Consider the following 60,948-nt stretch of genomic DNA (forward strand, 5'->3'; position numbering starts at 1 on the left):
CACTTCCTGCTCTACCTCAAGTCTGGTGTTGAAATTTTTTCTTTCTAGCTCCCATTTTTCTTTTTCAACATTGGATTCTTCCATCTTTTGGCCTCTAACTTCAAGCTCAGCAATCAACTGGTTCATTTCAGATTCAAATCCCTTGAACATGCTATTTTTCTCGCCTTCAAATTTAACAAAGATGTCATTCTTCATCTCTTCTAAATCTTTGGCTCGATCCCTTTCTCTTTGCATTTCATTCATGATCTCACGGTGTTCAGCCTTGTGTTTTATAATTCGCTCTCTTCTGTCAACCTCGAAATCTTCCATTTTTTGCTTTCCTTTTTCCAGGCTTTTGAATAGACGGCTATTCTTTCCTTTCAGATCTTCAATCGTCTTTTCTCAATGTTCAATCTCTGGTCATCTGTACCGTTGATTGGTTGGGTCTTGATGCTTTTCGGGATTGTATAACTCCTGGTAATTTTTCTGTAAGGCTCTGTACTCATCCTCACCTTTTCTTTATCTCTTCTCAACATTGCACATTGTGATGAATGAAAGTCAATGTCAACCCCTAACATGGCTTTATCTTGTCTCATTTGCTCTAACTCTTTCGACCAGCATCTCTTTCTGCTTCAAACTCAGCTTTCAAGATTTCAATCTCTGATGGAACCACCTTAATGCGATCTTCCATAGAAATATCCTCATTTGATCTGGTAGAGGAATATTTTCGTTTTTCCTGACAGATCTCCATTCTTCGTAATCAGGAGTTAGCATTTCTTTTGCTGCTTTAGCTCGGATGCAAAAAATTGTTTCCAAGCGTAACGGCTTCCATGATATTTCTTTTATATTTTTGCTGTGGAATGCGAACTCAGATGACTGTAATCCAGTAGTGGGTACAAATTGACGACCTTCATACTGTCTTATAACCAGAAGTGGTGCATATCCAATTCCTCCCCATAATCCAAGCAGCATTACCCAATTGTAATCCCCACATCTGTAAATGAATTCCCTTTATTTGCCACGGGGCTCGCCAAACACGTCATTGCTTTGCAGATTTCGAAAAGCATTAATCCACATATATTCTTAATTTCTTTCGGCCATTCCTGCTCCAGAAATTCCTTAATGGTGAATAATCCGTATTAAAGCGTCGGTATGAAACCTTTTCTGTTCTCCAGAAATGACTACGGATCCAAACATATAACAACTGAGTACACCCTGAGAATCGTCCACCTCCTGACCTTCTGCAAGCATTTAATGATCTGAAGGTCTCTGCTAGGATGGCAGAAACAGGATTAATCTTCTTCGGTAGTTGTTCAAACAAGTCTACTACTGCAGCTTCAATATATCCCAATACTTTTGGGAATATGACCATACCATATACCCAGAGCAAATAGATCGAATCGTACTTTAATATCTGGATGACTCTGATAAGTTCTTTGATGTTGGTCCAAGCAATGCCTTCGCTTCGCCTTTTGTTTTGTATGGGATGCTATCCATTCTTCTCGTACCCCGGCAATCTTTGCTAATTTAACTCGAAAGGGTTGAGTTTTAATTGACTTTGAATATATTCGATTCTCCAAAGCACCTTCAAGATGTAACAAAGTTGTATATTCTTCAATAGTAGGGACCAAGTCTTCCTTATTGAAAGTGAAGCAATTGTACCTGGATTCCAGAATGAACTAGGGCTCTGAGTAATTCATCATCAACTTCAACATAGAGCAAATATGGGATGTCTCCATAAGTCTGATAAAACTGCAATTTTTTGTTTGAATCCCAGCTTTCCCAAATGCTTCGCAAATCTTGCATATCATTTCTTTTTAGTGAAACTGAAGCATAACTGGCCAAGTCAGATACATAATCATCCTGCAAACTGTCTCCTTCTTGTCTTTGTAAATCCTCAGCCCATGTCTTACTTCTGAGTTTAGAATTACTTGACTTGAACACTTTTATCCATAGATGAAGGCTTTCCAATGAGACAATTAACACAAGGATCAATTTCTTTTATCCTGTATGATGCAATGCAAACAGAAAAATAAAGAACACACAAAAAGAAAATAAATTAGTTTACATAATAAAGAAATTAATAATAACATAAATATTCTTTATTTAAACATGCTTTTCTGAATTTAAATAATTTAAATAAACATGTAATTAACAGGAAAGACATAATTCATTCTCCTGTGTGTACACCTATTTGGACAAAATTTCGGCATGACTTCTGATCGGAAGAGTTTCTAAGGTTTTTTATATGCAAGGTTTCAGATCTAGGAATAAAGGTACCCGAATTGTCTTTGTTAGTGCCCCTTGGGTTGCTAACCTCAATCTAGTCCATCACAGACTAAAGTGGATCGAGTTCAATTCGAGGGGATACATTTCTCTATGCCTGACACGGAGAATAAATTCTCACGAAGACAGAGAGCATATGAACCCCGGAAGTTACTTGCTAGGTCTGACACGGAGAATAAATTCTCACGAAGACGTCGCTTTCACTTCCACTTAAAAGGGACAACTCAATTATAGAGCTTAGTTATGCAATGCAGTGTTGTGTGTGAGGAGAAATGTTCAAACTTTTGACATAAAAATAAATACTGAAATAAAATGCTTGTAAATAAAATAAAACATATAAATATTATAAAAATAATAAATAATTTGAAAAGAAAGAATTAAAATTAAATATATGAACTTTTAATTTTTAATTAATAGAGACAATTTATAATTGATTTTTAAAAGTTTGACCAACTCCCCAGCAGAGTCGCCAAGCTGTCGTAACCGGCTTTCGTCCGGGCACGAATTTTTACTTTTTGGCGGGGAAATTAATGTTAATAAATAATTTTGAAAATGATTGTGAGTCGCCATCGGCCTTTTGGATCAGGTAGGTCGAATACCTAAAATTATCTTTTAAAATAGTTTTAAGAAAACCATATTAAAAGATGAACTGATCTGCGTTTTATAACCAAAAATTCGTTCTTTTTAATAATAAAAAGGGATTCGTGTCGGTTACGTTAGGGAAGGATTAGCACCCCTACAACGCCCAAAATTGATACTTTTAATTATAAATTGTCTCTTTATTAAAATTTAAAAATTCAAAAATATATTTAATTTATAATCCTATTATTTCAAAATATAAAAAATATTTATTTATTTAAAAATATCGAAAAGAACTTCTAGGTGCCTTAAGACAGCTCTTTTCTTGATATTGATAAATATTAATTTTAATAATATTGTTTACTTTTTAATTTTAAAATATCAGAATAGGACATCAGTTGTATTAAGACTGTCCTTTTTCCGATATTAAAAATAAATATTTAAAAAAATACTATTTATTATATTTATAAAAATATTTAATATTTAATAATATAATAAAAAATACAAATATTACTAAAACAATATATTTAAAAACAATAAAAAAATGAAAACATATAAAATAACTAAAAATAAAATAAAAATCTAATTCATAATTAATCTAAATTATAGGGATTAAATATGTTATTTCTTTATTTGGTGACTAAAATAAAATTATCTAAAATTTGGATATTAGAATCAAATAAATTAAAATATAAAACTAAGGATTAAAATATTATTTATTAAAATTAATGGATTAAATCTGTAATTTATCCTAAATATATTTTTAATATGAATGACTAAAATAAATAAAATTAAAATCGAGACTAAATTAAAAAATATTATAAATTCAAATTAGTGACTAAAATATAAAGTTTACAAGTACTAAGGACTGCGGAAGGGATTAAATTTTTTTATAATTACGTATAGTCCTTCCCGAAACGACGTCGTTCGGGAAGGACTATATATGTCCAAACGGCTGGCCCGAAGGGCAGCCATTTCATTTTTCCTTTTTTTTTCTTTCAGCAGAAAGAGAAAGAGAGAGAGAGAGAATTCTCTCTGGCTCTCTAGATTCCCTCACCGGAGGGAATCCGGCAGCGTCTGCCGCCGCGATTTCTGCCGCCGGCCACCGTTTCGGTGGCCGAAAAAATATTTTTCATCCTAAATGTAGATCGGACCGTCCTAATGACGGTTCCTATGTTTTTTTCATTAAAAGACTCCTAATCGGAGCAAATCTCAATAATACCTTAGGCTTTTCGAAGTTTGGTGAGATCCGGTGACGGTTGGGGCTTTCCGATGACAGGGTAAGTCTCTCTCTATTTTCCTTTTTTTTTTTTCTTTTGGTTCTGTCTCTGTCCTTCTGTCCCTCCGTGTCTTGTTTTCGCAGGTGGGGTGGTGGCTTTTATAGCCACCACCGGTGTTCGTCTCAGACCGGTCCGAAGAGGGACTCTCGGTGAGTCACCGGACTACCAGTGGTGACTCACTGAGTAGCCATGGCGTGGACGGCTGGTATTCTGTCTTCTGGAGTCCTCGGTTTGGACGTGGCAGCGGCGGAGTCTTCTGGAAGCAGCAGCGGCGGCGGCCGCGTGGCCCTAGGGTATCATACCCTAGGGTTTGTGCTGGATGAGTATGGGCCGTTGGATCTCTCAGATCCAACGGCTGTGATGATGAGGCGGCTGGGATTAGGGTTAGGGAACCCTAACTGAAAACCCAAATATTTAGGGTTTCTGATTGGATTTGGACCGGTTTCAGTTGGTTTATAACTGGGCCGGTTGAATTGTAATTGGTTTGTAATTTATATGTATTTAATATTATAATAATAAAAAAATAATAATAAAAATAAAAATAATAATAATAATATTATTAATAATGATAATAATAATATTAATAATAATAATAATAATAATAATATGGATAAAAAATAGTATCTTCACCATCACTGAGATTGAATCACTGAAAGGACAGCTCAATAAGCTCACTCAGACGACAACCGTGGAAGACTATCAAACAGGGTTTGAAGAGATGGCTCTACGGACCAACAACTTATCAGAAGGTTTCTTGACTCAATGTTTTGTTTCTGGGCTGAGGTCAGACATTAAAAACGAAGTATTAGCTCAACGGCCAAATCCAATGCAAGAAGTTTTGGCGTTGGTCCGCTTCCATGAGGTCTGAATAAATGAAACCAAACGTGTTTTTAACAAAGGGATTAGATTCAAGTTACCGCCCCTGCTGCCTACACCAATGGTGAATTCTATTGGACCGAAAAGATTACCTGGTCGACCACCTCCAACTGAAACCCCGATTAAAAACTCCAACACCGTTCGTCCTCGACGAATCTTCGCTGCGGAAGCACAAGCGAGACGTGAAAAGGGCTTGCGTTACTACTGTGATGCCAAATTTGTACCGGGACACAATTGTAAAGAACCCCAGTTGTTCTTCTTAGACGATAGTAATGAAGAAGAACGGTTTTTCTTGGAGGAATCAGAATTGATGTTGGAGAAAACCGCCACAACTAGCTTGGATTTGTCTGAAAGTGATCAACCTCGAGTATCTTTTAACGCGTTGGTTGGATGTTATATTCCGAACACTCTCTGGGTTAAAGGAAACATCGGTGAAAGGGAAATGCGGATTCTAATCGATTGGGGGGTAATTACAAAACGAAGGCTGTGTGAAAGATTTGCAAATCAAAATGCAAGGCACAGAGGTAAAAGCAGATTTTCATGTTTTGCCTCTTGAAGGCACTGAGATGATTCTTGGAGTACATGGATGGCAACTTTAAGACCAGTCACCATGGACTTTGCAAGGCTCGAGTTTCAACATAAGGGAAAAAAGTGCGATGGTAGGGAGATGTAAGCGAGGGACTTCAACCCTTACAGCTTCAAGCTTTGCGCCGAATGATCGATACCAAGGCAGTAGCAAAGTATTACAAACTACAGATGCAATTTGAAACAACCCAGGAGATGGATGAAGAAAGGGAAGAAGTGTATAAGTCCTTAAAATTGTGTTTGGTTCGCGGAATATAAATAGGATTACTGGGAATGTTGTACTTTGTGTTTGGTTGGTTTAGCAGGAATGTAAGATTACCGTATTTGGTTAAAAGAATAAAAGATTATTGTAATGTATATTTGACCAAATTGTCCTTATTATATATTTGTTTTTTAACAAGTAAGAAAATATTTATATATTTTCTTTAAAAAAATTAAATTCATAAAATTTATATATATTTTTTTTTTCAAAATTGAAAATATAAAAAGGTTTAATGAAAGGGTAAAATTTTATTTTAACCCCTGAACTTCATATAAAATTTTAATTATAGATTTTTTTATAAATCTGAAATAGTTTAAGGATAATTTTGTAATTTAACATTCGTAGAATTTTTATTATTCAATGACAGAATAAAAATATTTTTGAAAGAAATTTTTTTTAAGGGTATTTTAGTCCAAAATGCCGGTAATCTAACAATACCTAAGAAAATGGATTTAATGACATTCCCGGTAATATACCCCAAAAAATCCACTATTGGTAATGTAAGATTACCAGAAATGACATTCCTGGCCAACCAAACGGGGGAATGTGGATTCCAATCCCATGGAAATCTCACATTCCCCCAACCAAACACACCCTAAGGAGTTTGAGGAAGTGTTTAACGCACCACAAGGATTACCCCAGAAGGAAAACCGATCACCTATTTATTTGGAGCCAGGAAGGTCGAAAATTAATGTTTAACGGTCGCTAATATTTAGTGACCACATCTTAATTATAACGAAAAGAAAGTGATCATATATGAATTAAAATGAAACGAAAGTGATCAAATCTTATGTTTTTTGAATTCAGTGAGGAAATTTTTTTAAAACTCATACGAAAGTGACCATTTCTGTAGTTTACCCTTATAAAAACTAAACCCTACTTTGATGCAGAATGATGTAATTAGGGGTGAGTAAAACTTGACTCGAAAAATCATTTTTTTTTCAATTTCGAGTTATTTGAGTCAACTCGAACTATAAATTTGGTTTTCAAGTTCGATTCGAGTTGAAATTTTGAATTTTTGAGTTACTTGATAAATAAAAAATTTGACTAAGTATTTTGATATTTTTACGATTTAGTCCATGATTTCATTATTTTTTAAATTCTTCCTTCATTTTAATTCCATTTTTACCAAATTTGAACAACATACTCCTAAACCATGGTAGAATACATGTTTACTTTCGATTACACTTTTTGATAAATTTTTTTATTTTTCAATTTAGTCCTTTAATTTTTCATAATCTCCTTATTTATTTAATTTGTCGTTTATTTTAAGTCAATTTTTTGCCAAATTTGAGTCACATGCTCCTAAACGATAGTAGAATACATGTCTACTTTCAATTCCTATTTTTGATAATAAATTTTTTTATTTTTCAATTTAGTCCTTCAATTTTTCATAATCTCCTTATTTCTTTAATTCGACATTTATTTTAAGTCAGTTTTTTACCAAATTGATAAACATATAGACATATAGACAGGTAGGTAGGTAGGCAGGTAGACAGACAAAAAGAGTTAAAAAATTGAAACAAGTCATTACCATAATACTATAAATAATTATAATAAAATTAGTATAGAAACTCGAATAACTCGACTTGAATTTATTAAACTCAATTCAAAAAAATTTCAAGTTAAGTTTGAGTTGTAAAATACGACTCGTCAACTCGAATAACTCGAATTTTTTTTACTCAACTCGAATCGACTCGATCGAATGCTTACTCTAGATGTAATGTTGAAAACGATAACAAAATTCTAACATGTAAGGGGATGGTGATTTGGGATAGGGGAGACTGTCGTGGGGGAGTTTTGCGCACGATTGATAAATGAGGGGAGGGACAACGCGAGAGGAATTGATTTTCTTAATTTCTTTTAAAAATTATATATAAAAATAACGATAGACATCAAAAAATGTAACGGAAAAAACGTTAAACATCTATTTTGAAAGAAAAATTCTTTAAGTATCAAAATTTAATTTAGAGTATAGTTTAGGTACTTATTTTCATATTAAGCATTTTTTTTTAAAAAAAAAGGTTTTTTCATATGTGGAGTGTCTTTGAATGCTCACATCCCCAAATCCATATCGAATATTATATCGGCCATACATCTCAAACACGGGAACCTCGCAGGGTTAAAACTTAAAAGAGCCGAAGCAATGTGGGAAACTTCTATTTCTTGAAGTGGCCAAGGCTTCACAGTATTTTTCCAAAGCATTTTATAAAGTTGGTTAAGGAAGTGCCATAGGGAAGTGTATTAGAACTTAGAGCGAGCTGAGTAGGTTGTGAGAGTTGAAACCCTGCAGGTTTAGAGTTTGATTTTTTGCATCCGCAATCCCATCGGAAATTGAATAGAAAGAGTTGATGGCCATGTACGATAGCTTCAGCCAACTTGCCGCCAAAATTTACCCAACGGAAGCCGTCCCGTCGGTCGCCGAAATGAAAAATCTTCTTGCTTCCATGTAAGGTGTAAGAATCCCCCCCCCCCAAAAAAAAATATATTTTAACGTTTATTAGTCAAAATTTCAAACAGCTATTGTGTTTGCAATGTCCCTAGTAACCTTCTACCGACCAAGACATCAACGTGCCTAAACAACTGTGAAAGTGCAGACAGTGAGATATCTGTTTAAATAGTTGGATTCAGGCGTGACTTTCACGTTGAAATACAAAGGGAATCTTGTGGAGCTGAGCTCCTTGGACTCCGACCAATCTTCCTTCATTGGAAAGCTATCCACGTGCACTAATAGTTTTGGACCTTGACACAAAGATGAAGAAAGGCCTTAAGGGAACAACTTCAGTAAAGATTCTTGATGAAGATTGTAGTTTGTGGACTTTGAAGCAAAGCAGTTGAAGCATAAATATCATTATCAAAACTCGCATCCAGTAGGGATTTCACCCGCTTTGATTTGCTCAAAGAAAAACTGAATATAAAATTCCATTGACATGTAAATCATAGTGAGCAAAGGAGTTGGGTGAACCACAACAGTTTATTGAAATATAATAGAACGAAATGCATAGTTGACCCATATGAGCAAACATCTATTTGGAAGAGATATTGTTCGAGATAACATCGTCATCACGCATATATGTCATATTACCGAGTGCAGTCATTAAAAAGAATATAAATTAGTTTGTTAGATTCAATGTTAATGATAGCATTTCCCCCCTAAAAACATATAAAATCTTTTAAAGATTATATTCTCTGAATTAAATATAAATAAAAATAAAATATAATCAATTTGAACTTGAGATTCGAGTGATCACCTACCCCTGAAAACTAAATCTCATCTATTCGAACCTCTGATGGAGGGGTGCCCATTCCTAGAAAACTTTCTTCTGTGATTAGTCATTCGGTATTCAATTTGTACACATAACAGTAAGGTTTGATATGTCAACCTTACATTACAAAGTAGTAGGAGTAATTGTTTTTTAGGCCCACGTGTGAAACGTCAACTTCCAACCTTCCTTGAAAGATCAATGAACAAAATTCGGCCGATGGTCGGAGTTTTAATTCTCAATTTCCTTTTGTTAGTGGTCCAATGTTACACGTTTATATCATTGCCAGCCGCAATATGTATAATCAGATTTATTTATTTTTATTTCATTCCCCCGGTTCCATTATTTGACGTCTAATTAAAATAAGTCAAGTTTCTGTAAATTAATAATGTCCGGATTACAAAATTATATTAATTTAAAAAATATATTAATTAAGTACTCTTTTCTTTCTTAGGTATAGCATAAGGTTTTTAATGAGTCCCTTTTTACTTTTAAAAAATATATTAATTAATAATTTATTAATTTAAAGATATCTTTTTGATTTAACGAACCTCTATTATTTTTCATGAATAAAATATAGGCATTGTATTAACCAATATTTTCAAAATCGGACCGGACATTGAACCGATGAAGGTACTGATTCACTGGTTCAACCGCGGTTGAACCGGATTTTATATAAAATAATATATTTTTTTAATTTTACATAATATTCAAAGCAATATTAATATATATGTAACTCCTTTTTTTAAGTTTACAATATTAAAGGTATAAAAATATCACAAGTCATAACATGTATAAATGAAAAACCATAAAATCAAGTGAAACAAAATGATTCAAATCAACTACAACATAATATTTAAGGTAAAACATATTAAATAATAAATATAATTATATAACTATAATCAAAAAAATAAAATTAGGGCTTAAAAAATCATAACAAATGATGTCATTTGGTTTAATTGTTTTAAAAAAACAATCCCACATGGCTAAGAAACATAGAAGAGTATCTCGAAAGTTTAAAGAGTAAAAATATGAGAACAAAATAATCTCACATAGCTAATAAACATATAGCTAATAAACATAGAATAGCATCACAACTTACTTCTATAAATAATAGAGTTAATTTGACATTCAAAATCATGGAGCCTTTTGGTGAGCACAAAGCGAACTATTCTTTCGCTTCAATTGAGCTCAAATTTTAGGCTTCAATTGAGTTCAAATTTTAGGCTTCAATCGAACTTCTAAATTTTTTTTTTGAGATTGAGCTTTTTTCGATTTCAAGTTTTAATATTATATTTCGAGTTGATAATTTTTAGATCGTGAGTTTTTGAGTCGAGTTGAGCTTACTTTTAAAGTTTTCGAGTTCGAGTTGAGCTCAGCAATACTCGAATTTGACTCGGCTCGTTGAACAAACGAGGTCGTTTGGTTTAATTTTTTTTAAGAAAAAAAGTGAACCGGCGGTTCAAACCGGTTTTGCCGGTTTTCAACCGGTTCACTCCGGTTTTCCCAGTTTTCAGCCGGTTCTTCCGGTTCTTTATCGGTTCTGTGCTAATCCGGTTTTGGGAGTTAACCGGACCGGACAGGCCACCAGTTCACGGTTCAACCGGTCGAACCGGCCGATCCGATCCGATTTTAATAACATTGATATTAACTAATTGAATGATGTTAATGTACAACATGACTAATTAAATATAATACGTACCCCTAAAAAGAACAAAGTTTATAAGAAATTATAGCTAGTGTTATTGAAAATCTTATTGATGATGAAACTAAAGATGATACAATACATTTACAATCAATTACACGGAATGAAATACTCATAGTGGGAACAAATTTTCATAATTTTTTGTTGCAGTATAAGAATGCAACACTGAAACTTTTAGATGCAATAAGAAAAGTTAATAAGAAAAGTTAGAGATAAAATGCAACTAGATTTAAATTTTAAAAAGAAGCAAACAACAATATAATCATATTTTACAAAGTTGTTCTAGTTATATTTGTAATTTTATAGAATTATCAATTTATAATATTAAAAGGATCATAAATTTATATAAGAGTCTTTCAAAAGATATTATCATATTAATTTATCAAAATTATTAATTCAGACATTGAGTTCATGTCAGGATCTAGAAAAATTATTATTTTAGAGAAATTATCAATTTATCGAGGATTACTTTATAGATGTTCTACTGTAAAATTAAAATCAAATTGAAATAAAATAAAATAAATTTTACTATTAAATGATAATTTTAGCCTGATCAATTAAAAATATTGTTGGAAACAACATAAAAATCAAATCTACATTTAAAAATATTCGTTGACACCCATATAAAAAGTTCAAATCTAGATATAATCCTCCTCGAACTTAAAATTAGGATTTGCATTAAGTATTTCCTTGTAAATTTTGAATTAAAAAACTGGATATAATTGTAAATCAAATCGACTTCGAGCAAAAATTGGAATAAATCCACGTGAAACTAACGTTCAGTTGGCCGGCAGTGAGAACCAAGCCGTAATCCAGGATACTTGGTAGGAGCTGTTACGGTGTATTTAATTTAATTTAATTTAATTTAGTACAATCTCTTTACGGTCCACCCTCTTGTCAGTTTTTTCAACTATCTTTGACCTTACTCAGTTAAAGCCCGACGTGATTAACGGCATTTTACGTATATATTATATAGTGCAAAATATAAATAAAAAATTATATAAAATAATTAAAATAAAATACGAATACATGAAATATTAAAGTTTAATAACATAAATTGTTAAGACTAGTTTGACATGACAATTAAAATGGTCAAATTATGAGAGATCATTTAATTCACGGAATGTAAGATTATCATTAAGAATAAAATTATCGTAATAATACATTACTTAACATATTACTAAGAATGTTGTATAACATTGTCTAGTTTGTTTGACAGATATATAAGATTATAATGTTTAGTTGAAGGAATATAAGATAAAAAAAATGTATGTTTTATCAATTTGTCATATATATATATATATATATACACACACATATATATTTAACAAGTAAAATTCTTAATATTAAAGTAAAAATATTTACACATAAGTTCATAAAAAATATAATTTTATATTTTTCAATATATATATATATATATTCGATAAAATTTGTACACAAATAATTTAATATATTTTTTATTTCTTTTAAAATAAAGAAATATATTTACACAAATATTATTATGTGTTTATTTATATGCGCTAAGATATTGAGATATTTACATACTTACATTGGTATAAATATATGTTAATTGTTAAGATATTGATAAATGTACATACTTACGTCGGTGTAAGTATGTGTTAATTGCTAAGATATTGAAAGATGTACATATTTACACTCGTAAAATATGTGTTAATTGTTACACTTTCTTATTTAATTCATGCTACATATATGAGTTGTACAACAAAATATCATATTTAATTATTTAACAAAATTAGTAGAAAACATAAAAAAATATAATATAGAAAATCTTTTATGAAAATTAATACTAAAACATAAACTAAATAAAAGATATATAATTTTTTTGAATGAAATACATATATATAATAAATATTAAAAATAAATAGAAATTTAGTATTTTTTTAAATTTTTATTATATGTGTCATATTATTTTATAATAAGTATTAAAAAAATTAGAACTACAATATAAAATAAAATAAATAAAATAATTTTATATCAATGCATGTATGTACACAAGAAATGATCATTTTGAAATAACTAAATTGTTTCAAAGGCATCTTTATCCTAAATAAAATGAATTGGTTATTACATAAGAAAACAAGGGGAACAACATAAAACCTAAAAAATTGCTACTGTAAGTAATATTTTAGGCAAAAAGGCATCATAGGCTCGCGAACTATAAAAAAAAATTAATGTGACCCCTATCCTTTTTTTATCAATGTGTCTCTTCAATTAAAAAAACACAATGTGATTTTTTAACCAACGTTTTCCGTCGTTGACCTACAGTTCTATTATTTGGTGCTGACATGACATGTCAAGCAGTCAAACTCCTCTATTTAATGTTGTTTAAATTGGGTAAATTAAATCATTCCTCACTCAATTATTTTCTCTTTTCCATTTTGGTCACTAAACTTTAAAAAAAAATCAATTGGTATGTTCCCTTTGTGACCCACGACCCGGACCGAACATACCAATCATCGGCTGAAATTCATTAGAGAACATTGATGAGAAGCCCAACAACAAAGTCAACAACATCCTCATAGAAAGCTTAACCAGTGGCGGTGACAGCAATGCTTAGGCGGCGATATTCTTGCAAGTCGATGTGGTCAAGTCTAGCACTCGAGGTCACGACTAGCTTTAAAGAAGAAAGAATGGAAAGGGTTTCTGAGGAGATTGGGGTGCTTCCCACGCAGAGAAGGGCGAGCACGAAGGGAACGTGCAGGGCGAGGAAAGAGTGATTCTACTCGGAGGAGTCGAGTGGGTCGAGGACATGGAAATGAGCTTGTAATTGGGACTTGAAGAAAAAAAAGAGGAATAGAAGGTGAGCGAAGGACAAGAAGAACATGAAGGGTTTTGGAGAGATTTTATTGAGAATCCATAATTCCAGGTTTGTTTATCACAAAACAATGGCACACATAATTCTTATCATCAATTTAGGGATGGGCACATGTCGGGTCGGTTCGGGTTGGTCGAAACCTGATCGACTTGACTCGAAAAATATACACCCTCCACCAGACTCGAATCTAACCCGACTTATTGAGATAAAATCTGAACTCGACTCGACTCGACCCGACACGACCCAACCCGAAATAATAATAATATATTATTTTTATTCAATAAAAACATGGATTTAATTGAAAAAATAATATCTAGAGGGATATTATTGTAATTATCTCTAATTATATAAGGAAAATTATATTTTCTTCGGGTCGGGTATTTTTCACCATACCAAACCCGATCCGACCCGAACATCACCTCTAAAAAAACCCGACCCATCCCAAATCCGAAAGTTTTAAAAAAACCTTGACCTGATCGGGTCGAAACTCGTTGGATTCGGGTCTCATGCCCATCCCTAGCTACAATTTAGTCTTAAGCTAGAATTCGATGAACTTGAAGGAGGTAACACTTATTTTTCATGGATTTCTGGTCTGGTTTAGGGTGGAACTTGAAGGTGAAATATTAGAGATGTTCATGGTGACCAAAAACGGAAAAGATAAAATAATTTAGTGATGAATGATTTAATTTATCCGATTTAAATAACATTAAACACAAGAGTTGGATTGTTTGACATGCCATGTAAGCATAAAGTAACAGAATCATTGGTCAACGACAGAAAATGTTGGTCAAATGACCACATTGAGTTATTTTTTCGAGTTGAAGGGTCATATTGATCCAAAAAAAAGATAGGGGCCATATTGGTTTTTTTTAAGTTCAAGGCCATTGGGTGCCTTATTACCAATATTTTATTACATATGGAGGAAATGTTTCTAAACCAAACAAGTTCAGGGCCCTCACATATCTTTTTACCAATATTTTATTGCATCTGGAGGAAATGTTTTTAAACCAAACATGAGTATGTAATTCCAGAAAAATTATTTTTCTGAACTTTTTTACCAAGATTCCAAAATTTTAGGGAATCTGGATCACATGCTTTGGCCGGCAAGGGGAGAGTAGAGAGAATTTTGGGAGAATTGGAAGAGTTTTTTTTAGAGTGTTGAAATGAAACAAAAAAAAAAGGGGTAAATGGCCATTTATATATGAGGGACCAGTTTGTAATTATAATTTTTTAAAATTATTTCTGTAGTCTTTTGAGGTTTAATGCGTAATCCATTTTGGTCGTTACTTGTAATTTTTCCCCTGAATTTTGATTTTATTTAATTTAATCCTCATTTTTTAATTTATTTATTTAATTCCTTTAAATTGATAACTTTTTTTGCAGCATTTACTTATTTTTATTTATTTTATTTTATTTAACATCCCAAAATTGAATTAAAGATAACTGATTTTAGATCGAATTTTTAAATTTTATATCTAAATTTCAATTCTCGCCATTAAGACAACCTGGTAATCAATTGGTACCGAAGGGCGATTCGAGGGTGCTCATCCTTTCTCGATCGTTAAATGACTCCCGAATTTGACATATCTAAGAGAATCACCACTGATTTAAACTTTTATGTAAAAAATCAAATATATAATACATCATTTATGATATTATTTTATATTTTTGAAGATTTGAAAAGAATATTTGTATTACGTGATTATAAAATAACATTGTTCAAAACTTTCTTAATCAATTAACAACAGACATACTTGCAAATGTAGATGCTCGAACTAAAACCTATAGAGAAAACAACATTCCCTTTAACTACTGAGATCACTTGGTGAGTTCAGATTTGAAATAAAAAAATAATTATATATAAAAAGTTGATAATTTTTGAATAGTTTAGGGTAATTACAGTGGTAGTATATGTTAATAATCTTTTTTAATTATTGACAAGTCATACTTCTATAAACTTTATTGCTCGAATTTAGAATCTTAAAAAATAATATTTCCTTCGACTATTGATGCCACTTGATTGGAGGAAGTTGATAGGTTTTCATTAACTAATATTTAAATTATTTTATAATAACTTGATACTTAAATATGGAAAAACACTTGATATGGCATGTAATCAATTTATATTAATTCAAAAATTATACAGATATCAATCTATAACGTTTAATTACATTATATTTTAATGTATTGATATCACGTTAATAATTTAATTAATTAACAGAAAAACGCATAGAAATTTCAAATTTAAATATCAATTCAACATAAAAATATTCATACAGTAATCTTAATAATCAAGTACCAATTGAACTCTGGTATCCACAACCTATCTCATACCGACCACGTGCCCATTTAATCAGGAAATAAATATTTGATTTATATTACAAGGTCATACCTTTCATGACTGGATCAATAAGTTTCGAGCTTTACTCAAGTCACCGACCGGTCCAACTCGGCCCCTCACTTTTTTTTTTTGCTGGACACTACTATAAATTAACACACGGCTCTGCCAAGCACTTGCAACCCACTCCAGCTTATTATAATTTTCTCCCGACTCGGAACGCAATAAGCTCATTCTTATTCCATTCTAATATGGCTTCTTCTCCTCTACCTTTTACTTCTCTTCATCTGCAATTTGTTTCATCGAAAAAACCATCATCTAAGTCGGCGACCACTTCAACATCGCGTCGGGTTGTCGTTCGGCGTGTTAGAGCCTCCGTGTCGGAGAAACCATATATGGCTGAGCCGGCGGAGGTCGTTTCAGACAATGGAGAAGGCAAGCTTCCCGTGAAGAAAATCCCGGGGAGTTATGGGATTCCTTATGTTGGTCCACTCAAAGATCGACTTGATTATTTCTACAATCAAGGTCGAGATGAGTTTTTCAAATCGAAAATCCAGAAATATAATTCAACGGTGTTCCGAACTAACATGCCACCCGGCCCTCTCATCTCTCAAGACTCAAAGGTTGTTGCTTTACTCGACGGAAAGAGTTTCCCTGTTCTTTTCGATGTCACCAAGGTTGAGAAAAAAGACCTTTTCACCGGCACTTACATGCCGTCAACTGACCTCACCGGCGGCTATCGAATCCTCTCGTATCTCGATCCCTCCGAGCCCAAGCACGCCCTGCTCAAACAACTTATATTTTTTCTCTTGAAATCCAGGAGAGATCAAGTGATCCCCGAGTTCCAAGCCTCTTACGCTGAGTTATTCGAAACATTAGAGAAAGAGCTCGGCGTGAAAGGTAGAAGCAGTTTTCCGGCGGCTAACGATCAAGCTGGGTTTAACTTCTTGTGTCGGGCTTTCTTTGGTACGAACCCAAGAGATACTAAACTAGGTACCGATGGTCCAAGTTTGATTAGTAAATGGGTCCTTTTTCAACTGGGTCCGGTTCTTTCTCTTGGTCTCCCTAAATACGTTGAAGAGCTCTTGATCCATACTTTTCCCCTCCCTCCGGCTTTGGTTAAAAAGGATTACCAGAGAATCTACGAATTTTTCTACGAATCATCTGGTTTCTTTCAAGATGAAGCTGAGAAAATGGGTATTTCACGAGAAGAAGCTTGCCACAATTTGATATTCGCAACGTGCTTTAATTCATTCGGTGGCATGAAAATCTTCTTCCCCAACATGCTTAAATGGATCGGCAGAGCTGGAGTTAAGCTACACACCGAGTTAGCAACGGAGATCAGATCAGCCATCAGATCCAACGGTGGGAAACTCACAATGGCCGCCATGGAACAGATGCCATTGATGAAATCCGTGGTGTACGAAGCATTACGGATCGAACCACCCGTCCCGTTACAATACGGGAGAGCGAAGAAGGATTTCTTGATCGAGAGCCACAACGCCGTGTTCCAAGTGAAAGAAGGGGAGATGTTATTCGGGTTCCAACCATTTGCAACGAAAGACCCCAAGATATTCGAGAGATCGCAGGATTTCGTCGCCGACAGGTTCATCGGAGAGGACGGAGAGAAGCTGTTGAAGCACGTGCTTTGGTCGAATGGACCGGAGACTCAGCAACCGACATTGGGGAACAAACAGTGCGCCGGCAAGGATTTCGTGGTGTTGATGTCGAGGCTCTTGGTGGTGGAACTGTTTAGGCGTTACGATTCCTTTGAAATCGAAGTCGGCAAGTCGGCGTTGGGGGCAGCCGTTACGGTCACATCCTTGAAGAGAGCAAGTTTTTAAGACAAAAATAAAGCTTATGATGTCAATTGGGTAACGCCGATAAGTGGTTATATATTTCCTTTTTTATACCGTTAGTTTATAATTCTTTTGCAGCACTTGTCATGTGATTTTTATACAAGTAAACCTTAATTTCAGGTGAAAGTAAAGGTTGGTACAAATAATAAGACAAAAGAGTTGTTTGGGTATAAATCAAAGATTAGAAACTCATTAAATTTTAGGTAAAAAGATTTGTTAGTAAAAAATAGAATTGATTCAAATAATAATATCATATGAGATTATTATTATTATTATTATTATTATTAATTATATTACTATATATTATTAAATTCTAGATGTGTATCGTTTATATTACTAAACTTTTAATTACTCTTATTATGATATTAAATTTTGATTTTGAGTTCAATTTACAGCGTTGGATCTTTTTGTCACTATAATAATGTACACTAAATAATACTACATCCATCCCACTAAAAATATCATTTATTGATTTTTTAAAAGTTAAATTTTTTAAACTTTTATCACGATTATTTTAAATATTTTTAAAATTAAATGTTATTAAATATATATTTCAAAACTACTTAATTAAAGATTTCTAAAATATTTTTCCATATTTTTATCAATAATAAATTTTAAATAATATTTTTAGTATCATTTTAGTGCGGTTATTAATGCCTAAAATAATATTTTTTTTAGAAAGTAAATTTATATATATATATATATATATATATATATATATATTGATTTTGTCACTAAACTTTAAAAAGATTCAGTTTAGGGCACTAAATTTTTTTACTTGTAATTGGCAACTAATCACTTTATCATCGGTCATCACTCATGGCAAAATCAATATTAAAATACTCATATTTCACATTTCTTTCTCTTACTGAATTAATTTTTCACAAAGTTCACTAGCTCGATCTCATCTTGTTACTATCTGGTGAGGTTAATTTTGAGGTTTGTTGTTCATTTTATCAAAAATAATGCTTTTCATCGTAGATTTTTAAACAAACACTCACAATTCTCTCAAATATGAGAAAGTCTCAAACCTCAAAAAATGATAGATTTTTATTTAATTTTGTCGATTTTGAATAGATTTCGTGAAAAATCAATCACATGAGAAAAATAGGGAATAAAATATTAATGTTTTGATATCGATTTTGTCACAAATGATGATTGATGACATGCGACGATTAACTATCAATTATGGTCGAAAAAAAGCATATCACCTAAAAGATGAGCTATTTAAAGGTTTAGTGACACAATCGATACACTCTTAAAATTTAGTTTCGAAATCAACATCATTTTGATAATTAATAATCACACCATAACAATGTTGTTTTGTCCATGAACATTATCTTGTTTAAATTTTAATGGCCTAGTAGTATAACCAAAGCGAAAGTCAAAACTAAAATTTAGTACTATAATTAGAACAATATAAAATTTAGTAGTAGTCAACCAAAATTCAGTGTTATATATTATAGTTGACCCTCTTTATTATGTTGGAAAAAATTTGATAATTTTGGAGCTTTGAATGAAAAAATGATCCAAACGTTATTGAGAAAAATGTTGAACCAATTGATGGTTCATAAATGTGTAGAAGTGCACGATGTGGGTAATGTGAATGTCCAAACTGGTCTAGCTCTTTGTGGGCTTGCATATATTTTAACCTAAATGTGAGATATTTTCCTCAAATAGAGAATATATTTTTAAAATCTGTTTTGAAATTAAAAGGATAAATATTAATAGATTCCTTTAATCAAAACAATAATTTTGGAAATTGCTTAATTGTTTGATTCTCATTAATGTTTCATTAGGTTAAATAGAATTTTTTTAAAACATTTCAAAAACAAATTCAAAAGAATTCTTTTCTCTAGTTTTTGGTGATAGGCGAAGACAAGGAATAGTTCGTGATCTCGGCAATTGTGTTGTTGTGCGCTGATCATCTTGTTGTTATATCCTAGGAGACAGACGACAAAAAATCTCGAGCACTAAGGAGTGGCCGAAAATTTGTATTAAGGAAACGGCGTAATTGCAGGCCTCAACTTATTACTATTCATATATTTATGATTTTTTATTCATATTATTTAATCAAATATTTTACATTTTAATAATTGTGTTTGTTTTATTCTTGATTCATGTACACAAATTTTACGACGAGATATTACCGAGAAATTGAATGTCATTTTCCGCGACTTGTATGAATCACCATAGAAGCAAATTGTGGATCTATAAAGTATTTTATTTTTATTTTCTTTTCGTCTCAGGTTGTTATACATCTAACATATTATTAGCGTGGCAAAAAATGATTCGAGGAAGCAGTTAAGCTGGAGTAACGTAGAACTAGAAGATGACAGCTGTGGAGATCATGATTGAGTTTTTTAGGACAAAGTTCGGCCAACAAAAACAATAGCAACCCCTTGATGTTTGACATTTAAATTAATCCAAAATAGCTAATGGAAGAAACTGGTTCAATCAGTGTGTTAGATGTCTGAAATTCAAAGTTAAAAAATGGGAAAGTTGATGTCTTTTGTTAAGATTACAGTTAGTTTTTTGTTACTAGTTAGTTAGAAGCAGTTTTAAATTAGTTAGGTTGTTAGAGTTGACACTTGTATATATTGTGAACAAATTGTAAGTTTATGAGTTAATGTGGATATGAGAAGTAATTTTTCATTTTCTGGTTTTACATTTTAACATGGGATCAGGCTAATCGATATCACTGGGCCTTTTCTTCTTGGGCTTGTTCTTGTTTTTTTTTCTTTTCATATTTCTGGATCAGTTTGTTTTGTGCCGACGACGAAACCGCTGCAATGCCACCGTCGATGCTTCTTATGGCGGACTCCACCGTGATTGATTTCAATCATCCATTATATCTTCATCATTTAGATACTCCTGGTACGATTTTAATTTTGCATCAATTATCTGGGCTAGACAACTACACCATATGGAGTCGATATATGAAAATCACTCTTCTCGCCAAAAATAAGTTAAGGTTTGTTGATGGAGTATGTTGTCGCGGTGATTTTCAACCTCTTCTTCAAGCTCAATGGGACAAATGCAATGCCCTTGTGCTCTCCTGGATCATCAATTCTATGAGCAAGGAACCTGTTGGTATTGTTTTTGCCTCAAGTGCAGCTTTAGTTTGGGCATATCTCAAGGTAAATTTTCTATTTATGCATATTTATCGTGTTTGAAACATCTCTGGGATGAGTATGATGCGTTGGTGCCTCTTTTAAATTCCACCTGTGAGAATGCTCAATCTAGTTCGAGGCATATATCTCATCAGAGACTTTTTCAGTTTTTAATGGGATTGAATGATTATTATGCTGCTATTCGTAGTCAACTGTTATTGATGCAACCTTTACCATCAGTCAATAGTGCATACTATATAATAATTCAAGAAGAGTCCCACCGTCTTCAATTGTCTGGTGTTATTCCTATTATGGAATCTAGAACTTTGTATTCTAATGTTTCTGGCACTCGTAGAAGGTTTAATGGAACCTGTGATCATTGCAAGGTGAAGGGCCATAAGAAAGAAAACTGTTATTGGCTTATTGGTTTTCCAACTGACTTGAAATTCAACAAGAAAAATGGCTCTCAGGCTACCATGGTAGTTCAATATGATTCTGAATCAGTTTCTCCAACTCCTCCAGTCTTTACATCGGAGCAATATAAGCAGTTTTTGGGGCTTCTAAATCAGGCTTCAAATCAGACTTCTAGTTCAGATTCCTCTATGAATTTGGCATGTATTTTCTGTTCTTTTGCTCATACTTCAATTGAATGGATTCTAGATTCTGGAGCAACTGATCATATCCTGTCAGATTTTACTTGCATGATTAATCATGTGCCTTGTACATCTCCTCCTAGATATGTTCAGTTGCCTAATGGCAAATCTTTTTATGTCACTCACATAGGATCTGCTAAATTATCAAATGGTCTTCGGTTTTCTAATGTTCTTCATGTGCCTCACTTTACTCACAATCTCATCTCTATTTCCAAATTAGCTCATGATTTAAAGTGTGTTGTCTTGTTCTATCCTGATCTTTGCATCTTGCAGGATCTTTACAGTGGCATGATGAGGGTGATTGGTAAAGGATTTAGGGGTCTTTATCTGCTCAAATTCCATTTAAATTTTGTTTTTTCTGTTTTTGATTTATAAAAGTATACTTGTAAATCTTGTATTGGTTCTAAGATTTCTCTCAATGTTTGTAAATTTTTTGATGCAAATAAAACACATCTTTGGCATACTCGTTTAGGGCATGTTCCAACTTCTCAATTGAGTAGATTACCTATGTTTCATAACACTGCTTTGCACAATGATTTTGTTCATAATTGCTATATTTGTCTTTTAGCTAGACAGTCTAGGCTTCTATTCCCAATTATTAGTTCTAGGACTACTAATCCCTTCAGCTTGATTCACATTGATTTGTGGGGACCTTATCATATTTCAACTCATGATGGTCAACGATTTTTTTTACTATTGTTGATGGGTGTACTTATTGAAGCTTAAGAATGATGTTTTTTCTTGTCTTCAAAACTTTATCTTGATGGTTCAAACTCAATTTTATGTCTCAGTCAAAATCATACGTAGTGACAATGGTCGCAAGTTTTTTAATTCTGAATGTTCTCCCTTGTTTGAATCCTTGCGAATTATCCATCAAAGTTCTTGTGTGCATACTCCTCAACAGAATGGAGTTGCAGAATGTAAGCATAGACATCTTTTGGAGGTTGCTCGAGCTCTCCGTTTTCAATCTCAAGTTCCTTTCAATTTCTGGGGAGAGTGTGTTAGTTTCCTGTTATATTATCAATCGTTTGCCTTCTTCAGTCTTGTATTGGAAAACTTCTTTTGAACTTTTTATATCATAAATCACCTACTTATGATCATTTTAGAGTTTTTGAATGCTTATGTTTTGCAACAAATCTCACACATCGTGATAAGTTTGATTCTCGTGCTTTTTCTTCTATTTTTTGGGATATTCTCCAACTTGAAAGGGTTATTTGTTGTTTAATCTAGATTTAAAAAAGTTGTTCATTAGAATAGATGTTAAATTTCATGAAGATCAGTTTCATTTTCATCATTCTTCTTCCTTTTATAATTCTATTTCTGTTTTTTTCCATCTATTCATTTTGTTCCTGATGGTGATTTTGTAGTATTACCCTCTCCAAGTTCTCATAATTATGTTCCTCAAAATAATGTTCCCACTTAGCAGGTTTCTGATGCTAATGAACATGATTCTCAGGTTCAAGTCCAGTCTTCTGCTTCAATAAGTGCACCTGTCCCTTCCAGGAAGTCTTCTAGATTGTCTAAGCCTCATTATTGGTTAAATAATTTTGTATGTTCTTGTCAATCTTCTTCACCAGGTTTCAGTTCTAGTTATCTTTCTTATTCTCATTTGCCCACTCATACTCAAGTTTTTTTGTCTTCCATTTCTCAAACTTCTGAGCCTCAATCTTATTATGAGGTTGTTCAAAATCCCCTTTGGGTTCAAGCAATGAAAGAGGAAATTCATGCATTGGAATCTAATAGAACATGGTCCCTTGTTCCATTACTAGCAGGAAAAGTTCCTATTGGATGTAAGTGGGTTTACAGAGTTAAGTACAAAGCATCAAGTAAAGTTGAGAGGTATAAAGCTCGCTTGGTTGCTACAGGTTATAATCAACATGAGGGAATTGATTTTGTTGATACATTCTCTCCTGTGGTCAAAATGGTTACTATTCAAACCATTTTAGCTCTTGTTTTTGTCTTCAATTGGCCATTGTTGCAGATGGATGTCTTCAATGTTTTTTAACAATGAGACCTTTATGAGGAAGTTTATATGCGGTTACCAAAAAGTTTTTGCAGTCAGGGGGAGAGGATTGTATGTCGACTGAAAAAAATCATTGTATGGCCTTAAGCAAGCTTTCAGGCACTGGAATCTGAAACTTACAGAAGCCTTGATTTCTGTTGGCTATGTTCAGAGCAAGTATGATTATTCTCTGTTTATCAAGAGGCAGGAAGGTAAAATGACTTTTTTGTTAGTATATGTTGATGATTTAGTAATAACAGGTGATAGTAGTGTTTTGATTACTAAATTGAAGCAAATTTTGAATAGTCATTTTAAGATGAAGGATTTGGGTGAATTGAAGTATTTTTTTAGGAATTGAAGTATTAAGATCAAAAGAATGTATACTTTTGAATCAAAGAAAGTATGCGCTTCACTTAATCAAAGATACTGGTTTGGAAGAAGCCATGTCTGTTGCTACTCTATTAGAACATAATTTGAAATTGACTTCTTTGGATTATGATAAAGTTGTGCAGCATAATGTTGAAGATGAGTATGATCTTTTTGAAGATAAATCAGTTTACCAAAGAATCATTAGGAGGTTGATTTATTTAACATATACAAGGCCTGACATTACATATGCAGTAAATTTTCTCAGTCAATTCATGCAGCAACTTAAGAGGTCTTATATGGAGGCAGCTTTAAGAATAGTCAAGTATGTGAAGAATGAATCAGGACAAAGTGTTTTGTTGAGAACTTCTATAGATTGTCAAATTTTAGCATATTGTGATTCAGATTGGGGGTCATGTCCAATGATAAGAAAATATGTTACAGGGTTTTGTATTAAGATTGGTGATTCGCTGGTTTTATGGAAATCAAAGAAGAAAACTGTTGTAGCAAGATCTTCAGTAGAAGCAGAGTATAGAGCTATGGCAGTAGTTAGTATGGTTACAAGGTTTACTTGCAGAACTTGGTATAAAATGCTTGAAACCAGTAAAGCTTTATTGTGACAATAAGGTTGTTCTTCAAATAGTTGCTAATCCTGTGTATCATGGAAGGACAAAGCACATTGAGGTTGACTGTCATTTTGTGAGAGAAAAAATTCATGAGGGAATGATTCAAACAGAGCATGTTTCAACACAAGAGAAGCTTGCAGACATCATGACAAAAGCCTTGGGTAGCCAGCATCACAGTTATCTGTTATCCAAATTAGGAATTGAAAATGTTTTTCAACATCCAACTTGAGGGGGAGTGTTAAGATTACAGTTAGTTTTCTGTTACTAGTTAGTTAGAAGCAGTTTTGAATTAGTTAGGTTGTTAGAGTTGACACTTGTATATATTGTGAACAAATTGTAAGTTTATGAGTTAATGTGGATATGAGAAGTAATTTTTCATTTTCTGGTTTTACATTTTAACATCTTTTGACAATGAAAACTCCTTCCAGCAGAAATCCAGCAGAAAACTGCTGTTAATTAAAATATGGATTTTGTGATGTTGGACACCCATCCTCAACCTCCACCACATTGACTTTGATTTCTGCAGACTCAACTCATTGGGGTCTCAACACTCAAATGCCTAAACAAAATTAACTTTGTAACTTCATTACAATTCATCATGTATTTTTTTCTCTTGTGACCTCTTCACCAACCCATGATATTAGTGAATGAAAATTTAAATTTATCTTTCAACTAATTGAACTGGTCACACATGGAATTAGTAGAGTTCGCCCAACTAATATAAATTTAAACGAAAAATAATCAATTTATAACTTATTATTAATTGAATGATAATTTTATAAATTTTTAAAATCTAAGATGCAACAAAATAATAATATCCTATAATCTAGAGGTTGTATGAGTGATTTACCCTAAAAACAGAACCAGTTACGTATAATTATAAACAAAACAAGCTGTATTTGGAACTAAAGAATGCAACTAGAGAGTCAATTTAATATTAGGTAAAACGGATCCTGGATTCCAATGGACATTCTGCATCCTCTCCCTTTGCCCTAAACTTGGTTTTCCGATACTGTTTTCAACCCTCAAATCCCTCTTGTCCATCATCTCTTCTTCGTTTTCGTATTTTTAGAAATCGCTTTAGTTTTTGGGTGCTCTATTCTTTTTTGGTTTTCCTTCATCCCTGATTGGTAATGAGAGACGCCACAATGTTTACAGATACTGATGGCTTTTCCAGAGCCAGAAATGGCAAAAACATATATTCGGAACCCAACATTTCCGTCACCGGTCCCGCCAGTGAAGATGATTTCAACATCCGCTACAGCAGCGTATCCGCCGCACCGCCGTTTTATGAAACCAATAGGGTCAGTTGCGAAGCCTCACCTTTGACCATGTCGCCATGGAAACAAGCTTCTCCTCTGAACAAGCCTACAGGGAACCATTTAGACGACGGTAACGTTCCTCCGAATAGTCTCATCGGCTCGATTGTACGCGAAGAAGGCCATATTTATTCATTAGCGGCCACAAAGGATCTTCTTTACACTGGCTCCGATAGCAAGAACATTCGTGTGTGGAAGAATTTGAAAGAATTTACAGGCTTTAAATCCAACAGTGGATTGGTTAAGGCCATTGTTATAGCCGGGGAAAAGATTTTCACGGGTCATCAGGATGGGAAGATTCGCGTTTGGAAAGTGTCGCCTAAGAACCCTAGCGTTCATAAACGAGCTGGAACTTTGCCAACTCTCAAGCACATCCTTAAAAGCTCCATTAAACCAAGCGGTTACGAGAAAGTGAAACGCAAGCGTTCTTTATGGATCAGACACTCGGATGCAGTGTCGTGTTTGAGCTTGAACGACGAACAAGGTCTTCTTTACTCTGCTTCATGGGATCGAACATTCAAAGTCTGGAGAATTTCAGATTCCAAATGCCTTGAATCAGTTCAAGCACACGAAGACGCTGTAAACTCAGTCATTTCCATCACGGGAGAAATGGTTTTCTCCGGTTCAGCTGATGGAACCGTTAAAGTGTGGAAGAGAGAACTGCAACGTAAAGGAACAAAGCACACGCTGACTCAAACTCTTTTACAGCAAGAAAGTGCGGTCACCGCGTTAATAATCAATGCCGCTGGTTCAGCAGTTTACTGTGGTTCCAGTGAAGGCTTTGTCAATTTCTGGGAACTCGGTAAACAATTATCCCACGGCGGAGTCCTTAAAGGGCACAAATTAGCCATACTTTGCCTTGCGGCAGCTGGGAGTCTGGTGTTCAGCGGATCCGCTGATAAAACTATATGTGTTTGGCGTAAAGATGGCAACATCCACACGTGCCTTTCAGTGCTAACGGGTCACACTGGGCCAGTGAAGTGCATGGCCGTCGAAAAGGATCATGAATCGGAGAATGCCCATCGGTGGATCGTTTACAGTGGAAGCCTGGATAAGTCCGTGAAAGTGTGGAGCATTTCTGAGTTTTCACAGGCAGCGCCGACAGTGGGCGGCCATGAGATCCGTTGAGAGGCTTTCCCAGTTGAAGGGAGCTATTAGTCGAGCACCAGATCCAACCATAATAATAGGTTCTAACCGTGACGGGTTCATCTTTAGGGTTTTACTACGGATTCAAGTTTGTGTAAAGATTGTCGTGTTCAGGAGAATTGACTAGTGAAGTATTATCTTTCTGTTATGTGACAGTTAATTTGTTAACCATTCTTTAGACTATTTCGTTAGTTGGTTTCCTTTAGGTTTTTCTGTATAAATAGTGGGCTTCCCTCTTTTAATGAAATATTGTTATGTTATGAAATATAGTTTTTTTCCTATTATCTCGTTTGACTTTTGTCAAAATCCCTAAATCCCTTTCACGTTTCTTCTTCACTCATTCCGTTTCTCTCTTCTCAATCTATTTGTTCTTCACATCTAGAACTCTAACTTGGTATTAGAACTTCTAAATTCTGGAGATTCGTCAGTTCGTCCATCTGAGTTTCCTCCTTTGGTCTTCCTTTGAAGGTTCTTCGTTCTGTCGTTCTTTCAGATTTCTCTGTTTGTTTGATCGTTCTCTGCTCTGTTTGCTTTCGTTTATTGTTTGTTTGTGTGTTTTTAAGCTTGTGTTCATCTTTCTTCAATCTCTCGGTGAGATCGTTTCACTGTCTCATTTTTTATTTCTGCTGCAATTGATCTTTTTCGGTGTGTGCAACTGTTTGGTTGATTCTTGTGTTGCATCTTGTTGATTTCTTCTCCTGTGTTTTTTCTCTCGTTTATCATGACAAACACTGATGGAAATGTTAGCTCACCAGATCTAAATGCCACTATTAATAATTCTTGTAATACTGTCCTTCAACCTGTTAATAAGATTTTCTCAACTAAGAAGATAATTGTAACCCTAGATGGCAACAATTATCTTCTATGACGTCAACAAGTCTTCTTAACTATACAAACTCATAGATTGCAGAGATTCATTGACAACAATGTCACTCCTGCTCAGTATATTAATAGGGATGGTGTTCTAAGTTTGAAACATGAGTATGAAATATATGATGAGCAAGATGAGGCTCTTGCTTCATGGTTGCTCTCTACAGTAAGTGAGGAGGTGTTACCTCACTTGATAGGTTTTGATACTGCTTCTGAAATCTGGAATACCTTGCATAGGTTGTATAGTGGTAAAACCACTTCTAGACTGATGTTATACATGAGAATATTGCATTCTCAAAGGAGGGGAGATCTTAGTATAAAAGATTTTCTTATGAGTGTTAAGTCTATTTGTGACAAACTTGCTAATTGTGGTGAACTGATCTCTGAACATGAACAAATTACTGTTATTTTAAATGTTTTGTCACATGAATATGAATCCTTTATAACTGCAATAATTGCAGTCCTACACTTCCTGATCTAAGATCTGTCAATACTATACTGTTGGATGTTGACACTAGGCAATCTCAGTTACTAAATCATGTCTCTGGTTGTGCTCATATTACTACTCAAACTGAATAAGTTTCTTCTAGTGTTAATCTTGTTAAACTCAATAATGTGGATCAACAATATACTGTCACTAGTACTCAGAGTAATTACTCAACGAATAGTTATAACAATAGGGGAAGGGGTGTGAGATACTCTTCTTCTAGACCTCAGTCCCAATTATATAGCAGAATGGGACATCTTGTAGAGAGATGTTATTACAGGTTTGACTCTAGTTTCAAGAATGAATCTTCTAGTCCTATGTAGAATAACAACAATAATAAGAGTCATTATAAGGGTAATGAGTCATTTGCTTTTTCTCAAGCTAATACCTGCTCACATACTGGTCTTGATGTTGCTCAAACTACCTGCAATCCTGTTTATTTTCCTGCTGCACCTGTTCTGACAGCTTCACAAAATTATCCTACTTTGTTTCAGCAGAGATATTCACAACATCTACCTTTGAATGCTTATAATAACGCTTCATTTGTTGTTGGTTTTCTTCAGATGGGTGTACTACCAGCATCATATCATGTTGTTCCTACAGCACCTCAATCTGTACCTTTTATTCAGACTGCTGCCACTTTTCAACCTTAGATAGCTTCACAGGCACTCATTGCTACACTAAAAACTGTGGATGATAATGCACGGTATCCGGATTCTAGAGGCACCCATCACCTTACCAAGGATTTTAGCAATCTTCAAATTGGCAGCACAAAGATGGGTTCAGGTAATGTTAGAGTAGGTAATGGAGATACTCTTCCAATTAAATACACAGATCACGCATCAATATATGCAGATAATAATAAGCTTTATCTCAAGAAACTTTTATTTGTTCCTGGTATAATTAAAAACTTGTTTGTTTCAAAATTTACTCAGGACAATCAGATTCTTCTTGAGTTTTATACGAACTTCTGCTAAGTTCGTGATCTTCGTACCTATAAAGTGTTATTAAAGGGAAGTGAAACCGATGGTATGTACATGCTATATCTACAAATAATATTGTTCAAACTACTGGTAATAAAAATGTTGTTAATACGTCTGTTGTGAGTTGTAATTTGGTTAGTGCTTTAAAGGTCTCTCTTGAAACCTGGCACAAGAGGCTGAGACACCCCTCGAAAGAGGTTTTGCATACTGCTCTAAAACGTTGTAATATAACATCTTTATGCATCAATAAAGATAAAATTTTGTGTGAAGCATGTCAATTAGAAAACTTTTATTTGTTCTTGGTATAACTAAAAACTTGTTGTCTGTTTCAAAATTTACTCAGGACAATCAGGTTCTTCTTGAGTTTTATTCGAACTTCTCCTAAGTTCGTGATCTTCGTACCCATAAAGTGTTTTTAAAGGGAAGTGAAACTGATGGCCTATACATGCTATATCTACAAATAATATTGTTCAAACTACTAGTAATAAAAATATTGCTGTTAATAAGTCTGTTGTGAGTTGTAATTTGGTTAGTGCTCTAAAAGTCTCTCTTGAAACCTGGCACAAGAGGCTGGGATACCCCTCGAAAGAGGTTTTGCATACTGCTCTAAAACGTTGTAATATAACATCTTTATGCATCAATAAAGAGAAAATTTTGTGTGAAGCATGTCAGTTAGAAAAATCTCATAAATTGCCTTTTTATGACTCTCAAACAGTTTATTCACATCCTTTAGAGTTAATTTTGGCTGATCTTTAGGGCCAACACCTGTGTTTTCTAATGGGTTCAAGTATTATGTAGCATTTACTGATGCATACAGTAGGTATACCTGGATTTATTTTCTTAAACGCAAATCAGAGGTTAAAACAGTGTTTCCTCAGTTTCTTAGACAGGTTGAGAGGCAATTTAATGTCAAACTTATGTTTCAAACGGATGGCGGTGGTGAGTTTGGTGCTCTACATTTTTACTTGAAAGAACAAGGAATAACTCATCGTATGTCTTGTCCTCACACATCCGAACAAAACGATATAGTAGAAAGGAAACACCGTCAAGTGGTTGAAGTTGTCCTGTCTATGCTTGCCCAGGCCTCATTACCTTTGACGTTTTGGAATGATGCGTCAGTGCAATCTTTCTCATCAACAAACTTCCTACAAGAGCTCTTGAAGGTATGTCTCCTCAGGATTTTTGGGTGTGCCAAACATAAGCTTCAATTTAAGTCGTCAAAATGTGTCTTTCTAGGTTATTCCCCTTCACATAAAGGCTACAAGTGTCTAGATACTAATGGTCGTTTATATATATATATATATATAACACTCATAGCCTGTATATATCTCGAAATACGAGCTAAAGATGTTACATGAACTTAGCAGACATTTGCTGAACGTAAATGCTTAAAATTTTGTTCTTTTTAAACATTTCCTATTTCACCTTTAAAACTTTCTCCTTAATCGTATAAAAATCATTAAATAATATTTAATCATTGTAAACGAATCTGATTTCAAGCAGCGATTAGGCAGTTTGGTATTGTTCATAAACTATGTGAAATTGTCTAAACACTGCTTGATTTTGAAACCCAATTATAAACTTAGTATTATATGTAAACTATTTAATTATAAATACGAACATAAATAAACTACCCAAGATAAAATGTCCTAGTTTACTATTCTAGACCTTTTTAAAATAAATTCAATAAAGTAGCCAAGAAATATAATGTAAATGCCACTAACAAGTCAAATATAGGATATCTTATTGATACTGTAGGTAGGTTTGATTTTCAAAAGATGCTCGAAAAACTTCTCACTTCACGTTATTGTTCTTTATTTGAACTTACGCATGAAAATCATCATGCACTAAGTAAAATTTAGTGAGACAACATCATAACTAAAAATGATATAAAATATAAATTTTGTAAAGTATTATAGCATGAAACTGTAATTTAAATAATAAAAACATTAAAACTTTCAAACTAAGCTGTTCAAGTTGATTTCCCCTTGAAACCTGAAAATCATCATTTCATGATTTATCAAAAATCATGTAATCAACATTAGAAATAATATATTTTGCATATATTTTTCATTCAGACACATTTTAGAACTTTCATTTTTCATATTCATATTCTTTTCCTTTCAGTCACTTTAAGAACTTCCCTTATTTCATTTTCATAGCCCAATGTAAGAATGCCAGATATATGAGTCAGACGAGTGTATGCGTGCAAGCACTACACGGTGCTTGCACATAATTAGAACATATAAGCACACACAGTGCTATCACATCGGAAACATAATTATGCACGCAAAGTGCAATCACATTGGAATCATATCATGCACACAAAATGCAATAACGTCGGTATCGTATCATACGCACAAAGTGCAATCACATCGGAATCATATTATACACACAAAGTGCAATCACATCGGAATTGTATTGTGCACACAAAGTGCAATCACGTCGAAATCATATACTAGTGTACCCACCGACAACACGGTATATCATAATCACTCCACCTCATGGCATGTCAATTGTTCTTATGACTCTCAATGCAACATACAATGGGCTTTTAGATTATATCTTATTTGTTTCATAATCAATATTTCATTTCAAATTTGTTTTCCAATCATTCTCATAAGACATAAACATCATGAAAATAATAATTCTTACTTAAGATAGAAAACATACTTTAAATAATACGAGGTTGACTTATCATAAGTCATCCTCAATCAAAATAGCTAAATAAATAAAGTGCATTCACTTTGACGCTTAATCAATAAATCACAATATAAGCCTCACTAAGCTTTAGAATTAATCCATTGTTCTCACATTTTCAGCTACCCAATTTTATCAAAATTTTATGTTCTAGTAGTTTACACTACCTTCAAATAAATATTATTTTGTATTAATTTACATGCTTACAAATTATTCCGTTAATACCACTAAAAAATATACTCAAATAAAAATCTAACCATATAAGGAAATTCTTTTGTTCAACTTGAACAATTAATAGCGAGTTTTCAAAGTTGATTGACAGAAGCAATTTTGAGCATAATTTGTAGCCATGTTTTCTAACCTATCATCGATTAAAAATTCATATATTTTTATACACCTCGAAATTATTAACCGTTTGTTTTAGAAAAAAACTAGACTTGTATAAAAATCGAAAGGTATAAAATTCATCCTCTAATTATTTTTATATATTTTTTTGGTGAATTTCTAAACTTACTATTTGAATCATAAATTTCTAGACAATTTTCCTTAATTAACATCCTTAGCTTAATTCCATAATTCTATATGCTAAATAAATGAACCTTTAGACTAGATTCACAATTCACATAACATTAGGAGTCACTTCTTACCATGGTAACCCTGTCACTGGCTCATCACGAGCCAATGTTTTTGTGATAACATAAACACAAATTAAATGCACTCACCTGATGTCCTTAGCTTGAAAACTTCCCTTATAATTTCATATTCCATCCTTAAGCTTTTCATTAGTTTTAATATTGCTTGATCTTGATTTCAAGCACATGATCTAAATGAACATCATTACAAACATATTCAAATTCAAACCACATGTTAGAATCTTACTAACATAGGTACACAATAGAAAATAATTTCCTAAAAATTCTTTCGATACTTATTCGATACTAACTTCATGTCACAATATAATTGTTGACCATAACACTTCAAATTTATTATTCAAGTCCCTTTTTATCCAAATTTCACATAACATTTTCACTTAAGTTCCCAACTTTTCCATATTTATGATTTAAGCCTTAACTTTTACCAACTTCCCAAAATAATCCAATTTCACATTCTAACATCAATTTCAACACTCAAACATTAATTTAAAGAATAGTACATCAAATATTTAACATTTACACATTAACCCATAACTTTTTCATAATTGTCAAATAGGTCTCCCAACTTTCCAAAAATTACAAAATGGTCTCCAAAATTTTCTAATGTTTGTCGAGTACTTCCTACATCATTTCCAGGCCCTACATAATTTTTCCAAAATATTTCTCACCCTTCTTAGCCTAGGTCGAATGCTTTGAAAATTCAAGACTAGGTTTTTCATGATTTTACTAGATTTTGATCTGATTCGAGCATGAAATCAACCTCTATTTAACCTTATTAAATATCTACAATCAAAGTCCTAATCAATTTTCATCATAACATAAATTTCCCTAAATTAGGGTTTAGGCCGAAACATCATTGAATTATTTATAGGAAGTTTTGATCATCATACAAGCTTGGAAACGATTCTACGACCTAAAAAACATCAAAATTCATCATCAATTCCATAAACCATAATATGAACATAAACCCTAGAATTCGGTATCTTTGAACATAAGCAAGATTAGCATGCAATAATGGTACCAAATGATGGCGTTTTTCGAATAGAATAATTTTCTATTTCACAGCTCGATCCAAAATCCAAAAGAAATTGCTCAAAAATGAAAAATAAAATTTCTCTTACCTTAGGACATGAAGGCCACGGAATGGAGCTGAAATTGACTTGGTCTCATGAAATTTCTTCTTAATTTCATGTTAATTTATCATGTATTTAAGCTTAAATGAATAATGAGAAAGTTTCATTTTACTATTAATGAAACTTGATATTTACCTTCACACCAAGCCAAATAACCTGTATCATCTTTATAAAGTCAAATATAAACAAATTAATTTGCCCTTTACAACTTTGCACATGCCATTTTCCAAAATTTTCAATCTTGCCATTTTCATCTAAAGGTCTAAATTGAACATGGAAATAAAATCTCATATTCAATGCTCCATATTATTTTTCATAATTTTAACATGTGGAAATAATATTTCTAAGCTTAATTTAATTTCTTTCAAATTTACTCAAAATTTATATTCGATCCGATTTACCAAATTTTTATCGGACTTTAACACTTTCTAGTTTTTAACAAAATTTTCAGATCAAGAAACTAATTTTCCACAAAACCTCACTCTTAAGAGTAAACTATCAATTTATGGAATAAAATTTCTTTTTGAAAAAATTATCACTTAGGTCCCTGAACTTTTTCCAATTTTATACTTTGGCCACTAAACTTTCAAAATTTATTTTTTGTTTACTAACCAAAATTTTGGGGTATTACAATATATCTAGGCATGTTAGATTTGAGAAGACTGATTTCCCTTATCAAATTAGACAGAGACATTCTTCTTCTTCCCGTGGTCAGAAACCTGCTAAAGAAATCAAATTCAATTCAGTTCCTTTTTTACAAAAACAGGCTGTCTTTTTTGTCTCCAGGGTCATCAAAACAGTATAGTTGGGGGTTAGCTCCTCAGTCATTGTGTCCACGTGTGTCTTCAACTCCACCAACTTATGATCCGCATATTTCTTTCAATGAGTTTGATGTTATACCCGTTCACAGTACATCATTACCATCTTCACCTCATCATATGTTATCACATTCTCATCATTCCACTCAACCAGCATCACTATAGCAAAATTCATTTCAATCATTATCTCCTTCATGTGATTCATTCCATTCATCCCCATTACATCTATCATCATCATTTTCACATCATTCTCCATCTTCATCTTTTCATCCATTACAAATCTCCACAAACATCACTGCAAGCTCTTTCACCATCACAAAATGCATCTCATACATCTCATTCACCACCATCTCCACCTTCATTTACACCACCACCACCATGTCATCCGTCAACAATCATTGGTACTTAAAGGGTTATTCACAACAATCATTTGATGAAGTATTATCTTTATGTTATGTGACAGTTAGTTTGTTAGCCCTTCTTTGGGCTATTCTGTTGTTGGTTTCCTATGGGCTATTCTATATAAATAATGGGCTTTCCCTCTTTTAATGAAATATGGCTTTGTTATGAAATATAGTTTTTCTCCTATTATCTCGTTTGACTATTTGTCAAAATCCCTAAATCACTTTCATGTTTCTTCATCACTCATTCCCTTTCTCTCTTCTCAATCTATCTGTTCTTCACATCTAGAGTTCTAACTTTGACCATACTTCAAATGAAAAATGGAGATGAATTAAGGTAAATCTTTCTTCAATAAAATTTTTCACATCTTTTATTTGTCTCTACTTCATATTATTTCTTTATATCTGAATTCCTTTACATGAACATTATAAATATTCCAATCAGTAAATCGGTTTATTTTACAAAATTTTAAGCTGCTCAGTTTATAACAAATTTTGAAAATATAATATGTCAATTGTTATGATTATTTTCTCTGTATAAATATTTTCTTTAAATTATTGCATGAATTTTAAAACTTATAATAATAATAATAATAATGTTGGAAATAAATAAATATTTTTAAATTGTATTTATTTATTAGTCCATTTTAAATCTTATTAAGATTATTTAAGCCTAATAATTAAATTTGATCAAAATAAATACTCAAATATATTCTTTTTTTTAATCTAGTTATCTAAAATGTTTTTTTATTTAAAATAAAATAAAATTCGAGAGTGAATATGGAGTATAGATATTTGTTGAGAATGGTAGAACTAACCAGGCAGGTAGCTTTCTTGATTGAATCACTCACCATCATAAGAAGGAAGGTTTCCAGCATCGTCAGGATACATGAATTCGTCATGTTCGCCATTCGATTTTGTCTTAATTTTTCTTTCGATGCTCTTCTTCACAGTTTTCTCTAGTCCACTCAAATCCAACTATCGTCATAATAACAGCGAGTCTGTCGCCATGAATATCTCCCTCAAATTGAACAAATATTTAATCGTTTTTGTCGCCGCTCGTTCTTGGGATACATGATCTGTGCTTGTAAATAATTTTCTCATAATGTTTAGTTGTGGTTAGTCAGATAGTATTTGTTAAAAAAAATCTTAATTTATTGATAATATGCATATACACTAAAGATGTGGTTGCTCGAACATAGAATTTTTAGAAAGAGTAACCTTTCCTTTTATAATTGAGACCACTTAATGAGTTATGTTTAGTTTACGACTCTAGTTGTAAATATTCATTGTAATTTTAGATTTTTATTTCTTAATAAAATTAGTTGTTTCTATTTCAAAAAAAATATATCTCAACTAACAACGAGTTAGTGTGGTGAGATGAGGCATTAGATATCTTAAGCAAGAATAGAGAATTTGAATCATGACATTTGTGAATGAAGCAAAATAGATGGAGAGAAATGTTCCTATATTAAATTTCTACAATACATGATTTAAATTAGTTGATTAATAAATTGAATTATACTATAAAAATTAATATTTCAAAAATAAATGCATCACATTGAATTGTTTCGTGAATCTCTATGATTCAAGTATTAAGAAAATTAGATCATATATATTAACACGCCGATAGTTTGTATCTTTATAAAGAGTTATCGATCCATCTATTCACTCGACTAAATCAAACGTGCCTTCTCTTTTATAATTCAAAGGTAAATACAATATGGGTAAAGTACACAAATAGTCCCTGACCATAGGGTGTTATTTTATTAAGTCTCTCAACTATTAAAAGTTGCAAAATGATTCTATGACTATATAGTGTTGCTTTGTTGAGTCACTCGACTATTAAAAGTTACAAAAACCTGACTATTCATTATATTCTAAACTCATCATTTTCAGTTAAAAAAATTGATCATATTCTAAGCTGAACGTTAACTTGTTGATTGTGATAAAATCTAATCCTAAAATATCAAACGACTATCATATCTCAATCATCACGTTAACGTGTAACTTAGATAATTACCAACTTTTAACGGAAAGTGATGAGCTTGAAACTTAATGAATAGTCGGGTGATCATTTTGTAACTTTTAATGGTCAAAAGACTTAATAAAGCAACATTCTATAGTTAGAGGATTATTTTATAACTTTTAATAGTTGAAAGACTTAATAAAGCAATATCCTATATTCGGGGGAATATTTATGTACTTTATCCATACAATATATAGTATTTAATTGTCCAAAAATTATTCGATAACAACTCGATAACTCAAATTTGAGACCTCAAAAAATAACAATTTTATTAATCATTGAGGTTATTTACTTGGTGCTCAAGCATGCTTCTTCAAGATACAAAATTTTCATTTGATTATTATTATGTTTAGAGTAACTTTTTCTGTTGAGATAAAATGAAAAAGAAAATTAAATTTTAAAATAGATTTGAAATAATATTATTTTCCGAAATAGTTTTTACGGAAGATTCAGCAACAATTAGGGAGGGAATGGATTGGGTTAGGGTCTGGTTTTGGTGAACCTGACCTGATCCGAAAATAAGTATCCTCTATCTGAATTTGGTCTGAATCGAAAATTTTTTATCTTTCGATTGACTTCAACCCGACCCGATATAAATTAAAGATTTAATTAAATAATAATATTTTTTTAAAAGAAGTTACATTATTATCCTCGGGTCAGGTTGGAGTTTTTTCACCCTCCACTCGAACCCCCGACCTCACTCCTTAAAAATTTGACCTAATCTAACCTGAACCTGATTTTTTTTAAAAAAAAATCAAGTCTTTTCAAATCGGCTTGAATCGAAACACGTTGGATTAAGTTAAATTACCCATTCTTAACTACACTGAGAGATCCAGTTGAAGGAATTATTTTTATTAAAAAATTATAAAAATTTAGAGTAAATTTGTAAAATAAATAAATTAAATTAAATTTTTTACTCCTAACACAAAGGAAATGTGGTTAGATTAAATGAAGGTAAGAAAGTTTTGAAAAACTCTTTTATTTGAAAAACTCAAAACACATGATGTTGGTTGGAATGATTCGTTTTTACATTTTTAATTTTGGTTCAGTGAGTGAAAAACAGGTTCAGTGAATGGTTCGAATGCATAGTGAATAAGAATCAAATAGCATCCAGCCATGAACAATCGAATTTGTTCCTCTCTCTCTATAATGATAATGATAATAATAAGACTGATGCGATTGAAATACCAAACCTTTGATCCTTTTACGGCGAGCAAATAAGAAATGTCGAAGAAATTTCTGGACTTTGATTTTAGACCACAAGTCCACTGCAAGAAACAGAGATGAATAAACAGAAGTGGAAACGCGTAGTGTCGTGTAACAAGACGATGTGCATGTAAGCAGTAGACAATTATGGAAAATCCGTCGGTAATTTAATCTTTTTATTTTTGGAGCTGGAATATACAGTTTTAATGTTTCATATAGGAGAAGGATGATCCTTTCTTTGTGAGGTCACGATCCAATTAATCAAATGTCCGCACCTATTGGGGATAGGAGGGTGCGGTAACAAATTTAGCAAAGTCTCACGTTAGGAGATGATGATTCTTCAATGTATTATAGACTGAAAACTATGAGATAAATTTATAATTGAATTTCAAAGAAATACACACAAAAAATTAGTGGGAATCGGGGATGAATTCCAACATCAAACTGTTGTCCTGTATTAGTCATTGAAATAGTAGGGAAATTGAAATACTCATCCCATAGGCATAGGAAGCGCAAAAAGGGAGCAATGTGTAAGTCATATGGAAGTGTCACACACTCCTTATTCAAGCTATCTTGAGATACAATAGTAATGTAAACACAGTGCAAAAAGTCAATATAGTTGTTGGAAGAAGACTTGGTGTCCTACACATCAGTCAACCAATACATGTCTGAACACTGAAAAGGCAGTCTCGCATTCTAATCGGTATACAATAGATGAGTGGGAATCTTTCTTAAAGTCACTGGAATTGGATGCTTTCACGGCTGATTGCTGATACAGATTCTCAGAGCCCCACACCTGTTTCCCTACGAATATCTACCTGCCACGAGTCATCTTTGCCCCCTGGCTAACCCACACATTTATCAGTGTCCAATAAGGAAATTGATTAGCATAAAAACAATTTTTTATTACCATATGATTATAAAATATAATACAAGTATTACGGAACTACCTTTACTCTGTGCTTTTGGGGAAAATTAAAGGAGCAAAGATCACGGCAACCGAGTGATTAAATAGGCCGTAGGAGACATCGTAGGCAGAGGCAGCAGCCAACGAAACCAATCATGATGTCCTTCAACTTCTTTGCTTCTCTTTCAAGCATTCCCCTTCACATTTGACATAATTTAAACTCGCCCCGTTATAATTATAAATTGTGGAGCAAGATACAAGGCATTATTTATTTATTCCCTTCCTTTGCTTATCACTCCCCTCCCCCAAGATTTTAGTTCTAAAACCATCACTTCCCACAATATCCAAGGAAAATGTCAGCTGATGCATGCGACAGGCGTTTGGTTCGAGTCCCGGGAACCATGGCGTCGTACCCACCACCTCAACAGACCGACCCACTTTCATGTCCTAGGTGTGACTCAAACAACACCAAGTTCTGCTACTACAACAACTATAACCTCTCTCAGCCTCGCTACTTTTGCAAGTCGTGCCGTCGTTACTGGACTCATGGTGGAACTCTGCGTAACGTTCCTGTTGGTGGTGGCACCCGAAAGGCTTCCAAGCGCTCTCGATCTTCTTCCTTCAGTGTCACGCGTGAAGCCGCGTCTTTGACTACGGATGTTAACCCTGCCTCCGTCATGCCTGGAACCGGTGTTAAACCTCAAATGGATTTCACTTCATTGTTGAATTCTCAGGGAGAAGGGTACTTGGCACTTGCTGACAACGAGTTTTGTGCCGGTTCAGGGTTTGATGGGGTTTGGGATTATCTTGGTGGTTCCAATGGCGGAAATAGTGGTAATACATGGCAAGCAACAACCGAATATGAAGGGTTGGTTGATGTGGATTTTGGTTGGTCTGGGCTTACAATTCAGCAGCAGGGACAGATTTGAAGTGTGAAGATGACCGACTGTTCACCATTTGAATAAGTGGGTTTCAAGTTTCTTATTAGCGTTTTGTTTATTTGATGACTATGTAAATCTAAGTTGTTCTCAACATTTTGCTCCGGGAAAGAATTTATTCATAAACGACACGCCTTACGGCGGTAGTAGCAGTTCTGTTCTGTGGAAGTGAATTTTCTTTGGCTTTGATGCATAAAATCCCAACACCGCCACATTTTATTGTATTTGGTTCATCTTTCTTTCGAAACGGTGATTTTCCAATTTCTTTTGGCTGTCTCAGTGATTGGCATTGCCGATAAAAGCAATTGAAGTATAACCATTTCACCCCTTTCGACATCTTGATATGTTTATTTTATTAAAAAAAATCATTTTTAATGATTTATTATCATTTGGTTCAATAAAATATCAATTTATTTAATTAAATTAAATAGGGAAATTACCAATTCAGAGAAGGGTAAAATGGCAACAAGTGGGCCTGGAAATGCTTGGTACCTGTTGAAATAATGTTGACCGGCCTTATAGCTTAAAGTTTTGGTTGTTTCCTTAAATGACATTCCACCAACCAAGGGGTCATTTTAGATGTATATTTTTCACCTTTTCACTTAATGGAAACATATTGCTTTCTTTTACGTAATCTGTTATTACAAGAGAATCGTGTCACGGACCATGCTTTCTATACAGAGATCTAAAGAGACTGCAACGCAAAACTATGATTTATTTATTATTTTGTGACCATTGTTCTTGTTACTAATCGTAACTGATTTTAATAATAGTGTCATTAATATTGTTCTTCTTGTTAGTAATTTTTATTAATTTGGGATGAGTACATGACAACATCTATTTAAAGATAAATCTTTTAACTATTTAACATTCAACGCTCATATCCTGCAGTACTCAAGTTCGAAACTTCAAGAAATAACAATAATTATTTTACCATCGAGATCGCTTGGTTCATACTTCTTGCTTTGTTAGTACTTATGTTATACAATCCGAGACGAAAACAAAATAAAATAAAATAAAATAAAAGATCGAACTTTTATTAATAAAATAGAAGAAACAGTTTAGAAAAAAGAACCAGAATATTAACATAATATCGAATTTGAAACTCGTTGAGGCCTACAATTACGTTGTTTCCTTAAGACAAATTTTCGGTCAATCCTTGATGCTCGAGATGTCTTGGTCGTCTGTCTCTTAGGATACAACAATAGTATGATTAACGCACAGTAACACAACTTGCGATACCACAAACTTTATCTTGCCAGATAATATCTGTAACACCCATAACTCGTATAAGTATTGAATTAAGAGTTATAGATGTCACATTAAACATTCTTACTTTCATTGAACATAAAGCTCTTAATATTTTGATCTAATTTAAAATTTCAGTTTAACAAATTATACCCATTTTATTAGTCGGGTAAAATCGTAAGATGATAATTTAACATTAAAATCAAAACCAATTTTAGACAACTACTAAGCAGTTTAGTGTTGTTTCTAAATGCTAACAACTTTAAAATCATTTGATTTACCTTTAAAATCTAAGACTATTCAATCATGCATTCATATATAATTATGCAAATAAAGATAAAACAACCTTAATTTACTATTATAAACCCTTTTAAATTTAAGTCTATCAGAGCTACCAAACAGATAAATTATACATGCCACTAAAATCAAAATCATACCAGATAAGTTTTACTGATATTGTAGGTAGGTTGATTTTTTAAGAGATGCATCAAGAGGCTCCTCACTTCACATTATTTTCTTTGTCTGAACCTACGCGTGAAAATCATCACACACTAAGTAAAACTTAGTGAGGCAGTATAACTACTTAAGGTGAGCTAAAATAAAAAAAATCATAATAATAATTTAAAACATTAAAATTCAAATTCAAATAAAAACGTTGAAATTCCAAACTGACTTATTCAAACCATTTTTTGTTCGTCATAAATCTAAAAATCATAATCCTATGATTTTTTGAGAATCATAATAATCAACATCAATCATAATAAACATTTCAAATTCCTTTTTCTCATAAACATTTCAAATTCCTTTTCTCATAAACATTTCAGAAACTTTTACATTAAGACACATTTTAGAACTTTCTCTTTCCTATTTCATTTTTATTTGAATATATTTCAGAGTTTTTATCTTTCATATTTATAGCTCAATGCATATGTAAGAGAATACAAGGTATGTGAGTCAGACGAGTGTACACAATAAGCACTTCAGTGTTTCCATCAAAATCAGATTATGCACTCCAAGTGCAATCGTATCATTTGCACTGGTGCTACACATAATGTATACAAATATACCAAATCATAATTAGAATCACTCCACCTCATGGCATGCCAGTTGTACCTACGACTCTCAATGCAACATACAATGGACTTTCAGATCATATCTTATTCGCTTCATAATCAATATTTTAAATTTAGAATCTTTTTTACTTCATAATGGTCAAAATAGAACATGGACAGTTCATACCCTAAATCATCCATAAAGCTTATACAAACATTATATAAATAATTCATATTTAAAATAGAAAACATACTTAAAATAATTACGAGGTTGACTTATCATAAGTCGTCCTCCGTTAGATTAATTAAATAAATTAATTGTAATCACTTTGACTCTTTATTTATAAATCAAAATATTAGCCTCACTAAGCTATAGGTTAATCCTTTGCTTTCGATTGATTCGACTACAAAATTTATCGTAATTTTATACTCTGAAAGTTTGCATAACCTTCAAAGAAGTATTATTCTGTATTAATCTACATATTTAAAAATTATTCCATTTATACCAATGGAAACTATACTTAAAAATTATTGATGAATAGAAAAACATATATTTTAATTTTTTAAATAATTTATGATGATTATGAGATAATATCTATTTAAAATATTTTTAATTATTAATAATACACACACCTTATAAACAAAATGATTTAAACCTAGATTATTTTACAAAATAACATTAACTTTAATCTCACTGTTTTGTTGTTGCGATCAGAATCCTCAATTTTAATGTATAAAAGTGAGTAATTTTGTTGTACGGTAGTTTAATTTAAAGTTAAAGAACGACCAATAATAGATGCAATTAAAATTTTATAAAAAATACAACGTTTTCAGTTGAGTGTAACTTAAAACATTAATTTTTCTAATTTTTTTTCTTAACATTTTCAATTGAACTTAAAATATTATGAAAAATATAACATTTTCGGTTATCAATAAAAAATGGTATGCATAATGTAAAATATTTGGTTCAATCAGAAAATGTTAAGAAAAAATTAACATTTTAGGTCGCGCTCAACCGAAAATGTTACTAAATTTTTTTATAACAACTTTAGTTATACTTTCTTTAATCTTAAATTAGACTGTATATTATCCCATAAAAAGTAGGGGTGTTCAAACGGGTAATTCGGTTAACCAACCGAACCAAATTACCCAAATTCTATTAATCAAATTTGTTTTTCCATTAACCGTTAACCGAATCGAATTTTTTCTAAAAATTTTAACCGAACCGAACTAAGTTCGATTAGTTGATCAGTTAACCGAATTAACCGAAATTTATAAATAATATATGTTATATATTTAATATTTAATATTTTTTTGATTTATTCGGTTAATTCGGTAAAAACCGAGTTCAAACACCCCTAAAACTAAATAATATATATATATATATATATAATATTAAATATTTAATAATTTTAGTTAATTCGATTAATTAGGTTAATTAATCGATTTCGAATCAAATTAACCGAAACCGAATTTTAAAAAAAAACATTAACCGTTAACCGATCGAACCCAAAATTAACCGATCAAAATTTCAGTTGAATCGGTTAATTCGGTTTTAACCGAATAGAACACCCATAATAAAATGTATCACACTTCACTTAATCGGAAGTAATTATTTTAAACGGTAGATTTGGGGTTTACTGTTTTTTTTTAACGAAAACATGAAACTTGAAGTCGTTGTCCCCACGCAGTGCATGGCCTTCACGTGGCTGGCGCGAAATTTTAAATCCTTCATTTAATACTAATATATAGTAATATTATGGGATCTGGTTATCATTCCAAATTTACCAATTGACCCTCCCTTTCTTATTTATGCAATACTAATACAAATCCTGAAAAGGAATTCGAGCTTTTAAATTTCCATTTGTAGCTTGTTTGTATTAAATTCAGTTATAAATTTTTTAAATTAAAGTATCAATAAAAAATTAAACTTATTTATACTAATTATCTGATGACTATAAAATTATATTGTACGGATTATATACTAAATTTGATTTTTGTATTTACATGAAAACTTTAAAATTAGTTTATAATTCAATCTCCATCTTTAAAAAAAATAGTTTCTATTCAATTTACACTTCTAAATTTAATATTTATAATTCTTTCTTATTTTTTAAAATATAGTTTATTTCTTAAAAATTTGGAAAACAAAATTAAAATATGTTTTGTTTTGACATTTCTGAAGCATAATTTTTTTTTCTTTTATATTTAAATGAAAAAAAAACATGTTGAAACGTTTTTAGTCATTTCCTACCATTTTTGTTTATTTTGCTTGGAAATTTCAGTCCATTTTTAATGACCCAAAGTTCCAAAAACAGCATTATCGTGAAATGTCTATGGCACAAATGTTATTTTCAACGAAATTGAGCTAAATTCGACAGAAAGTACATCGTCAGGTACTTGAAGTGAAGATCGAAGAAACTCCCACGCGCGCGTCTACAAAATTTAACGTACTGTATTTCAAAGTTTTCTTAAAAACCAGAAAACCGAACTGGCTTTTTTTTAAAAAAAATTTATTTAATAGTTTCCCATTATTGGAGAAAAAGAAAGCAGAAGCTACTTCAGTTATGTTTAACTTTCTTCATCACTTTGTTATTTATACAATCTGAAAAAATCCATTTGCTTATCTGCTCTTTGAATTGAGAGATTAAAAAGGACTGCAAAAAAAACAAGGTTATTATTAGTCGAAAAGAACGATAAAGAGAAGAAGGAAAGATGGGAGAAACAGATCATCATCACCACCCACCGCCACCGCAAGTCGTTGCTCCACCGCCGGCTGCACCACCGAATCTAACGCTTTCAAGGGGGCCTACTTGGACTCCTTCTGAACAACTCCATCAGCTTCAATACTGCATCCACTCCAACCCTTCTTGGCGTCAGTTTCTCTTCGTTATTTCCTCTGTTTTTGTCAACCATTTACCTTTTGATTTGAAGTGTTTACGTTAAAGTTTAGTTTTGGTTTATTTTAGATAAATACTTTAAGAAATTTCTATGATTTATCTTGTCTATCACTCCTTTTTGTAAATTCAATACTCTGTTCACCTAAACTATGATGAATCTATGTTTTTTTTCGGATATTCGGAATATTCTGATATAGGTCCGACTGTAATCCTTCAAATATATATAAATATATTTTAAATTTTTTTATATATACTAGTATCGAACACCCCTTTTGAAAAATTGGTATTAGACAAATACATATATCAGACACTCATTTCCCGGACACTTCTTTATTAATTTGATAATAATACATGTTTTCTGCAGTAGCTGAAGCGCCTCCATTCAAGGGCTCATGCAATAGTTGAGAGGTTTGCTTTGCTTTTTTGCATTGGAATTATCTGGGCTTTTGCAGCTATCCTCACTGTGTCTGGTGCTTACAACAATGTATAAATGCCACTAAACAGAGTTGCCGCACAGATCGATCTTTCCTAATATCATAGTCTCCATGGTATGCTTATGATGCGCTGCACTTCTTGTTTGATTTAGTGAACTGAATCTGCAAAGTTACTCCTTTTTACGAGTCATTGTTTCTAGGATTAAAATTTCATATCCATTTCAGTGGGGCTCTCCTGTTTTCAGAGCTAGCCATGTCTATTCGATGATAGGTGCTGCACTGGTTTCGTCTGCAGAGGTTCACTCCATCAAATTTGAAACTTTACTCCGTATCAAGCTACATGAACTTCATTTATCATGTCTTGAATCTGAACTTCTATATGCCCCTTTGTACATTATCTCAGTTAAAATAGAGAACCATCAGTTAACAAACATTTTCTATGATTTTCACTGCAGTCAACAGGAACATTTTTTGCAGCAGCTCGCCTTTCTGGTGCAACGGCCCCTCCGACTTATGTACTCAGTAGAAGTATTGGCTTACAGGTCCTTCCTAGATTGTTTTCGGAACTTATCCACTGAAAATTTCTCTAGAATAACCGGCTGTACTGTAGTCCTGGTTCCTGAATCTTGTGATATTAGTTTGTCCGTGAGGAAGATTAGTCATCTTGCATTTAAATGCAGGGTATCGGAATGCTGCTTGAAGGGCTTTTTGGTTCTCTTGTTGGTACTACCGCATCAGTGTAAGGAAATATCGATCTTTTAAAGAGAAATTCCATTTTATTTAGTGCAAGGCAGCACCATGTCTCAACCAAATGATATTGCAGAGAAAACGTTGGCCTTCTCGGACTTGCGCGTACAGGAAGCAGAAGGGTGGTGAAGATTTCGACTGCTTTCATGATATTTTTCTCCATATTTGGTTTGTTTTCGTACTCGGTCATTAATTTCGTTGTTGACTCAAGTTTATTCTTGATTGCGCACCTACATTCTTTCAGGGAAATTTGGCGCATTATTTGCCTCTATTCCATTGCCAATATTTGCTGCCATATACTGTATATTATTGGGCATTGTTGGTGAGTGACCTTTCAATAGTGATAGTTTTTATATCCATTACTTATTGTTTCTTTAATTCGAAATTCTGTCAAGCAGCTGCTCCTGGGATCACATTCATACAGTTTGCAAAAAGTAATTCCATGAGAAACATCTATGATTTTGGGTGTCTCTATTCCTGGGGCTTTCGATTCCTCAATACTTCGCAATGAACACAACTTACGACGGTCATGGACCTGTTAGAACAGATGCTGGATGGGTAAGTTTATGTTCTGCAATCCCGAGTTTCTGGTCTATTTGCTTCATCTGTTCGGTATGCCATCCGGTTCTGATCCATGTGCAGTTTATTAACATATTGAACACGATCTTCTCATCGCCTGCAACTGTGGCGATCATTGTCGGGACGGTGCTTGATAACACACTAGAAGCGTAGCAATTGGATGATCGAGGAATTCCGTGGTGGAAACCGTTCCAAAACAGAAAGGGAGATGCTCGAACGGAGGAATTCTACAGTTATCCCCTGAGAATAAACGAATATATTCCCACCAGGTTTCTCTGAAACATTGTACATTATGAACTATATAATACAGTCAATATTTCATGTTTATATGCATCAGACATGTATAACTGTCAGTTTTGGCCAATGTGCGGAACTGTGTAATTGCCTACACCCATAGTTTATTTCTTTACATTTTAGACTCTTCAGTCTTTTTAACTTTTCCAGGTAGGCAAGTACCGACTACTGAAGTGGCTGATGGAATTTTGTTTTTGCTTTTGCTTTTTTTTTCTTTCTTCAAACATACTTTTAAACCACATTTGATACATGAATTAGGGTAAACTACATAAATGATCACTGATGTTGAGTACATTTTTTTGTTTTCCATTGATATTTTAAAAGTAATGATTTGATCATTAAATTTATAAAAAAAAACAAGTTACCAGCCGTTACTGGAATAACATAGTAGTAATGTGGCAGGTTACAATCACGTGTTTTAACTGCATAAAAAAAGAAATTGTATTTTTTTAAAACCAGGCATCGTCACATTTAAAACATGCATGCCTTGATCCAATGATATGAAAGCACAAGTTGGTGATGTAAGTGAGATGTGTTTGATGAAGTGAGTCTGGTTTCCCCGTGTTTTGAACAAGCAAGGCCCACACTGTCTGAACTTAGGCACTCAAATCAAATCCCATGCATCTAAGCTGCATCTGTTATGGAGAAGTTATTTGATGAATATTCTCTTCTGCTGGTTGCTTTACTGATACTATTAGTCATTACTGATTAAATTCTCAGCACTCTGACAGAACGTACTCATTCTTCTCCCAAAAACATAGGGACATTAATCTGTGTTTAATAATGCCCTGAGCTCAGCCATTCATTCACAAAATCTTACATTTCCTTGGAAGAAGGAAGATAAAAACACCAGGAGAAATGGGAAAAAGCCTCAAATAAATACAGAGAAAAAACATATTGGCTTAATGCAATCCTAATGATAAAGTTGAACTCATACGTTCTCTAACTTCTCTTGCTATCACATCTCTCATTTACATCCCAAAGCTCCGTCTGTTCTCTCTCCTCCGACATCTCATCTCCGTCACCATAGTTCCACCCTCAGGCGGCGCAAGAGTCAGCACCGTCGACAAAGCTTCCCAATCCACTATCCCACCCTCCATTTTCCGGTGTTGCCTCCTTTTCAAAGTCGAGTTCCAATGATTCTTCACGGCATTATCTGTCCTCCCCGGAAGTAATCTAGCAATGGTGGCCCAGCGGTTACCGCACCTAGCCTGAGCAGCCAAGATGGTGTCGTCCTCGGCTTGTGAAAACGGACGATGGTGGACGTTGGGGCTGAGCTGGTTGCACCATCTAAGCCTACAAGATTTCCCTGATCGACCCTTTATATAACGGCTCATCAAAGACCAGTTCCTAGGTCCGTGTTTCTCGACGAACCGAATCAAGATCCTATCTTCCTCGGCACTCCATGGAACTTTGATATTGTCGGATTTGTTGGAAGCCATTGTTGACAAAAATGACTCTGAAGAAGAAGATGTACCGGAGGATGAAGATGAATATCCATTCACTCCTTCCATTTTTAAAGAGGAGAACGTGTATGCGATGAAAGAGGGAGAGAAGTGGTTTATATAAGAAAGGTTAGGCGTCCACCGAGAAGAGAGAACTTCTAGGAAAGCGGCTTTAGAATGTTTAATTATTTTTTAAAACAAGTGTTTGACAATTTTTTTTTTTAGCCATTATGGTTCCAATTCTGTAGGATTTGAGAATTGAGATTAAAATTACCCTTTGCCTCATTGGAAGTATCTTTTTCAAATCTTACTCCGGATAAATTTATAACCTTCTAACTCATATCTTCTAAATATTTTCATAATAATTATACTAATCAAATTAAGCTTTAATTTTGATTATAATTAACATTAAATAATAAAAATAATAAAGTAAAATTCAGTTGTGAAACAAGCATACTAGTTATTGGGAGCGTTTAAAACACTGGCAATAAACAAACTTTTTAAATTAAATTAACACTTGGAAAAAGTGGGTCCCGTATACCTTTTTTGACTACCTTTAGGTTGCCTCAGTCGATCCAACGGCTCCCAATCAACCCAACCATTACGATAAAAATAAGAAAAAACAAAACAGAACACCGTCAAAAGCAGATGACTTCAACGCTCTCCACGTAGGCTGGGCCCATTATCCAGGCTGTAAGAATCTCACGTTATTCGAGTCCAATTCCTTTGACCTTGTTGGTCATTAAACAGGTTCCTTTCCACTCTTCCTAGGGAGCGTGTCACTCCACTAATTATTACAACCTTACATTTAAAGTGTCAGCGTTCGATTCAGACCAACTGAATCAATTCGAAAATTTCAAATTATTTAAATTCATGAATTTTATTCTATAATTCAAAGTTGATTTAAAAAAAATTCAAATTAATTTGAGTTTAGAAATCTATTTTAGATTTAATTGTAAATATTTATGGTATTATGATAGTATTTGATTCAAATTTAAATGATTTTTTGTAACCACATAAAATACATATATTTTTTTATATATTTTCTCATATGTAATATGCATATAGAGTTAAGGGACTCAATTCAAACTTAAAAATTAATCAACTAATTACTAAAGATTTTGAGTTATACAAGTTATTATTCAAATTATTCGAGTTATATTTTATAATTTAATTTGAACTTGATTATTTTAGTAGAGTCGATTTTATAAAATTACAATTTAAAATTAATTCAAATTAAATTTTTCCAAATCAAATAAGTCAAAACAATTAATTTTTCTAGTCGACTTCACTCACCTACTTACTAACTCAATTTTAACTCCTTTTTCCTGTTGTTTTCACTTGTTTTCCAGGAGCGGATGTACTTAATTATCAATCTCTATTTTTTTTCAAACTATTAAAATGTGTACAATAAATATTCTTTTTTGTTGTAAAACCTCAATGTTCTAAAGTAATAATTACCTTATTTAAAAAAAACAATGAATTTGAATTAAGTATTACCAATTTTTTAAAATATTTCTTTTTTAAAAATAAATAAATATTATTGTACGAGTGAGAGTGAGAAAAAGTATGTAAAAATAGAGTAGATATAATATCATATTAACGTAATATTTTATAATATACGTTGATTCTAATTTTGGATGAATATATCGCTACTCATAAAATTCATTTTACTTTTATTTAATTAAATACAAAATACAACGAATCCTACCGAAAATGAGCCATTAACGTCCCTCTCTTATGCAGGGTTCATAGCTAATTGATTTGTTGAACGGGAACATTAGAAAACAGTTTGAATATTTGTTTTTGTTTTAAAATGGTTTTTATTTGGTCCAAGGAAAGTAAGAAACTTGGATTATTTAATCCAAAATGGTTATTTGGGGGTATGATGCACGCGCATTAGATGAAGTCCGATGAAACTAGGGGTATTCGCGGTAGGTTTGGATCGATTTTTGGCTAAAAATTCATCCAATCCGAAAGTATAAATATTTGCGGTTTGGATCGGTTTGGATGTTTCTAAAAAAAAATTCGATCCGATCCAATTAAGTTCGGTTTGGATTTGTACGGTTTTTGGATTTTAATTTTTCAAAATAATTCAAAGCAACAACACATTAGACATATTATGGAAGGGGAGAAAGGGAAAGCAATGAAAGAAAATGCTCAGAAATGGAAGGAATTGGCGGTTGAAGCAGTGTCTGAAGGTGGAAGTTCAGACAAGAACATTGATGTATTTGTTTCTACAATACTGGCTCAATGTAAATAGAGTGAGTACTCTTAAAATTGTAGATCCGGAACTTCATTCATTCGATATATGCAATCATAAAATGGTAATTCCGGAACTTTGTTCATTCGACCTATGCAATCATCGTTTCCGGGACTAGTAGTTTTTTGAACAGAGAAGAGGGATGCCCTGTCTACAACAATAAAAATCATTAAGCCTTCGGTGTTCATTCTAAAATTGCATTTCCAACACAAATTTGCATATACCAAATGTTGCTATTCTTTAAGAGCTTAGCTTCAAAGCTTAATCACAGGCAGTTCAAACATTAGCTTGTCAACACAAATAATTTGAAGATGAAAGCTCTAATATCAACATCGACGATTAACACCACTACACCATTGCCAGTTTCTCCAATACTTGGCCAAGCCTTAGCAAACAAATAACAAATTGCTCTGATGTGAGTTCCATGGTGGCTGGGGATTTGGTAATGGAGCAGCAGAGTTCCTGGTAAATGAGTTCTTTCCCAATGGCTCAGCTTGCTTTCGTCTAAACATACTCTTGTTAAATTCTCATGGAGAGTTTGTATTATCAAGAAAGCAAAAGGAAAAAAAAATTAAAAAATAGGGCCCAACAGGATTCGAACAGGTGATCTCTTGATTCTGCAGTCAAATGCCTACCACTGAGCTACGGACTAGATTTGTTTCAAACTTGTAACTTAAATATTTTATTCCATTAGTTTGGTTCGGTTTGGATCGGTTTCAGATTTTCAAACCGAACCGAACCGATTGATTCTTTAAAAAAAAACCAAACACACTAAATCGGTTTCGATTTTTTTGGGTTATCGGTTTTTTATATTGATTTTCGATTATTTTTTTAATCGGATTAGATTTGAACACCCTGAGGGAGGTAATGAATCTAACTGTCGAAGAGCCACTTGTATGGTTGAGAACCATTGTTGTCTTTTCGGCTCCTTCCAACCCAATTTGCGGTTGATTTTTTTGGGTCCATTTCAGAGCTTGGAGGGTTCGAATTGGGCTGCTTTCATTTATTTTCTTTTCTTTTTATATTTAGTTTATTGTCCATTGTATGATTATATTCAATAAGTTATATTCTATTTATTAAATAAATATATAATGCAAACTTTCTCTAAAATAAATTTGATTTATTATAATACTAAAGGTCACATATGCATGTTGTTTTAGTTAGGGTGAGCATTTGATCGAGTCGAGTCACAAAATTTCGAGTTATTCGAGTTTTATATACTAATTTTATTATAATTATTTATAGTATTATGACAAATATTTGTTCCATTTTTTTGACTTTCTCTAACAATTATTTTCACATTATAATGTTATTTAATATATAAAATATAAAATATATTCATAATATTATATTTTAAAGAAAGTTTTTGAAGGTAAAATATTGATCAGAGTATAAAGGAGTTCAGGAATTGATGGGAAGAAAGAATTTGAAAACAATTGTAGTCAAAATACCAAATTGAGTAAAATACAAAGTTAATGGACTAAATAAAAAAGAGAGAGAGTACATTTTTTTAGTAAAAAAGTGAGAATTGAAGTTACATAGGTATTCCATTGTGGTATATGAGCATCTGGTTCAAATTTATTAAAAAAAGGACTTAAAATTAATGATGAATTGAAGAAATAAGAAAATTATGAAAAATTGAGGGACTAAATTGAAAAATAGTATCAAAAAGAGGAATTGAAAGTACATATGTATTTTAAGATGGTTTAGGAGCATGTTGTTCAAATTTAGTAAAAATTTGACTTAAAATGAAGCAGAAATAATGAAATCATGGACTAAATTGTAAAATTGTCAAATATCCGGTTTTTCGAGTAACTCGAAATTTCAAAATTTTAACTCTACTCGAACTCAAAACCCAAACTTATAATTCAAGTTGACTTGAATAACTCAAGATTAAAAAAATCGATTTTTCAAGTCAGTCGAGTTTTGCTCACCCCTAATTTTCAGTAATTCCGTGGATAAATGACAAGTCATTGATTTTACTAAGCATTTCACAGTCAAGTTCGACTACTCAGCTACAACAGGATTCATATTATAAAATAAAAAAGATTTGAATTGAATTGAGTTAATACTTTCTTTTCTAGAAGGAAGGAACCTAAAAGGTTGAATGTGAGTTATTTTAGGGAGGAGAAAGAAAAGCTCGGCTAGGGTGTAAGCAGAGGACTTAATCAAATGCAGTAGTGGGTTCAACGGTTAGATAAAATTGATAACAGGTCGATATCAACCGTTATTTTTTAGGTGTACACCACACCAAAATGATGCATAGAAATTATAGAAAAGAAATGTATCTACTTGAATATAATAAATTTAGAATATGAGTAATAATATGATCTGAAACACTTTAAATTTTATATTTGTATTAGACAAGCAATAATCTTTATTAAGTGTTGTACAGTAATAGTAAATCACTTTATAAGATAGATAAAGGTGCATTTTTTGGTGTACTTATGAATACTTTCTGATCCTGTAATTATTACACGAACTTCACCGTCGGATAGATAACTTACGACAGTGATTAAAAAGGCTACAAATGATGAGTTAAGCCATTATTCAAAACAGTTATTATTATAGGATACTCATACAGCAAATAATTATATTTATTCTTTTGTATGATATATCTAATTATGTTTATTACGGGTGGGTCCCCTGGAGTGGCCGGCGCCGGGACTGTGACCGGGAGTTGTGGGGCGGAAACCATCGGTACTATATGCAGTGTTGACGACATTGCCACCGCGGGTGGATCCATCACCGTTTAAGTTGTTCACACTCTGATGGTCGGCTTTCAGGACCCGGGTTTCCTGGGAAAATGTGATTCCATAAGCAAACAAAAGCACAACGAGAAGGGCAGCAGCGAGATTGGAGTTGGTTTTGGCCATCTTGAGATCTGAACGAAGCCCAAAGAAATAGGAAAAAGGGTATGTTGTTTGTATCGATGAGTGATGAGATGGGTTTGAGGTTTTGGTTTGGGTGGGCATTTATAGACAGAGTGACAAGCTGGTGCTGGTTTCGTTTGCAATCCCATCCCATGTGTGCTGCTGGTTGAAAGGACAGTTTCAGTGTTTTTTTGGTTGAAATCTATGTGTGCTGCTGCTTTTATGCATGACGATCCCATGTAATATCTCAACTATTGCCCCCCACCCCCAATTATTTCTATGTATCTGAATTGTTAGATATCACATAAATTACATGTTTAATGCCGTGGAAACCTGCACCCATTTTTTTATCAGATAAAGTTGCATTAAACTAAAAAACCATACATTAAAAATAAAGAAAAGGCAATCCAGCAAATAATGAATTGATGGAGTCCGGAGAAATACAATATATATATATCCATATTCCTTGAATCTGCTTTCATATTAATCTTCCTGGAATTGTTGTTCATTGCAAAGTGTTCACTAAATAGTAAAAACCATGTTTTTTTAGTAAGTTTTTTCAAGACAAGATTAGTTAAAAAGATACTGGAAATGTTGGAGGGTGGGAAAAATTAAAGTTGTCGGTTCATTAAAACATCCGTTAGCTTTTCAGTGTGTTTATTACTTGCAGATTACAAGTTCTTTTCTGTGGTGATAGAGAAATGGTCATGAGCTGAAACACAGGAGGGACAAACATTCTCTACCTTCTTAATTTTTTTTAAAAAAATCACTGCAAATTGTAATCAAAGCAGGATTTGGTGGGGGTTTGTACAACCGACCGGACAATCTTTCACCCTTGAATTCCTGCTGATCCAGCACTAAGGAATAAGCCGACATGCTAGTGCTGGTTTCGTTTGCAAAGTTAAAACGCTTTGCAAGCTCAGTCTTGCAGGTTATTATGATTTGAAAGGACATCTTCAGTCCTTTTTTGGTGGAAATCTATGTGTGCTGTTTTATGCAAGACAATCCCATGCAATACCTCAACTATTGCTCCCCGTTCTTTCTCTGTGTTTGAAGTGTTAGAGATCACAAAAATAAATTTCATGTTTGATGCCGTGGATACTTGCACACCATACCGACATTTTTTATGATATTCTTTTCAGGATTCTTCACGATAAATATTATCACACTCAATCGCAGTATATTAACTTGGTTTAATGCTGTTTTTTATCCTCAATTTATATCCATGTTCCTTGAATCTGGCTTCAAAGTAACCTTCCTGGATTTGTTGTTCATTACTTAACACCATTGAGTAGTAAAAACATGTTTTTCTGGATAATTTTTTTTTGTTCCTTAAAATAAAATTAGTTAAAAAGGCGATGGGATGTGAAAAACAGAAGTTGTGGCTTCAGCAAAAGATTCGTGAAGCTCTCGGTGTCTCCAAATTTTGTATTGGGTTTATTACCTGCAGGTTACACGTTTAATGTGGTAACAGAGGAATAATGATCATAAACTAATAGAGACTAACAAATAATCAAAAGTGAGAAATTGAAGTGTCCTTCAAATTCCCTTGTGTGTCATATAATTCTTAAAATTTTCAAAAAATCAATGCATACCTCCGTTTGACTTTTGTACCTCCAGCCTCTCTACTTTTGCTTTCTGTTGCCTTTTTCCCTTTATAAAAAGTGCATAGGTTAAAAAATGAATGCAAGTGATAAAGGAATTAATCCTTATTGTCTCGATTTCAAGCATCAGAAATTGAGCATTAATGTTAAATGGTTAAGGGTTGGTAGGTTATTATGATAATAAATCAAAGCAAGATTTTGTGGGGTTTGTATTGCCGATCGGACAATCTTTACGTCCCTTCAAATCGTAACACTTCAGCCGATCTAGCACTAAAGTTAGCCTAGAAAAACATGCGCGCCAACCATATTTCTACGAGCCATAATCAGCCTTCGATTACACCTATAAGGGTATTCCATAGGTGAACCCACTCGATCAACTCATCGACAACACGACTCTCATTTTGATGATCTACTGATTACTTCAATCCTCAACGTGAAAAATTGACACAAAAAAGGCTAATATGAAGATATCAAATTTGCTGGATTAAATCGCCTGTTCATGTGAAATTTAAGTTACATTAATTGGAAATCAAGGCAAAAGCTAGTTGTCAAAAACCAAATAAACCAGAATAAGCGTGTCTTATCTCTTCGAAGGGCAGTAGCTTATCCCAGTATCCTACACTGCAATTATTTGACAAGGCCCTTCTTTTTAATTCTCTTTGATCTTCGTCTAGATGAAAGATCCCAACAAAATGGTAACTAGTCTTGTTGTAAGAAATTCCTAACAAGGTATCTTCAATTTTTCTCTTTATATTTGAAGGGTCTTTGAAAGATCTTATCTTTATACCCATGTCTCCATGTACAAATTTAAAGAACAATGAAAAGCATGTGTCCTATCTAATTCTATTCCCACTTTGCTATATATCTTCTCAAATTTCAAAATAGTACATAAAAGTGGTTCTCTTTTTTAATCAAATCCTGCATATTATTTCACCCACTAGGATAAATTCACTGTTTATGCATGTTACATTAAAACCCAAACAACCAAGAACAAGAAACATTGCCACTGTCAAACTTGCCGTTCCTTTTCACACATCTTCAGTGGAGACAGCAGTCACCACTATTTTCATGGCTTTCAACAAAGGTTGTTTCCTTTTCCGAGTCTGTGTCCCCAGGTAACAATGTCACCACTAAAGTCCATCAATGTTCTTGAATGCACGACACTGATATCAATATTCCATTTGTAGGCTGTATCGACAATCAGACAACTAGGTCAATGGATCGCCTGGTGAATAGCAAGAAAACACAACATATTAGCTAAAATAATGGGGAACCTTCGAAACCTAAGCTAAAGTTTGAGCAAGAAGAATGTTGGTTTATTTCAAGGATATATCGACAGATTTGATGTCACATTCCAATATCAGTGGCATGCAGTGCAAGTGAGAAAAAGGAGGGAGGGAGGAGATGAATGAAAAAGATTATAGGCTTACAAATAAACATAGCATCGATTGAAACCAATCTCGTTTATAAGATTATCAAACAAACTATCTCTCGCAAAAACTTGAACAACTTTGCTGCTTCTTTCAGGCATTTATTTTGATCGTCTCGAGACCAGTGCTGCACGGTATAAGCCGGAAAAAGTCAGAAGAAAAACGCAGAAAAGGTAAACAGATTATTCATCCAGTACAGGGCGATCTCAATCATCAACCTCGCCAAGCATGTTGAGCTTCTGTCGGACACCTTTCAGTGATTCTTGCACATCACCCTCCCATTTATAGAACTCCAGTTCCCTCCCCTCAAGTAGCTGTTCAGAAACCTGAAGACAACAAACTATTAGAAAAAGATGATTGGCTTGGTCTCACAAAACCTTTATTTGGCCAAAAGAAGAGAAAGAATTTAGGCTCTTTCATGATCACTAATGAAAATGCATTGTCTTCACTTTGTAGAGAGAGCTGTTAGCGTGCATAATTCATTTTCAGACCAGTGTTTCTTGAAGGACACAATATAAAGCACATACAAAAACTTTTCTAAGGTCCTAGATATCCAAAATAAGAACATTATAAAATTTTATAGGCTCAAATTTAGAAATACTTCAATGGTCCAACTTCAAGCAATGCAAATAGAGACTATGAAACAGTATATCATGAGTGTTATTTAGACACTGGTGTAGGTGTCAGATATATGTCAAGGTGAAACATGAGTATGTACAATTTTTCCAAGTTTTTCCATATATTTGCAGTCCTTGAAAGATCATATCTTCATATACTCGTATCTAAAAATGTGTCCAAACTTCACAGCAGATGTTGATTGCAGGTACTTCAAGGGAAATAAAGAGGTGGAAGCCAATGAACTTTCATGCATACCTTTCTTGCTATCACTTGACCACCGGCTATGTGTGAAAAATAAATATTGTAAAAATGGGCCAGGAAAAGTGGGGCATTTTTCTCAGCTAATTCCTCCAAATACGTGACATACGAAACTCCAGGATTGCTAGGTTCAGGAACCACAAGATCTCGTTGGCTAAACCATTCTAGATCTTTAGAAAGGCATGCTGATCTTTCCAATCCAGTTTTCCTGAAGTAGGCATCTGTAGCAAACTTCAATGTTAAATTCTTAAGTAACCAAGAAAGCAGGAGCTTTTAAGTGATAAAATTGCGTGACAAACATGCAAGTCTGCAGTAATCAAATCTATTGGGTTAAGATCCACCAAAATAAGAAGTTAATTCTTCATCTATGAATTGTAAACAAGACAAGAATGTAGCAACTTAATTCGTGCAAGTAACCATGAACCCGGAGCTTAATTTAGTTTGTTCATAAGTTTAGGGATTCCGAAGTTCAAATTCAAGCATATTAACCTCCTTTGCACAAAAGAAATTCAAATAACTATGAACACCTTAGCACAATTGATTCATGTAGGTCTAGTACACGGCAGATATTGGTGGCATAAAAAAGAAATAGAAGGACCTCTTTTTTAATGCAAAGGTTCAAATTTTACTCTTAACAAAGCTACTCAGGATTCACATTCAGTAGGCACAGCAGCAAAGTTCATAGTAACTCTCTCCATTGACACAAATCAAAATGTAGATAACTGGAAAACGGAACATAAACCACAAAAGCAACCATTTTTGTAAAGAAAACTGCAAGGAAAAAAAAAGAACTCACAAGAATCATCATAAGATTCATCAACGATGCGCTCGATAGTGTTGAAGACGAGTTTGCTATCAACCAAGTACCTAAGAAATCCTTCCATACTGGGGCACCAAGTCTCGGCTTCTCCATCAGTGCCATTGTCATTGCTTTTCTCTGTTTCAAAATCATCATCTTCTTCTTCACTTTGGGTATTTTCAGTGTCAGAACCACTAGTCATAATTGGAGGGACTAAGGAAGCAATTTTAACCTTGTTCAAAATAAAGATGAATATCATTAAAATTGGGTGATATCACCGTCTGAGAAAGCTTCATCCTTTTCTTCATTCCTTGTCTTCTTCATATCTTTTAGTTCCCTTTTTTTCTCCTCCATTGCAAGGTAAAGGTGTGAACTTTATCATTTTCCAGTCCCTAATCAATGTTCTAAAGGTAAGAATCACAACCCTTGCATCTCAAGCTTTGGTTCAAGCTATAAAGTCACCCATTTCACCATAGTTTTCAAGAACGGGTTTTAGAAGGGTTTAGGAAATTAGATGGTTCCAATATATTTTTCACATATTTCTAGTCTTAGGAATTTTTTTTAAACCCTCCTTAACCTCTAAAATCAGTTAGTAATCAATTCATTTGATTCTCTTGTAGTGAGGGAAGTTGGAGAGAACTCCAAAGCAAAAGGGAAAGAAAAATTCACTCTTAGTTGAGCATTGGGTGTTTTCAACAGTTTAGCATCTAAGGTAACTCACTCTTTACTCAACTATATCATATGTAAGTCATTTAGATGAAATGTAGTAGGTTGCATAAGCTTAAAGCTTTCTCATGGTATATTTCATGTTTTAGAATTATAAACATGTTTAAAGCCCTATTTATGCTCCTTTATATCTTAATAAAACATTAATAATGTTTGGGGATATCACTAAGGTCTTTGAGATAGTATAATAGGAGTTTTTGCACCTATTTTATTCTCTTTGCAGGTTGAGTTTTGATACTAGAGGGATAATATCGAAACTTGTTCTTATTCTTAGGCAAAATCGTGAGTTTCTAGGCAAGAGTATCGATACTTGCCATTTCATTAGTGAATGCATATAATATAGTACAGTTTTTAGTGAGACACTTAGCTCGTAAACTCAATGTGTTTCCGTGCGCAAGTTCTTAGAAAGTAGATCGTGGGGAGCTATCGTCATCAGATATTCCGGTGTAACAAAGTAGATTTCCAGAGACCTTTCAGAGTACATCTTGAGTCATCTTTAGAGGGAATGTACTGTTATAGACCTTGTTATGTATTCAGTCGTAACTCTTGTTGAAACTCTGTATTTGTATTACTTTGCGGATGCATTTTGGGAGCTCCCCATAAATTGTAAACCCATATTTTATTATGTTTTTATATTATATCATGGATGATTAAATTTCATAAATTTACAAGCAATTTAAAAAGAAATTTTTTTGGATCACTATTTCGGTAGTCCCGTGTATCGTTATAATCCATGGATCTTTGGGTCGAATTGGATTAGAGTGTTACTGATTTAGTTGAAAATAAATTCTAAGATAAGAAATATGAGTGAAAAATAAATGTTTTAATACTTGCCTTGTTGCGAAGGATGACAATCGACAGGTGACGGTTGTCAAGGGCGGCCAAAAAAGTTTAGTGCCTAAAATTGAAAATTTTAAAGTTTAGTGTCAAAATATATATACCACAAAAGTTCAGTACCTGAAACACATCATTTGAGCATCAGTAGTCACTCCAAAATGATGTTATTTTGTCCACTTCGTCACAGTGAAAGAAAGATTCATTCACAGCATCGTGTCGTTGAAATTAAATGACACAGTGACATAATTTAAGTCAAAATTATAGTTTAGTGTTATAATTATAAGAATTGAAAATCCAGTAATATGAATGCGATACATTGCTTAAAGGTAAGAGGTATCTAATACAGATTACCCATAAAAATAGTTCATTACGCCCTTAATTTGAATGGAAAACGTTTGATGTACTCAGGGAGGTATTTTAAATGCCAATTTCCCCAAGGAGATGGTCGATTTTAATTTAAGTAAAACCTACCTACACCTGACTTCGGGTTGTTCCGTATCTTTCACACAATGAATCTTGAAGTGATTCTCCGTCACTTTTCTCTTTCAGACCATAGACTGCTATTTTTCATCAAGCTTGGAATCTTACATCGGCATAAGTTCTGCTGTTTTAATGGCTGCAATTTCACCATCTGCCTCTCTTC

At 33.1% G+C, this 60,948-nt stretch overlaps 5 protein-coding genes, 1 long non-coding RNA gene and 1 pseudogene across 8 annotated transcripts; 5 read left to right on the forward strand and 2 right to left on the reverse strand.

Moving 5' to 3' along the window:
- Positions 1–16,206: 16,206 nt before the first annotated feature.
- On the forward strand, positions 16,207–17,867 carry LOC120157697 (allene oxide synthase 1, chloroplastic-like). Its single transcript, XM_039168754.1, has one exon. It carries the CDS (start codon positions 16,241–16,243, stop codon positions 17,831–17,833), a length of 1,593 nt encoding a protein of 530 aa, XP_039024685.1. The 5' UTR covers positions 16,207–16,240; the 3' UTR covers positions 17,834–17,867.
- Positions 17,868–25,729: 7,862 nt separating this feature from the next.
- Positions 25,730–27,193, forward strand: LOC120157518 (protein JINGUBANG-like). Its single transcript, XM_039168617.1, has one exon. It carries the CDS (start codon positions 25,742–25,744, stop codon positions 27,053–27,055), a length of 1,314 nt encoding a protein of 437 aa, XP_039024548.1. The 5' UTR covers positions 25,730–25,741; the 3' UTR covers positions 27,056–27,193.
- A 156-nt stretch (positions 27,194–27,349) lies between these two features.
- Positions 27,350–30,688, forward strand: LOC120157564. 2 transcript variants are annotated; one of them, XR_005519148.1, is made up of 3 exons: positions 27,350–27,541; positions 28,994–29,216; positions 29,366–30,688. It is a non-coding gene; the product is annotated as an uncharacterized LOC120157564 (long non-coding RNA). The 2 variants fall into 2 exon arrangements; XR_005519149.1 differs by having other exon boundaries at positions 30,292–30,688.
- An 8,887-nt stretch (positions 30,689–39,575) lies between these two features.
- LOC120157490 (dof zinc finger protein DOF1.6-like) lies at positions 39,576–40,204 on the forward strand. 2 transcript variants are annotated; one of them, XM_039168597.1, is made up of 2 exons: positions 39,580–40,061; positions 40,092–40,204. In XM_039168597.1, the coding sequence occupies exons 1-2, from the start codon at positions 39,614–39,616 to the stop codon at positions 40,187–40,189; spliced, it is 546 nt and encodes a 181-aa protein (XP_039024528.1). In that variant the 5' UTR covers positions 39,580–39,613; the 3' UTR covers positions 40,190–40,204. The 2 variants fall into 2 exon arrangements, with proteins under 2 accessions (XP_039024527.1, XP_039024528.1); XM_039168596.1 differs by having other exon boundaries at positions 39,576–40,204.
- A 5,009-nt stretch (positions 40,205–45,213) lies between these two features.
- LOC120157612 lies at positions 45,214–47,446 on the forward strand (annotated as a pseudogene).
- A 977-nt stretch (positions 47,447–48,423) lies between these two features.
- On the reverse strand, positions 48,424–48,966 carry LOC120157613 (transcription factor MYB73-like). Its single transcript, XM_039168699.1, has one exon. The coding sequence runs from the start codon at positions 48,964–48,966 to the stop codon at positions 48,424–48,426; it is 543 nt and encodes a 180-aa protein (XP_039024630.1).
- A 7,580-nt stretch (positions 48,967–56,546) lies between these two features.
- On the reverse strand, positions 56,547–58,944 carry LOC120157614 (probable inactive heme oxygenase 2, chloroplastic). Its single transcript, XM_039168700.1, has 5 exons — positions 58,740–58,944; positions 57,941–58,164; positions 57,286–57,393; positions 57,068–57,194; positions 56,547–56,862 (listed from the first exon to the last, which is right to left on the reverse strand). Exons 1-4 carry the CDS (start codon positions 58,942–58,944, stop codon positions 57,102–57,104), a joined length of 630 nt encoding a protein of 209 aa, XP_039024631.1. The 3' UTR covers positions 56,547–56,862; positions 57,068–57,101.
- Between the last annotated feature and the right edge of the window lie 2,004 nt (positions 58,945–60,948).

This window comes from Hibiscus syriacus, unplaced genomic scaffold (assembly GCF_006381635.1).
Source record: "Hibiscus syriacus cultivar Baekdansim isolate YM2019G1 unplaced genomic scaffold, ASM638163v2 tig00111273_pilon, whole genome shotgun sequence".
In the NCBI taxonomy this organism is placed as follows: Eukaryota; Viridiplantae; Streptophyta; class Magnoliopsida; order Malvales; family Malvaceae; genus Hibiscus; species Hibiscus syriacus.

Bases quoted from the DNA above. Each gene is read 5' to 3' on its own strand.
- LOC120157697 (XM_039168754.1), top strand. From the start codon at position 16,241: ATGGCTTCTTCTCCTCTACCTTTTACTTCTCTTCATCTGCAATTTGTT.
- LOC120157518 (XM_039168617.1), top strand. From the start codon at position 25,742: ATGAGAGACGCCACAATGTTTACAGATACTGATGGCTTTTCCAGAGCC.
- LOC120157490 (XM_039168596.1), top strand. From the start codon at position 39,614: ATGTCAGCTGATGCATGCGACAGGCGTTTGGTTCGAGTCCCGGGAACC.
- LOC120157613 (XM_039168699.1), bottom strand. From the start codon at position 48,966: ATGGAAGGAGTGAATGGATATTCATCTTCATCCTCCGGTACATCTTCT.
- LOC120157614 (XM_039168700.1), bottom strand. From the start codon at position 58,944: ATGACTAGTGGTTCTGACACTGAAAATACCCAAAGTGAAGAAGAAGAT. The intron at 57,394-57,940 runs GTATGCATGAAA...TGTTGTCTTCAG, and splicing joins GTCAAGTGATAGCAAGAAAG to GTTTCTGAACAGCTACTTGA. The intron at 57,195-57,285 runs GTTGATGATTGA...TATACCGTGCAG, and splicing joins AGCTCAACATGCTTGGCGAG to CACTGGTCTCGAGACGATCA.